Below are 70,326 nucleotides of genomic sequence, written 5' to 3' on the forward strand. Positions count from 1 at the left end.
CTGTTGGCTGGAGGTGACAGGGCTGAGCCTGGCGGAAGGAGTTAGAGACTAATCAGGACCCCTTCTGTCTGGATTCGAACCCCACTTCCCAGCTGTGTGGCCCTGGGCAGGTTGCTTAACCTCTCTGTGCCTGTTTCCTCTTCTGTAAATAGGGGCGGTTGGAGTGCCTCTCTCAGGAGGAGGTTTAGTGTGGATGCAGCAGGTAATAAACCTCAGTCCTCCTCCTCCTCCTCCTCATACTTGGGCTGAGCCTTAATATTAATAAAAGGAGACCAGAACCTGCCAGCCAGAAAGAGGGAGGCACAGGCTGGTGAAGGCCCAGAGCAGGCCGAGCGTCTCTGGGCAGCAGGGCCAGGGCTTCAGAGCTGCAGACAGGGCTGCGGTTCAGAACCCCCGGAGCGCGAGGGGCAGCTGGGGGCCCAGCACCCCCAGCACTGGCCCTAACAGGCTGCCTCTGCCTCTTTCTTTATTTCTTTCTAAAGAAAGAGAACCCATCTCGCTACAGTGTGCGGCAGCCAGTAAAAACACGTTAATCTTTAACGTGTTAGCAAAACAGCCTCCAATTTGAATATTGGCTCTTCCACCCATCTGTGGCAGTTTGCACAGATTTTTTTAGAGTGGCAGAACGCCTCATCCATGCACCCGCCGGCTGCAGGAGCCGCCACGGCAAAGCGCCACCCCAGGGCTGCATGGACCCCTTGGGCGCAGACCCAGCAGAGGGGCTCGGGCCCCCTAGAGCTGTGCACGAGGGGGACCCAGATTTGAGGATTTTGTAGACCCTTAAAACTACCCTACAGACCCACCGGGAACCAGCACAGGGACACTAGCTCATGCTTTTGCCAAGGAAAGCTATTTGAGAGAAAAAAATAGCCTATCATCCAAGATTCCCTTCAGTTCACCAAAGAAAGAAAATCTTGATGTCAAAAGGGGAAGAAAGACACAATCAAAGAAAAAATGGCAGGTCTTTAAACCAAGCAAATTTAGCTTTATGAATAACCACCATGTCATCTTTATCTGTCTCATTTAGGGGTTAAAAATAGCCCTGGGGAGTCCGCAGGTCTGCCCCACAGGGAGCACAGGTCACACCCCCAGGGTGCCCAGCCAGGCCCTGGCCCAGGCCACTCTGGGCTCATGTGTCCCCAGCCCACTGCCCCCGAAAACTTAGTCCCTGGGAAGTATACGCTGCTTCAGAACTTGTCAAGTGGCAAAGTCTCAAGGAAGGAAAAAATAGCAATATTTTATGAGTTTCAAAATGCTATTTTAACACAAATACCAGAGCAACTATAGCATAAATCAACAGAGACACCCAAAAGTATGTGTGTACAAGAAATGTAATAAGCTGGTATGAAAAACAGTGTCAACTGGTACAGATGGCAGAAAAAGCCAATATTCAAATGTAAGCTGTTTTACTAACACATTAAAGATCAACATTTTGCTACCTGCTGCTCATGAGAGCAGGATTAAAAAAACACACAACACATACATTCACTCGCGCGTAATATTCTAACCCAGAGAATGAAAGATTCTTAAAGAAATTGTCAAATACTTTCTATACTTCATCTGGTGGTTCTAAAGCTTCTGTGGCTCAGAGAAAAATTTGCATTTGAAAATGCAGCTTTTCCCCTCTCTGCCTGATGTTTGGGAAAATTAGGAAAGCAGGATGAGAAAACCTTAGAGGTCGCCTTCTGGATTGGTAACGGGAACAGAGTTCTCCCAAGTGCTCGCCGTGGAGCCTCTCCTCTCCACGTACAGCACAGGGCTATTTTAAGATGCTTTCTCAGGCACTGTAGCCCTGGGGACCCAAAACAGCCCTTGGAGGTGGGCAGGCCAGGGAGCACTAGCCTCATGCTACAGATAGGTAAACTGAGGCTCAGACATGGTGCGGAGCTGGCCAAGGCCCACAGGACCTAAAGCAAGTGCACTGGGACTGCAGACCAGGCGCACATCTGGGCATGCTGGCGTCTGAGTTCCTGGTATCCCGGGGCGTTGGAAGCTCAGAGCAGGGAGAGCCCAAGGGACTCGGGTGCTCAGGTCCCAGATCCATGGTGGTTCCCGCAGGACCTGGCAGGACCTCACTGAGGGAGCGGGCAGCTGGGCCTGGACCCTGAGGCTCTGGGCCTGCAGTGCCCCATGTGCGTCCCCATACACACAGACACCCCCACACACGGACCCCCACACACACGGACCCCACCACACACGGACCCTCACACACACAGACCCCCCCCACACACATGGACCCTCACACACACGGACCCCCACACACGGACCCTCACACACACAGACCCCCCACACACACATGGACCCCCACACACACGGACCCCCACACACGGACCCTCACACACACAGACCCCCCCACACACATGGATCCCTCACACACACGGACCCTCACACACACAGACCCTCACACACACAACCCCCCCACATGGAACCCCCCCACACGGACCCTCACACACATGGACCCCCACGCACAGACCCTCACACACACAGACCCCCCCACAGAGACCCTCACACAGAGACCCCCCACACACACAGACCCTCACACACACACGGGCCCCCCCCACGGAACGCCCCCCCCACACGGACCCTCACACACACGGACCCTCACACACCCACGCCCCTATCCGTCGTAACTGGGTGTGAGGAGTATTGAGCTGGTTTTAGTAAATATTTTTGAGACAGAGTCTCACTCTGTTGCCCAGGCTAGAGTGCCCTGGCGTCAGCCTAGCTCACAGCAACCTCAAACTCCTGGGCTCAAGCGATCCTCCTGCCTCAGCCTCCCGAGTAGCTGGGACTACAGGCATGCGCCACCAAGCCCGGCTAATTTTTTTCTATATGTATATTTTTAGCTGTCCAGATCATTTCTTTCTATTTTTAGTAGAGACGGGGTCTTGCTCTTGCTCTGGCTGGTCTCGAACTCCTGACCTTGAGCGATCCAATCGCCTCGGCCTCCCAGAGTGCTAGGATTATAGGCGTGAGCCACTGCGCCCGGCCTAGTCAATATTCTTGATTCTTATTTACAGTTGGATCAATTAACTTGTCACAGCTTAATCAATGTACGCCTTCATTTGTCAAACAGGATCCAAGCTAAGGTCCCTTCAAGTAACCAGCCATGATCGGCAATCTTGCAGTGCTGGTAACTTCGTAACCACCCTCCCTGCAAATGCGTCCCTGCAGGGGTGGCTCGGCGGGGGACACGATGTTTAGGTAAAAGCAGCCGCCCTGTTAATACGGTCCCCACAGGAACCAGATTGCATGGCCGGTTTGCAAAAAACACCAGTGACGTGAGCTTAGATGAGTGAATATACACAGAACTCGGAAGGCCTGCTGGCCATTCAGAGCACCCAGGGGCTCCGTGGTGCTGTGGATACGTCAAATTGCCGGTTGGTCAGAGTTCCGGTTAAAGGAGTGCCCAAGGAGCTACCTTTCCCTGCGTTTTCTACAACTAGGTTGGATGTTAGCCGGGTGAAATCAGAGGATGTGGCATTCTTGATTCAAATATCGATACCATCCTTTTTCCATATTGCAGAAGGACAAGCATTGAAGTCACAAGAACTTACATTGACATGTTTGATGTTCATGACATGTCTCCCGCAGGGAGGAGGCTGGGCACTTCCTCAGGGCAGCCGCCCCAAGCAGGCCAGGTCCCCTCCAGGGCCGGCCAGCCCTGCCCACTGTCAGCACACTGCATGGTCCACTCGCCTCCAGGTGACTCCAGTCACCTCTGCTCCTCTTCCTGGGTGCAGGCTCAGTGAGCTGTGTCTTCCTCCCACCCCTGCTCACTCCTTCCTTTTCCTTGCCACCGTTCCCCCCAGATCCCAGCCCCGTGGCTACTGAAGGAACAACTCAGGCTGTGCACCCTCTTCCCAGGGGACCCAGGGCACAGGGTGCAGCTCCAAGGACCTTTGCCCCCTCCACCAGGAAGGGCACAGCTCACACCACCCCTTCATGTCAGCTTAGACCTCGTTCATTTTCTTTTAATGGAAAAGTTCTGGCAGTGAGAAAACTCTCCAGGAACACTGGGCTTCCTCCCAGGGGTTCATGGCCAGCATAAATCACAGGCAGATGGGCTGGCCTCACGTAGCTCTGTACGTCTTGTCCAAGGATTCAAGTCCAGCAGATGACAATTAGAATGTTCCTGAGCAATAGCCTGCAGAGAACTCTCTACACTATGGGTGCTCCAAAGCCAAAAGCAGTGGACCCCCTTTCCTGAATCAAGCTACAGTCCCTGCCCCTCCGCCCGCAGATCACCTCTGCTCAGGGGCCGGAGCACCAGAGCTGCAAGATCAGGTTTGCTCTGGTGAAAAAAATGGGGCCACCCTCAAGGTAGCTTTGTGTAGACACGTGGCTGGCTGGGCCCCTCCAATTCCTCTTGGGGGGCCCCTCCTCCATGCATCCGGCCCAGGACTCCAGGGTAGGGCAGCCTGCGCCTCAGTGCTGTTCCTGGACCCCCAGGGTATAAGAGATAAAAGGAGAGACCAGTCCTGGCTAGAAGTCTCCTGCAACTAGTGGAGATTATGATTTTAAAAAAAAATTATTTATGAAGACATTCTCCATGTAGAGAAACAAAAACATCATAGGTAAAGCTAAAAGCCTCTCCCTTCCTCTCATCCCAGTGCTGGTGCCTTGCGGACGTCTGCCCAGCCCTGGTCCCACAGCGTCACGTGCTTTCTCAGGTGTGGGGGCGCCCGCAGGAAACATCTAGAGACACAGAACCACCTCACACGGGTCCGTGCCTTGCTCTCTTCGGCTGACAATATGCTCTCCGGGCCGGGAGGCGAGGGCCTGGCTCCTACCCTGCAGAAGGGGGTCCCGGAATCTGTCCCCTCTGCCTGCCCTTGGTGGCCCCTCACACGCGCAGGAGGGGGTTTCTCCATGTGGGCAACAAGGGGAGCAAATGCTGCCTCACAGATGAGTGCATCGTCAATTTCACTAGCTTCTGCTCAGTTAGGTTTCTATGGCAATAATGACTTCACTCTGTTAACCCCGAGGCAGACGCTGCCTCCTCCCTGGACCACAGGGAAGGCCTCTGGGATGAGAAATGTTCTGGGTTGAATTGTGTCACCCCAGAGATATATGGAAGTCCTACCCCCAGGTAGGAGCATGACCTTATTTGGAAATAGGGTCTTTGCAGACGTAATCAAGTTGAGACAAGGTTACGTTTGATCGGGGTGGTACCTAAATCCAATGACTGGTGTCCTTATAAGCAGAGGGAGATTTGGGTGGAGACAAAGAGAGCCACAAACAGGGGAGAAGGCCATGCGAGGACGAGGCAGAAACTGGGGTGCTGCAGCTATAAGCCGAGGGGCGCGAGGACTGCCCAGAACCCCCAGAAGCCAGGAGAGGCAAGGAAGTCTTCTCCCCTTGAAGCTGCAAGGGGAGCCGGCACCCTGATTGCAGAATCATAGCCTCCAGAAGCACGAGAGAACAAATAACTGTTGTGTTAAGGCCACCAAGTTTGTGACAATTTCTTATGGCACCATAGCAAACTAATACAGGGAACGTGTCCAGAACTGACATGTGTCTGCCGCCACTATTGCGGCACAGGCTGAAGCCTTCCTCCTCTCCTCGGATGCAATCCCCTTGCACCCAGGGAGTCTAAGCAGCTCTCGGCACGGGGAACTGCAGTTCTTGGAGGGTGGTCAAGCATCTCCTGGAACAACCCTTGGCCACGAAAGTCTTGACCCACCCCTGGAAGTCTGAATTTAGAGCACTCTCCACATGGAAGCCACAGGGAACCAACAAAATGCAAACCCCATCCTGCCCCCTCCCCGAACACACACCCACACTTTAAACGTTCAGGGACTTCCCAGAGATCCCTCTTACACGGCCTCGAAGAGTCTAGACCCCCTGCCCCTCAGCCTTTCCTTGTGGCCACCCCCCATGCCCTCTATCCCAGCCACACTGGCCTTCGGTTACTAGAATGCGCTCACACCTGCCGCAGGGCCTTTGCACATGCTGCTGTCTGCTGTCTGGAACCCTCTCCACTCCCCCTTCCACCTTCTCCTGGGTAACTCCTCACATCTCTCAGGTCCCCGCTCAAAGCTCCTTCCCTGACATGCCTCTGTCCCCTGACCTGTGGCTTGCAGTCATCACACCCACCCTCCAGGGCAACACTGAACACAACCGCAATTACACACCGATAGTGCTAATAGAAGCCCTTGTTGGCCCTAGCTTGCATCACATGACCATCCCAAAGTCAATCTGGACATGAATGGCCTCAAAGTTGCAAGGACGGCTTTCCACACTGGCAGGGGATGGGTGTGTGCCGGGGGCTCCCTCATCAGCTTGTCTCATCTTGACAACCCTGCCCAGTCGTCACGGGGACCTTGAGAAGTGACTTCATGAGCTCACGCAGCGGTAAGTGGCGGAGCCATCGCTTGAACCCCGTGCTTCTCAGGCGTCCTCTGGGCACCTACAGCAAGGGCATCACCAACGGCTCTGGCCACTCCCTCCCCAGAAATGGATCAGAGCACACAGGGGCGGAGGACTCCCTGCCTCAAGCCTTGCCTGTCTCAGGAGTGTCAGGGGCAGCCCCCCCCTCCCCCGCCAGCGGGCTCAGATGGCTCAAGGACAGATCTCCTGCGTCCCAGCTGGCCCCTCAGCCCTGCAAGGACGGCTGAGAGAAGGGCTGACCACAGGCCGGGAAATTCTCAAGATTCCCAGGGGCCCTTTCCAATGGTTTGCTTTGCCCGTGCCCATCTGAAGGGCAGGAGGGCAAGCTGGGGGCTGCGGTGGGCTGCCTGGGGGGGATGGGAGGGGACCGTGCCTGTGGGGTCACCGCCTTCTTCACCTTTTCACTTATGCTCCCCTCGCACCTCCCTCAGGACCCCCGGGCTGCCACCATCCTCAGGTAAGTGCCACTCGCTGAGCCTTGATGGGTGATGCTTCACCCAGGAGCCTGGCTAATGACGGGGTCTCCGCAGAGAGATGTTTCCGGGCCAGGGACCAGCGCGAGGCGCCAGGGCCGCATGGCCTCTGCACAGCCTCCATTCTCCAAGGCTGGCCTCCACACGGTGGGAAGGCAGCAGTGCCCCTGGGGGCTCCCACCCCCTTATTTCTCACAAAAAGGTCAAATCCCTTCTTCCAGCTGTCTGTTTCAGAGCAGCCCAGGGACGGCTCCGAGTGGCCCAGCTACAGTCCTGCACCCTGGCCCCAGTCGGCTGCTGCAGGGATGGGGTGGGGCAGTGGAGAGGATGGCGGCCTCCACCGGTCCCACGTGGCTGGAGTTGGGGAGGGGAGGAGCACGCATGTGGAGGGTCCTGTTTCCAGAAGGAAGGCAGGGGCAACAGGCTAAGTCCAGGGGTTCACTGCAGCCTCAGGGGCTTGGAGAAGGAGGTGGCATTTGCATGGGCTTTGGAGAAGAGGCGCCACTTAGGTGCACAGAGAGGAGAAGGGCACCACCACAGGAAGGACGCTGAGGACACAGGCCCTGGGGCGTGTTTGGGGCAGGGGGTAGACCAGGATGTGGCTGAGTGAGTTCAGGGGTCAGAAAACAGAACCAGGTCTCTGCTGGCTGGCAGAGTGCCCTCGAGAAGAGGTGCTCTTTGGGGCTGGCACAGTCCCAAAGGTGCCTGGCGTGGCAAATGCGTGCAGGATGGGTTTGTGCAGTGCACAACATTCACAGCTGTGCGTAGAGGTCTGACCTGGATGTCAGGACGGTGCTGGGAAGACTTGAGGCCTCTTCTCTGGAGCTGAAGCTGAAATGTGTGTGTGTGTGTGTGTGTGTGTGTGTGTGTACACCCCACAGTGCCTGCCTGGGACTCAGCCCCCTGCAGCAACAAGACGCAAATGGAAGAAGGGCCGCCAGGTGGGAGGCTGGGAGCCGGGCAGGCCTCTCTGCAAGCCTGCTGCACGCAGACCTGCACTCCCACCGGGAGTGAGCACGGAAGCAGGCACCTCCTGGCACAACAGGAAGCAATTCATCAGCGGGGTGGGCCTGCACAACTCCCGCCCTGCTCGGACCACAGGGGCCCTGCAGCCTGAGGGACCTGCCTCTAACACCCGGCCCCAGCCCACCCAGAGGCCAGAGGCAGCGCCACGCACCAATTACAGGAGCCAATTAATTCGCACTTAACGGGGATATTTCCTTTAACTGTGCAGAACTGAGGGGCATAAAACCCTGATTCCTCTTCTGTGGCTCGATCCTGCTCTCTGTGCGCACGTGCCATTCAATAACCCGTCGCAGACCGGCCGAGGGCCGATCCCACGCCGCGCAGGCCACTCCCCATCAGCAATCTGGTGAGGAGGCCACACCGGCTGCGCTGTTTACAGTTCCGTTCCCCTCGGCCGCTCCCAGAAGTTTCCATAAAAGCAGATGTAAGGTAATCAAGACTTCCCAGCCGGCATCTCCGCTCCTGAAGGCTTCCACAGAGCCCGCTCCCGCTGCTGGGGTTTGTGGTTCCAAAAGACCCTTAAAACAGCCCTAAAATCTCTCCCCAGGAACGAAGATTCGTCCTCGCCTGCAGACTCCGCAATCATTTGTCAAGTATTTTATGGCCAGTAATGATGGTAATAACACCTTCGCTGTCCCCGGCGCCCTTTCCAATTACGCTCAGAACGCACGACGTGCGATTCCCTGCAGCATCTGAGGGCTGGTAAGGGAGGTGTCACTCCCATTTCGCAGATGCGGAGGAGAAGGCAGCTCCCCTGAAGGCACCACCTGAGCACCATCTCCCCTGGAGTCCAAACGCTCCGGGAGAAAGGTGGGAGCTGTCCCCTCCCTTGGCGGCAGCCCTGCTGTGGGCCTCTGCACTCCTTATTCAGTGCCTGTGTCATGGCAAAGGAGCCTGGAGCTCAGCGGTGGGGGAGGGACAGAGCCAGGACACCAGGTGTGACCCCAACTGAACCCCAGGACCTCAGACAATCCTGCTGCCCTGAGGCCTGACCCAGCTCACTTGTTCCACAGCCGGGACTCTCGGGGCCCAGCGTGCAGAAGTGCCAAAGCCAGGATGCCCGGCCGGTCCCTGGAAGGCCCGAGCCCTAGAGCCCTGGCCTATGCACCCTGCAGCTCAACACGTTATGCAGCCTGAGCTGAGCAGCAGATAAAAAATGACTTTGAAACCAAACCACCCCGGCTGCACACGTGTGGCGCTGGGTCTGCAGTCTCTCCATCCTGAGAGCCGCCGAAAGCTAATGTGTGTGGAGCACCTGCTACATGCCAGGCGCCCTCTGCGTTACTTCGATTAGTCCTCACAAGAGGCTGCTATTACTATGCCCACTTTGCAGTTGAGTATACTGAGGCACAGAGAGGTTAAGAAACTTGTCCAATATCACACAGCTAGCAACTCAGGCCATCTGTCCCCGAGCCTGCATTCTCCATGAGTGCGCTGGTTTGGCCCCAGAGAGCACAGTGGTTTCTTGGCATCTCAGAGGCGGAGGCGGGAGGGGAGCCCTGGGTGAGTGCTGCATGGGGCAGTGCATGGAATGACCCTCCCCATGTGGAAGCCCTCTGCTGTGTGGGGGCCTTGGCGGGATCTTGTCCCCAGTGAAGCAGGAGTGTGTCTTGTTCCCAGGGCCACCTTCAGGCAGGGCTTCCTTGCAGGGTGTGAGTACAGTGCCAGGCTACCCTGGCCTGGGCCCTCACCACAGCTGGGAAGGGACGGAGCAGAAAGGTGCTGTTCTTGAGAGGTAGGGACTGCAGGTGTAGGCTCCAGGTCTGAGACTCCTCAGTGGCTACCTGCCGAGTCCAGCGGGGAGGAAGCAGCAGGCAGAAGAGGCTTCCCCCGGTTCCAGGCCAAGCGGCTCCCCTGGGTCTGGCTCACCTCCTGGGCTTCCATAAAGGATCTCATTTGTGCACAGGACTCTCTTTGGCTGACAGGAGGTTAAGTCTGGAGCTGCTAATGGCATCTCTACCACCACTTGGGGATGATCTGCCTGAGCATGAAGCCAAAACAGAGGACTGCAGAGGCTAAGAATGAAAGATTCCCATCAGTATCATTGAAGCCCCTGGATCCAGCCATACCTGAAGTCCCTGGACTTTTCACTAGCAAGAGCCGTCACTTGTGGATGTTATTCCAGAGTTCACGGGAGCCAGCTGACTCGGGTTTCTCACTTGCATCTGAATGAATCCTGATGAAGGTCCCAGACTAGAATAAGTTCCAGCTTTCTCCTGTCTCAGACCCTCCTGACATCATAATAGAGAAAGTAGCTCTAGCATCTCTGCAGGGGCTGCCCTTCCTTAGTCCAACTGGGAGAAGAGGTGGCAGCTGGCATGACACTACCACCCTCCCCTGGGGGTGCCCTGGGAGCAGATGTCAAGGACCAGAGGCCTGGTCCAGTGAGGGGCGGTGGAGGGTGAGGGTGCAGGTGGGAACACCCTGTGGTCTCAGACCTTGAGGCAGGGGCAGACCTCCCAGCCTGATGTCCCTGTCCTGCCGGCACCTCCTACTGTCCTTCTCCACCGGGCAGCTGGGAGCTTCTGGCAGAAACCAGTCCTCTCTCTCCCTTGCTCAGAAACATCCGGTGGCGCCTCCGGCACGTTGGCTCTGTGTGCGGCAGCCCCAGCCTGGCCTCTCCACTCCCCGGCCTTTTCTCTCCTTGCAGGATGAGCCTGGCTGCTTCGCACAACACTCACAGTGCAGGAATGCACAGTGCTGGCTCCGCAGGGCCGGCGGGCTCCTCCTCCTCCTCCAGGCTCAGCCCCGGTCACTTCCCCTGGGGCCCTTTCCCAGGCAGCCTCTCCTCGCCCTTTGCAGCCACCTCAGCTTCTCCCCTTCATTCCTTCTCCTCCCGCTGGAAGGGAAGACCTTGGCATCGCTGTGACCCCAGTGCCTGGAAGAGGGCCCCACACAGTGTGTGCTCAATAAACATTTGTTGAATGAATGAATGTGTGAGTGAGTGAATTAATAACGGGCACAGCCTCCAAAGCCTTGACAATGAATCCCCACCTCTCCTGGCCACCCACACCTCAGCTCCACCGCACAAAACCCACCCTATGCACCCATCTTCCAGAAAAAGCCCAGCACCCATGATCAGGGGTCTTTCTCCTGTCCCTGAGGTCCCCCCTGCTCACTCTGGCAATGATGCCACAGGCCACGGTGCTCTGGGAGAACCAGCCCGGCCCACCCTGGCAGCCCCGAGGGATGCGGGGGCTCCTGCAGGTGCTGTTCCAAGGAGCAGGGGCCCAGGATAGTGGTGGGTTCTTTTCTCCATGTGAGGAAAAAAATTAGCTTCCCTCACCAGACAAGAATGACAATTTACAGAAAATTATGCTCTGAATTCATAATCTGTAACGAGCGGAAATGGTATTCTATAGTAATCCATCCCAACTGACTCGCTATTGTACATGCACCTGCTAACATTTTTTAAGCCGGGACTTTATGGAAAGGACATTTTGATCGCTTCTGAAGTTTGCTGAGCAATTCTCCCTCTCTCAGGCATATGGTCTTTGTGCTGGAAATTTCCCTCGTGGCTTCCCACAAGCACCGGCAGGCGGGCACGTGGGCTTGCGTGCGGGGGCACACACACAGCCGCAGCCCCCGCCTGTTGGCACGACTCTAATGGGGGCCTTGCAGGTGCCAAACTCTGGAAACGGAAGCTGGGAGAGTGAAGTCACAGTTGGCACCTGTGCCGAGCTTGCCCGAGGAGCTGCAGACTGTGGTGCCCGCCAGCATTAGGGATGCTTCCCGGCGCTGGATCAAGGCGGGCAGGGCAGAGCGGGGCGCAGGGCTCGGGCTGAGTGGCCCGGGGGCCACGCAGGCTGGGCTGGGAGAGCCCAGCGCCAGGTCTGCAGCGGCAGCCTCGTGTCAACCCCTCACACGCCTGGTTCTTGCTCCCACAGAAGTCACCCGTGGTTGGCCCCAGTTGGCAGCCACCCCACCCAGTCCCCGCCGCGGGCCTCCAGCCCAGCACTGACACGAACAGGTGGTGGGCAGCTTGCTCGATACGTCCACTGGACTGGGAGCCCCACGAGGCAGGACCAGGGCTGCCAACATGCCTCCGTGCCCGGCCCCCGTTCCCGCGCGTGGGAGGGGTGGGGAAGTTCCTCAGAGCACCCCTCCTCCGGGAGGTGGGCCCAGACCCCAAAACCCAGCCAGGGCAGCTCTGGCTCACCGGGGCTTGCTCCTTCGGGGCCTCACAGACACTGAAGTTCTGAGAGCCGGTAGGTTCTGGGCCTTTCTCTCCATCATTAGGTCTACCACTTTCCATGCCATCAGGAAAGTGACGGTCACACCATGTGTGACCCAGCAGTGAGGTGGGCACACCAGGAAGTGGCCCAAGAACATGCACGGAAGCTCTCTCTGTGGGAACAAATATTTGGGAACATGCTAAACCGACAGCGGCAGGCAGTCGCTAAAGAAGCTGTGGAACCTCAGGCTGTAACGGCAGCGATGAAAAGCAACGAGAATGCTCTCCAGGAAATAGTATTCCTGAACACGAAAGTCAGTTTAGAATAAAGTGAGGTGCGCGCACACACGCGCACACAAGGTGACCCCACTGATTTCTTTGATCTGACACAATGATGCCACACACTGTGACTGGACACATCCACACGAGCGTGCTGACACACACATGCTGACGTCCTTCTGTGCTTAAACATGTAAAATGTGGAGAACACGGTGGGAGGGAACACGCCACACCACCAACCGTGCCCACCCTGGGCTGAGAGGGGCCCTGCGGCTGGGGACAGAGGGGCTCTGGCCCGTCCCTAGTGCTCGAATTCATCTTTTCACAGTAAGGATGTATGCGTGCATGCTTCTGTCATTAAAGTTAATAATTCTTATAAAAAAAGGAAAGGCAAAGCAAGGTGCTTTCTTCCTGGCCACAGTGTGAGGTGGTCAGTCCTCCCAGCCTGGACCTGACGAAACCTCCCGCCTTGCTCTGTTTAATCCTTCATTCGTTCATCCGTCCATTTGAGCACCTGCTCCAGGCTCTGGGCTGCCGCAGTAAACAAGGCCCTCCTTGCCCAGGAGTCCACGTTCACGGGGGACAGCTGCTGTGTGTCACCCTCGGGTTAACGGGGCAGAGAGGAGGGGACAGTAAACAGGCTGCCCCTGAGTGTACAAAAACCACACACCGGCCAGAAAACGTGATGACAGCAGCCCCTCGGGCCCGGTTTAGGCATCCCCACTTCTTGGAAGCCCTGCCCCCACCATGTTGGACCCTAGCCCAGCCTCCCAGCAGTCACGTTTCCTGCTAGTAGTTCCAGGCTGGACTCACGGGGACGTGGACTCGAGGGGCAAGCGGGGGCCAGAGTATGATCCCCACTCGGCCTAGCTCAAGAAGCAGGGGGGTGGGGGTGGGGTGCAAACAGCTGTGGGCGCCCAGCAGAGGGCGCTCTTAACTGATCGGGGAAGTCGTAGAGGCCTTCCTGGAGGTGGTGATGCCTGAGCTTCGGGTTGAAGAGGAAGAGCTTGCCGGTCAAACAAGCTGGGAAAGGGCATTCCAGGCAGAGTCACGGGCCCCCTAAGTGGTTTGAGGAGCATAAGTCCCAAGGGGAGGAAAAACCAGAGGGAGACAGGGCTGGAGGGGGCACAAGGCAAGGTCACCAAGGGCTTCATTCAGGGCAGTGGGGAGCCATCGAGGGTTTAAGCAGGATGTAATCCGTGCATTCCTAATCATGTTTTAGGAAGACCCTCTGGCTGCTGCGGAGGAAAGGGAAAACAGTGCGCCGTGTGGGATGGGAGCAAGGCATCAGGAAGCTCACGGTGCTCCAGGGAGGGATCCTCAGTCCCTGGTGGGTCAGGGACGAGTGTGAGGACCCAGGAGGGAGGTAGATAGGACCTGCAGACCCCTGAGTGGGAGGCTGAGAGGAAAGAAGGAGCCGGGGGGGGGTTACCTCCAGGGGGTTCCTGCTATTTTGCTGGGACAATATCCATGACTTCCCCGGAAGCACCCCCTTGCCCCACAGCAACACCTCAGTCGTAAGGGAAGCCTGTGATGGAAGCCTGGTCAACCCTGGGAAAGCACCGACCCAGAGGTGGGAGCGTGACCCAAGCCAGACCGATGGGTGTCAGGTCTGGGGCTTGGGACAGTTGATCTGGCCATCTTTGCCACCACCAGGGGAAAGCCTGCCAGACAGTGGGACCAAGAAGTGGGCACGGCCCTGACGACTTGGGCCCTGGACCCAGCTGTACCTGAAACCTCCAGACTTTTGGTAACAGGCCAATACATCCCCTCTCTCCTTGGGTCAGTTTGATCCAGATTCTATTACTGGCAACCAAAATAATTCTGACCAAATTAACCAAAGAGGCAGAGGTGAGCACTTAGCATCTGTTAGGACCAGAAGTCACAGGCCAGACCGCCTGGAACACGAGGTCAGTGTCCAGGGGAGGGGGAGACACACCGCCAGGACACTCGGAAGAGGGTCGAGAGACACGGCCGCCTGCAGGACGTGGCATTTGAGCCGGGCCCTGAATCTGATGCCGACAGATGAAGATGGACAGACGCACAAGCCACCTGAGGACAGGTGTCTGCCTCCACCTCTGACGGGAGCAGTCCTCAGCACGTGACAGGAGTTCCGGGACCATCCGACACGACAGACGAGTGATGGATGGCTGCGGAAAGCCGTCCAGCCCCGGCGAGACAGGCGGGCGAGAGGAGCCTGTGTCCCGCGCCTGCGAGGGAGCCCTTCAGACGAAGGCGGGTGACGAGCTTCTGTTGTCTTCCGTTTCACATTTGTGCCATATGGCTTGCTGCACACTGGGCTGAATTGCAGATGCTCTAACTTGGAGCTCTCTTGCTTTTGTGTGTTAATAACATAAAGATGGAACATAGCTCACCACACATTTTGTGTTTGCTAACTCTCTATATGTATATAAAACAGACTTCAGTGTCACCAGCCAACCCGCTTGTGAAGTGGAAGGAAAACAGAGCAATTAGAGAGAGAAGGGGAGTGAGGCGCGTGTGAGCTCAGAACGGGCCAAGTCTGGGGACTGTGCGTGCTTCCCGCGGGTCCTGCCAGGGGGTCCGGGCAGGGGAGGCGGTGGGGGACGTGGGCCTCAGCGCTCCCCCCACGGCAGGCTCTGCCCCCGACACACCTGCCAGCCCTCCCCTCCTCTGGGGCTTCCCCCAAGAATGTTCTGCAGGACGCCGCCTGCCTGCCCTCCCTGGCCTCCTCCGTTCACCGTCCTTCACTGGAGCGTCTGAGACATGCAGCGCCTCCCACGGGCCTCTGCGGCTCCCTTCTGCTGGGAGAAGGGCCCCACACAAGTAAACAAATGTCCAATTACAAAACGTCTCAGGTGCTGTGAAGAATAAAAATATGGAGCTTAATTAAAAGAAGGAAGCGTTTATTTCACTATATGAGCTGTTTTTCAAGACAACCAAATAGCCCTGATTGATATGGAAAATTTCTTTCCAGAAGACTCCGTGAATAAACAGTGGTGCACAAAGGCGGGGGGCAGGAAGCAGGGGCTCTCTGCTCTCGTGGGGGGAGGATTTCATTACTGACATAGTTTAGAATCACGAGGGCGCCGTCATGAAGAAAAGCAGAAGACTTCCAGTCTGTCGTGTGGTTGTTTTCAAGTTCTGCACAGACCATGCAGGCCCCGTGGCCCGCATTGGGGTGGGCTGCATCGGGGTGGCCCGCCCCCCCGGCCCCCCCCAGTGTGCCTGTAGTGGGGAAGAAATGCAGGAAATAGAAAATGCACACCTTTCTGCAAACCCTAATCAATAACTGATTCAGGAAACAACGGCCACTGGATGAAAGTATTAGGCGAGGGGCTGATGGGAACTTTTCCATGGAAGGATGAGGCCACTGCTCTCCACCTGACCCCACTGTCACTCATGAGGGTGGGACGGCCGGAAAGCCCGGGCCCTGGAGGCGATGACAGAGGGACACATGGCATCACCAACAGGTGATGTGTCCTAGAGCTTGCTCCGTCTGCAGGGGGTGCAGGGAAGACGGGAAGGGGTGGAACGGCTCCGTGGAAAAGCAAATAGACAAAGGCGGAAGGCGAAATGGTTCCACAAGGGACTGACCTGGTTCTGCAGCAAACATGGAGAAGAGGAGCCGTCGAGAGAGAACAAGACGAAGGGTACGGTGGCCAGACGGGGCGCGTGGGGCCTGTCTGCGCTGTGACTCAGGTGGACCGTTCAAGGCACATTTGCGGCAACTGGGAGAGTGGACCTCAGACTGGGTAACAGCCACCACCACGGTGACTGCTCACTTTGTCAGGCGTGCTGCCGGTGCCGCGGTTACGTGAGAAAACACCTCTCAGAGACACGTACCCGAGTGCGGAAGAGTGAGCTGACATCATGTTCGGAATCGGTCTTAGAATACTCCAGCTGAGAAAAAAGCCCCGGCTCAATGAAGCAGATATGGCGAACTTTTTATTGTTCAATCTGTAGGAAAAGTATATGAGGGTTTATTATATTAATACTATCATCTCTCTACTCGCGTATGTTTGAGAATTTTTATAATTAAGAAAACAAAACCAAAACGAGATGCCGGGAGGAAACCGGTGAGAAGTGCGAAAGCAACGACCGTGAAGTGCAGACAGCGTGACTCGGCGTGGTCGGGAGAGGCCCGTGCTGGCGTGGCCACCGCAGCCCAAAGAGCCAGTGACTGCGAAGGCCGGGGAGGCGGAGGGGGGTGAGAACAGGTGCAAAGACACCGAGGAAGCAAAAGGCGCCGCGTGTCAGAGAAAAGGGAAGTGCAGGAGCTGTGGGGACGGGGACCCAGGGCCAGGCGTGCTAGAGCAGGTGCCCAGCCAGGCAGGGCCTGGTGCTCCCCGATAAGAGAAGTGACGTTATTCTGCCATTGGTGGGAAGCTGTCAGATGGCTTTAAGAAGGGCAGATTTGATGGGATTTCCTTCTAAAAGAGACAACTCTAGCTGCTCGGTGACAGGTGACAAAGGCACAGTGATGGGGAAGAGACTCGGAAGGTAGGGAAGCAGTTCAGAGGACGTGCGGCTGTCTGGGCGGCAGACGGGGCCGTGGTCCAGGACGGGGGCAGAGAGGAGGAGAAGGAAACAGAACGGACACAGCGGCGGGCAGGGAGCTCGCTGAGGTGTGTGACGCAGGGGCGAAGGAAAGGTTTGGGATTTGAGCAACTGTGTGAACGGTGAGGCCATTTCCTGGGACGGGGAGAAGCGGGTGAGGCCGGGGTGGGGAAATTCAGAGCTTACCTTTGGGCATGTTTTATGCTGGAGATGCCTGCCAGCCGGTGGTGGAGAGGTCAAGCAGGCAGGGCGGAGGCTCGGGCGGGACACCGCAGGACCTGCGGGGGGAGAGTGTGGGGAGCAAGGCTCCAGGGGGAGATCTGCAGAATTCCATCCCATCCCGTAAACAGAGGAGGAGGAGCCAAGGCACTGAGAAGGCGCAACGGGGGACTGGACGGGAAAGCAAATCAGGAAGTGTGTTCTCACTGAAGCCAAGATGAGAGGTGTTTTCAAGAAGAAGGGCTGGGCCACCACACCCGACACTCCTGAGAGGGCAGTGACCCCGTCCTGGTGTGTGCCCTTCCCGGTGGGCACAGAGGGCGAGATGGAGGGCACTGGTGGCTGCCTTCACCCATCAGGGCTGCTGTAGTACCACAGGCTGGGAGGCTCAGAGGCATCGGAAATCGACTTCTCTAGTTCCGGAGGCGGGGAAGTCCAAGGTCAAGGTGCCAGCAGACTTGGTGTCTGGTGGGGGCCACTTCCTGATTCACACATGGCCTTCCTCTCCCTGCATCCTCACGTGACAGGACGGAGGAGGGAGCTCTCTTGGCCCCCTTTTATGAGGGCACTAATTGCCTCTCAAAGGCTTCACCTCCTAACACCGTCACACTGGGGATTCGGATTTCAAACATACGAATTTTGGGAGTGACACAAACATTCAGACCATGGTAGTGACCTTGACAAAGACAGTTTCCATGACTTCACTTCCTGTCCCTCTCCTTTCCCTGAGCTGCATCAGGGACGCCTGCCGCTAGGTGCTTTGCTCCCCTGCGTTTCTCTTGCCATTTTATGAAAACCAGTGGGCTCCTTTTCTCCTCCCCTGGGGGTGAGCATCTGGGGCCAGGATGCTGGGTTCGGACTTCACGCCCCTAGGACAGAAGTCATCCCTGTGGCCATTCACCGCTTACTGAGCATGGACTGCGTGCAGGGCACCTGGGGGGCCCAGCACAACGGCACCATAACCCATGTCCCTGTTATCCAGCATCACAAAGGACGTGAGACGGGGAACTTGATCAGCTGTCCCCAAACACAGGGGCTGAGCTCATTGATCCCCCCCAACCACCACCAAAAGTTGAAGTCCAGAGTGAACCTAGGAAGGAACTCTCTTGGGGGGGCCAAGAAGCAGACCCTGAAAACACAGCCACCCGCCACCCTGAGACCAGGCACTGAACCCCCCAAGGTGCTCTCCCATACGGCCCCTCCCCTCAGCCTCACATCCACCCGCTCATCAGCCTCCTGGCCAGAGGAGACGGCCAAGGTGCTCGGGGAGGAAGTGACTTCCCAGGTCACAGGGAGACAGGAACGCCGGAGCTGGGACCCACGTACTTCTCTTTAGCACAGGGATGGCACCGCAGGCACTGGCTGCCACCACGGCCACTCCCGACCCCCCCCCACAGGATGCCCCCCTGCAAGAGCCTCATTTGGGAGGGGCTGCCCCTCCTCTGGCTGCCTCCACCCCACCCGTCATTTATCCTTCCCTGGCACTGGACGCAACTTCATGTATTAATTTTAGATAATGTCACATCATGCTGTGAGTTGTTCCTTTTTAAATTTTCGTTCAAATGTTCTGCTTAATCAAGGAGAAAGTCTCAGTTTGAAGCCGAGAAGTGAACACCTCTCTAATATTTGCTCGTCTCCTTTTTAAAAAACTGTGGTGAAATATACAGAACATAAAATTTACCATCTTAACCATTTTGAGGTGCACAGTTTGGCCACATCACGTGCGCTCGTTTGGTTGTGCTACCATCACCATCATCCATCCACGGAACTACTTGCATTTTGCAAAACTGACACTCTGGACCATTCAACAGCAACTCCCCACTCCCCTGCCCTGGGCCCACCCCTCAGCTTTCTGTCTCTGAATCTGACTGCGCCGGGGACCGTGTAAGTGGCATCACACAGCCACCTCCTCCACCAAACAGAAAGAGACCAGGCGTCAGGCTCACGGCTTGGGCAGGCAGCAACCTCTGCTCGCGCTGCTCTGTCTTTAGTCACAAACACCGTGATACTTCCCTTCCCTTTGTGGCCGCTGAGGCTGGTTTTCCATTTAGGGTAGGGACAGTTGGCTTTCCTTTTCAAACAAATGGATTTAAGTGGGAAATATACTTTGCAGTGGAAGGTTGAAGGTGGAGGGGCTCTCAGAGCGCAGGAGAAGAGGGGGCAGGAAGGTGGGCGGTGGGGAGCCCTGGCTTCCAGCGTGGAGTCTCCTTTGTATCCCTAATAGCAGCAAAAGAATGTGCCCCTGATGCCACGCACCCGGCCTCCTTGGCTGCCTACTGCCGTGGGGAACGGGCTTTCTGCAGCTCTCAGCTTTGCCCCACCTGTTCATCCAGGCACTTATCCATTCGGCAAACCTGGCCAACCCGGACCTGTGTGGGGCTCTGGGAAAGGCTCAGGCCTCTACTCCTGGGATGCTCCCAGCCCAACCCCTCCTCAATGCCTTCTTCCTCCTCCTCTTCTGCTTCCTTAATCCCAACGCTCCCTCCTTTAGGACTGTAATATGCAGGCTCTGGGTCAGCTCTGAATCCCTAGGTGGGGTCTCAAGGTCAGACAACTACGCAGACCAGGCTGATAGCTACGGGAGTAGAGACAGAGGGTGAAGCTGCTCCACTCAAAAAGGGCAGCCTCCTGCCATCGCTCTGCACAAATGCGGGCTCAACTTTGCCAAATCATCCCGCTGTTCCGTGAGCCAGACACCCTCGCATATAGAGGAATGCAAATTTTCACTAATACTCCATGGGCTGCCAGCATCGGTTTGTGACCTCTGTCCAGGGGTGCTCTGCTGAGTCCTGCTTAGTTGGCATGCGCAGAGTGCCCGAGGTGCTCCCGGGAGCTCCTTGGAGGGCAGGGCCACGCCCACCCACCCCACTCCTGCTTGACCCTGGGCAGGCATACGGGGCCCCCCTGAGGCTGCCAGGCTGGTTCATAAGAGAATTCCTATGTGACTGAGGGGTGCTGCCAGGGAACTGAGACAATGACCCTGATGCCCACTCCCATGCCCAGGCCTGGCGTGCCCAGAACTGTGTGCCAGGGGATCTACGGACCCGACAGAGAAGGCCCACATGGATCTGGGCAACACCAGGGGGCTCGCCGGTGGGCACAAATGGGCCTGTGCTGCGCTGGAGGAAGCCTGACAGTTCCTCGCCCTTTGACTCACTTGTGACACCTGTGACTCTCTTGGCTGCAAGTCACGGCAACCCAATCCTAACTGGCTAAATAAACACAGGAAGATAATTAATTGGCTCCAGTATCTGGAAGGTTTCTGCTAATCCAGTCTTGGGTTTGACTGGCTCCAGGGCCTCAACAGATGAGACATCTGCCTCCCTCCCTTCGGCTCTGCTCCCCAGGAAGGACTTCCCTCCCAAGGTCAACTTGTGTGGCACCATGGCCTTGGCTCCAGGCCCACTTCCAGACAGCTTAGCAACTCCTGAGGATGGTCATTGGCCCAGCTTGGGTCATGTGCCTGTGCCTGAACCAATCACACAGCCAGGAACGTGGTGCTCTGATTGGCCAAGCCTCCTCCCATTAACCGGCAGAGAGTGGAGCTTGAAGAACTTTGGTCCCTGACCAGAAGGGAGAGGCTGGGCCTTCTCTTGCCAAGCCCTGCTCTGTCGTGCAGCTGTGCCTGTCTTCAGAAAACCCAAAACGAGGAGATTTACAGTAAAGCTGGGGCTGTGGTGGTCACACACAGAACAAAGCACTCTGTGTCTCAGACCACACGGGGGGGTTGCCTGTTGCTATATTTCTGCCCGCTCACCCCCCACCTCCCTCCGACCTCATCACACACTCCCGCTCCCAGAAGGGTCTTCACATTAGTCTCCGCTCCTTGCAAGCCCAAGCTCAGCACAGGATCCACAAATGACAGCTGTCATCATTGCTCTATCACATACTGAGTTTAAAGGCCAATTTAAGTGTAATTGTTCCTGGAACTTATAATGATCACAGCCTTCTGTCTAAAGAAGTGCAGACGGAACGTGCACCCCAGTGTAAGAGGGGGTTAGGCTGGGGCGAGGACCACCTGTTGGTTTGCCAGCCTCCCACCTTGGGGTTGATGCGCAGCAGTGTGAGCTCGGTCTGAGTAGTATCCGAGCCCGGGGCAGCATGGATTGGGCCCGTGACTCTGGCTGGCCTGGCAGGCCTGTGCAGACTTCCCTGGCTGAGGGAAGATAGGAGCCAAGCCTCTGGGGCTTCCCCACACCTGGATTCCCTGGTGCTGTGCTGCAGTCACTCAACGTGGTAGCCTGGTTCCGCTCATCCTGCCTGTCCCTACCTCGAAGCTCACCCTGGCACAGCCCGCTTGGCCAGTTCTTGTTCCCACGTGGCTCCTCCACTCGCTCCCCCAGGCAGCCACGGTTGTCCAGGTTGGCCTGACAGCAAAGCCTCCGCCAGCTCCACTCTCGGCCACTGCCCACACCTTCCCTGATCAACCTTCCCTGGCAGCAGGGAGCCAGTAAAAGCTATGCACCAGCTGCCCAGGGAAGTACACACAGGCCCACCCGTGAGCCTGCGCCGTCAGCAGGCATCTTCCCAGGTCCCTGAGGGCTGTCCAGGAGGATCCCATGTTAAAGAATCCTTGCTGGGAAGGACTTCCCCACCGCAGTGCTCATGCTCTTACTTCTCCTTAACCTTTATATCCTGGCCCCTATCCTTACACCTCCACCATGAGGGCCTGGACCTTGCATGAAGCTAAGCAAGTACCCCTCAAATTTCTCTATGAATAATAACAATTAACACACACTGAGCACTTACTCTGTGCCAGATACTCCTGTAAAATGCGTTAAGGGTATCAATACCTCACAGCAACGTTCTGGGGTGAGGACGGTTGGAATCACGCCCATTTTACAGATGACGAAACTGAGGCACAGGGAGGTTGGGGAATTTCCCAAAGTCTCAAGGCAGAAGGAAGGTGCTACCCTCCTCCCACAGCAGCTGGTCCACCACCTCTGATGGGACCCTGTCTTCTCCAAGGAAGGACTGGGCAGGCTGTTTCCACTGTCTCAGACACAGCTTTTCTGCTGCCTCTGCTCAACTTATTCATCCTCCTGGCTTAGATGCTGCTTCCTCCATGCAGCCTTCCTGTCCCCCAAGGCGAGGTGGGACACACCCCTCCACACATGAATTCACAGCCCATCCCAGCCATTATCACTCTACACTGCAACTGCCAGACTGTACGACTGCCTCCCTTCCACACTGGAACCTCCCAAGTAGGCAGGGATTGTGACTTGCTTTGCTTTCTTTTGAATGTTTTTTTGAGAAAATAATTCTTTTACTTCTTATTGAAGTAAAAGGTACATTCAGTAAAGTACACAAATCATAAGTGTATAGCTCAATGAATTTTTATGTACACACAGCTACATAATCACCAGATCAAGGCATAAAACATGTCTAATACCCAGGTTCTCTGGGTACCCTCCCGGTCATGACCCCTCACCCCAAAGGTAATGATTATTCTGACTGCTGTCACTATAATTTTGCTTTTTCTTAACCTTCAAATACATGGAAACTTTAAATAAGTGTGTCTGGCTTCTTGTGCTCAACAATGTGTGTGAGATTCATTCATGTTGCTGCATATTTCACTAGTTCATCTTTTTGCTGTAGTATAGTATTCCATTAAAGAAATATAACAGAATTTATCTATCCTATTGATGAAAACTTATTTATTCTCTTATTGATGAACATGTCAGCTAGGATATGGGGCACCTGGAACTCTTGTTTTTTGCTGGTGGGAGTATACATGGCTGTAACTGCTAAGGAAAATTCTGTCTTGTCTATCACTGTTGTAATAATTCACTTATTGAGCATTTACTATGTGCCAGGAACTGCATTGATGCACCTGCATTATCTCAATCCTAACAATGGCCCTAGCAAGTAGACAGCTGCCATCTACGAACAGGATGATCATGGTATCAACATAATAGGATCACTGTGAAGTTTAAGTGAGACGACCCTTTGAAAGACTGAGCCCAAAGCTGCCATTTTGGAGTCACTTTATAGCTGTCATTGTTATTAGTAACGGGTGCAGGATTGGGAGTTCAGGAGCCTGGGGCCATGCTCACATAAGACATCCCCGCCCTTGCAGCCCAGCACCCTTGGCCTCAGAGTGCCTGGGAGGTCATGAATTGGCCAGCCAGGACCTCTGGGGGTGACACGAGGCACGCCCTTCGAGAAGATGCACGCTCTAGCTCTAACCTCAAGAAGGCGGGGACAAGACTGAGGCTGTCAAGTAGGAAGGGCCTGGGTGGGGGTGCTCAGGAGACCTCGGGTACACGCTTCTTCCTCAGGGTGACCACAGCAGGCAATCTCAACTGACCACGTTTCAATATCTGCCTCTTTCACTGGCCTGCAAGCTCCGCAAGGGCCTGGTCGTGCACGTTTCCAATCATTCGTTCATAAACACAATCTCAGAATCCCCTTCCTCCAGGCACCCTGCCAAGTGATGAGGGACACAGCAGGGGACACGGCTCACGGGGCGGGCTGAGAAACAGGGAACAAAGTGCCTGAGGGACCCGGTGGGACAGGGACATGGAGAGCGACTCCCAGGACAGGCGTGCGTTGGCTAAGTGGCCACTGAGACTTAGCGCTCAGGAGGGACGAGCAGCTCCAGTGTCCTGGAGAAGGGGACAAGCCGCCAGGCCCGGAAGTGGGAAGGACAGAGGCTGCGAGGGGAGGTCCTGGGGGGGTGAGGGAGTGCATGGAAGCCTTGAAGGCCAAGGCCAGGAGAGGGAGCGGGGACCTGACCCCGAGGCTGACAGACAACCGGCAGGTTGAAACTGGAGACGGCTGCGCGGGAACCCCGGGGTCAGGACGAGTTGCAGAGGACGGGGCGTGCGCAGAGGGCGCGGAAGGTGTTCGGGTATCAGCCGAGCGACCGGACGCCCCGATGACGCACGCGCAGCAGGAGCCGCGGCGGCCACAGGCCTCACCCGCGGCCTAAGCCCTGGCTCCAGGCCACGCACCGGGCGCCGTGACCTTGGGGACATCCCGCTCGGACTCCGGCCGGACGCCGTCCCAGGACGGGAGTGTCGCCGAGAGACGGGGCGCACCGCAGCCCCCCACGCATCCGCCTGCCAGGCCCAGCCGGGCCCGCACCCTCGCGGCCCGCCGTGTTTACATCCGGCCCAGGCAGGCCAAGCGATTCCTGCAGCTCCCGCGCCGCCCGGCTCCGCCCCCGACACCCCCCGCGGCCCGCTCTCCCGCGTCCAGCCCCGCGCAGGCCCCGCCACGGCCGCGTGGTCCCGCCTACCACGTCCCGCGTTCCGTCCGCCGTCCGCCGTCGCGCAGGCCCTGTCAGCGAGCCCCGCCCCGCGGCCCGCGCGCTCCGCAGCTAGGCCCCGCCCCCGGGAGGCCCCGCCCAGAGCCGGCCCCGTCTCCAGCCGCCCCGCGCGCTCCGCAGCCAGGCCCCGCCCCCGGAGTTCCCGCCCCCCGAGACGGTCCCGCCCCCAGCCGCCCGAGCGCCCGGCCAGCGCGCTGAGGCGGGCGGTCCTGAGGCGGAGGCGGGCGGTCCTGAGGCGGAGGCGGGCGGGCCCGGCCCCGGGGCGGCCGCTGAGGGGCTCGGCACCCGCCGGGGCGGGGCGGGGAAGGCGCGAGGGCGGGCCGGGGCCGGTTCCGCGCGCAGGGATTTTAAATGTCCCGCTCTCAGCCGGGCGCAGGAGCAGCCGGCTCGGCCGCCAGCGCGGTGTAGGGGGCAGGCGCGGATCCCGCCACCGCGCGCTCGGCCTGCCGCCGCCGCCTCAGCGTCTCACCGCCGCCGCCGCCGCCGCCCCGGCTCGGCAGCCTGCTTGCCGCGGAGACGGCCTCGGGTAAGGCCCTGCCGCGGGCCGCGGGCCAGGACTCGGCGCTCCCGGGCCGGGCCGGGCCGGGCCGGGCCGGGGTGGGGGTGGGGGTGGGGGTGGGGTGAGGCCGGGTCGCCGGGTCGCGGGTCCTGAGGCGTCAGTGCGGGTGCCCCGGGCAGGGCGGCTCGCGGACGCTCGGGGGAGGTGTTGAGGGGGAGACTGAGGCAGCCCCGGGCCCGAGGGAGCCGATGGGCCGACGCGAGTTTCGGGGGGCTTCTGGCCCCCCACCCCGGGATCGGACCGGGTCGCTGGCTGCAGGCGGCGCCACGGGTGACAGGCCACCCGGGCCCATCGGCCATTTTCCCGGACGGCCCGAGAGGCTCCCGCGGCCGTCGCCGCCCGCGCGGGGTGGGGGGAGGGGAGGGTGCGGGAGGGCCGGCGGTCCCCGTCCCCGCGGCGGTCCCGGTCCCCGCGGCGGCCCTCGCCACGCTGCCCGCTTCGTGCCCCCAGGCCTGAGCGAGGAGCCCGAGCCCTGCGCCATGCCGCGGGAGAGGAGGGAGAGGTGAGTGGCCCGCGGGGACGGGAGCGAGTGCGCGGTGGGGGAGGGGCGAGCCGGGATGTGGGGTGAACGTCCCCTCCTCTGTGCCGCCCCGGCTTGCAGGGATGCGAAGGAACGGGGCGCCATGAAAGAGGAAGGTGGCACGGATTTCTCCGTGCGCTCCAGGAAAAGGAAGGCAAATGTGGCCGTTGTGAGTACAAAGGGGACAGGTTGGGAGGACCCCCCACCCCCATCTTACCTGGGTGCTGGGCTGGCTCTAGGGGGTTGGTGCCCGGGGTCCCTCTGGCAGACAGGGTGCTCATAAGCTAATCGACTTTCTTCTTCTTCTCTCTGTGTTTGTTTTTGGGCTGTTTGGTGTGTTTCCTGGGGTGGGGGTCCTTTCTGTTAGTTTCTGCAGGATCCAGATGAGGAAATTGCCAAAATTGACAGGACGGTGCGTGGCCAGTGCGGCGGTCAGGTGGGTGCGCTTGCTGCTTGGGCCTGGTGGAGGGTGGCCTGCTCGCTGCGAGTTCCACTGGGGCTCTGCTTTCTTGTCCCTCCCTGAGGACACTCTGGTTAGTTTGTGTGACTGCAGCCGCAGTCCATGTGGCCGAGCGCGCTGTCAGAGGGCGCTGGCCTCCGGCCACCTGGGATCTCCAGGAAGGTCTTGTGTTCCTGGCTGGCACCATCCGAGATTCCAGGTACGTGCAGATGCTGGGAAGGACCAGCATGGACATCAGATAACTCGGGCCTCTCCTTGTGCCCGTGCGGAAACTGAGAGAAGAAAGTTAACCCAGAGTCCTGTGCAAACCAGGGGCAGAGCTGGGCCCACAGCCTTGTCTCTGAGGCTGGAGAACTGGGGGAGGTGCCTGTGTGTTTATGAGCAACAACTTCTCCCCATCTACACTTAGTGTGTTTTTGTCATGGTGCTTTAAGGACTGTCTCCATCTTCTTTCGGTCAGGTTACAAATTTTCCCCCTTTCTGGCCTTGGAAGTTCTTCTAGCCCATCCAGCACTCCCTACATGGAACACGGCCCGCCGGGGCTAGACCTGGCCTCAGCAAGAGTGTTAGTGGAGCATTCTGTGTACTGGTTTGTGTGTCTCAACACTTTTTTATTGACTGCTCCGTTTCTCTTGCCCATCCTTGTGGAGTTCCTGCCAAATTTCCTGTGTGCAGTGTGATAATCATTATATCAGAAGTTCCTTGCAGAAAAAGCTTTTATTATCTCTTTACCTCCAGAAATAGCTGGAGACGGTAGTTACGGCTCTGGTAGGGGAAGCAGCCTATCTGCACACGGGCTGGTCAGGCCTTCTGACCCTGTCACAGATAAAGCTGAGCAGTAATAGTCACAGACCTGTGTGCAGTGGTCGCAGCTAGATGAGCGGCGGACAGCACGTCACTTTGTAGAGCAGTGGGCACCAGGCCCACTGGGAGAGGGAAGGGCTTCAGAGTGTTCACATTGGTGGCCTCGTTGCTTGCAGTAGCATGGGTCACTGCACGAAAGACCCTAGTAATAAGCACTTCTGAGGAGGATCCCCTGAATCCTGAAGACGGGATTGATGATTTCCTTAGTTAGAAGAAATATTTCACTGTAGGAAAAGAAATGAGATGGCACATCCCAAGCTCGCTCTTCTCCCACCCCTTCAAAAGAACCTTTAAATCAAGCAAGTTGATTTTGTGGGTATTGCAAAATGAGTCCCTACTTTGTGAAATTCAAGATTGTTTATTTTCTCAGCTGTGTTTTGAACAGAAATGAAATTTCTAGCTCAAGACATAGCAGAGCCATCCACATTGACTTCTTTAGAGCCTCAGAGTAGTCTCTGTTCTCAGGGATGACCTGAGCAGAGCCGAGGCCTGCGACTGGCCTGTGGCTCTGTCCCTGGACTGTGAAGAGGTGAAGCTGTGCTACACAGACAGCCATAGCATTCCCACTGGGAGGCATTTTCATGGTTGTCCAGAGAGTAATAACAACAGGTTTTTGTACATTTTGTAGAGTAGATAGCTTAAAAATTATCTATTTATTTATGAAGCAGTGTCTTTATTATTTCTCTGTGAAGTTTCATGAAGCTAGAACTTCCTGTTACAACAGAACCGTTTTGCCTATGAATACATAGAATTTTTCTCCAGAGCTTTCATAGTTCAGCCCAATACAACAACTTGGAGCCATCATGCTAACACTCCATGTAACTGCTTCATCAAGACCACATGGAACCTTTGATGGTTCTTATCTTGGGCCGCTCTTAAGGAGAGAATACCCTTTCATCCAAAATCTATTTAACACGTCTGTTTTTTTCGTTTAGTTTATTTTGCATGAGACCCGACCTTTCTGTGGAAGCAGAATCCTAGACAATTATTACTTACTTCTCAGAAAATAATCTTGCAGGAGAAAAAGTGGCATGAGAAGTCAGGAGTGATGAGGAGCAGTCACCATTTGCCTCTTGCTGTTATCTGATTCCTTCCTAAATAAAGTCAGACTGGCCCTGATTCCTTTGAAGCTTGGTATACGCTCAAGTTAAGGGACATAGACTTAACTATTCTGCGTCAGTTTTTCTGTGTCATCCACTGGTTCCTAAAAAGACCAACTTAGGAAACCTTTTGTCTACTTGTGATTCAACCCAGGTTGTCTATGAAATGCTGATTTGAAGCTGCTACCAATTAGTTTATCTCCAAAGGCCTGCTCTCTCGTACGTGCCAGCCATCTAGCCGTGCAGGGTGGCACCCACTTTGTGCCTTCAAAACCAGAATTCATTCTTCCTGAATGAAGAGCAACTTAGAGCAGTTGTAATATGACCCTTTTTGAGTCAAGAAAATGCTACCAGCACATGATACTAGAACTGAAAGGAAGTTGCCTTCCTCGCACAGCTGTTGACAGAAGTGTCATGGATAATTTGCATGCCCAATTCTTTGTACATTGGGTAGAGAAGAGCTTTGTCTAGCTTTGCTCTTCTGACTCACTGAAAGGGCTTGGGCTTCCTCGGAAGGTGGCCAGTGTTCTGTGGTAGCCCCCGTGTGCCATGTCTTCAAGGCAGCACTTACAGCCCGGGTGTCCGTGTTCTTTTGCAGTCATCCCAGTTGTCTGTTTTGTTCTCTAGTCAAGAGAGCTTAGTGGGCTCTCTGGATGCCAAGGGTCTCAGGCTTTCACAGGGCTTCCATGCTAGCAGGATTGTTACCTACCTAATGTCTTCAACAAATCACTGTTTTATAACTTTAAAAATCAAAAATAGTATTCTTTCTAGAGTGGGATGATGAACCAGAATAGTTTTTAAAAAGAGGATTTTCCAAATGGCAGAATGACCTTAGTCTTTTCCAAATAATTGAAAATTGAGTATCTGAAATCTTGAAAGGAAAGCATATTTTTTGGCTTTAACGATAGCTCCTTCTTTTATCAGATGGTTGAGTGTTACTCTGTGCAAGGCTCTGAGGATTCGAAGGTCTTCGGGAGTATCTAGGTCCTTTCTCCATGGACTTCTTAGTGTGACCTGTGACCGCTTGATTTGGTTTTACATAGGCAGATGTTCTTTTTGTTTTGTTTTGAGTAAAAGAAAAAAGTTCTCCATTGTTTAATATATTTGGCTAATCCTGCAACCAGAAGATATCACTTTTGATGAGTTTTTGTTTTAAACTGAGGGGACTTTAATAAAGATGGCAGCTAATTTACATTTTTGATCCTTTATACTTGTGAATGTGTAGTGCTGTGTAAATGTTTTTATTGGAAATTCTATGTTTTATTTATAAGAAATTTTAGTAGATTAGTTGTACTTGTTAAAAAACAAATCTTTGAATTGTGACTAAATAATCTCTCAGTGTATCTTTTTTTAAGCACTTGCAGAAGTCATGCCAGTATCTTACTGTGCTGCAAGTGGGTTTGTACTTTCTTTTGTAATGCAAAAGCTGTTTGCATTTGATCTTTCTTCTCTTGTGTCCATTTTGCCACTAAAGCATCCTCATATGAGGATGAGAATGTGGAAGATAAAATGCTACTGATTTCCTAGTTTTCTTAGGTATTTACTACATAGACTCCTTAGCTAATGACAGAAGTAAAATGAAAGCTCGGAGTCATTACTGTGCCTTTTCCTTATCCATGCCATCTTCATCTTAACTGAGGCCACAATATCTAGGCCTGGAGATTACTCTCCAGTGTGAATGTATTTTTTTGAAGTTTTGGCTAATCTACAAATCAGTGAATGTACAAATAGCTGGTTTACATCAAACGTTTTTAAATGTGGTTTTCATTTACAGCCTTGGGACAGTAACACAGTCTGTGCAAACCCCTGCTCCTTGATCCCCACACCTGACAAAGAAGAGGATGAGCCGGTGTACCCGAATTCTGCATGCAAGCCTCAGAGTTTCACACCATCCAGAGCTTCACCGCTGCCTGTCCTGAAGTAAGTGCTGACTCTGCCACGTGGCTTCCAGATCTCTTGCCCCATGTTCTCCCTTAGCCCTCATTAGTAGGGATGCATACTGATACCTGGGTGGGTTTGGGTTTTTTGTTTTTGTTTTTGTAGCTGGGCAAATAGAGAGGAAGTGTGGAAAATCATGTTAAACAAGGAAAAGACATACTTAAGGGATCAGCACTTTATGCAGCGACACCCTCTTCTGCAGCCTAGAATGCGAGCAATTCTTCTGGATTGGTTAATGGAGGTGAGCTTATCGTCCCCGTCCCTGGAAGCATTGACCATTTCTAGATTTCCCTGTGCATTATGAACTCTTCGTGTGTTTTATTCCACTGATACAGTCTGTATTTCTGAAGCTCTATGGTATATTTACTGCAGTGATCTTTTGACTTTTTTGCTTGCATTCTTTGAAGAGTTTTTTTCCCCCACAAATTTACTTTCATTTGTTTACTTTTCATTAGTTTAAATCCTTGGGGGAGTACAGCATCACACAGGTTCTGTCTCCAGTGGCCTTAGCAGGGAGCTTGCTCTGGAATTTGGCACGAACCCTGCCACTGTTTCTGTGGGCCCTGGTTACCTTTCCCCAAATCACTCTGGTTTTGCCGCCAGGAGTCACTGTGTTGTTCTTTGCATTGTATATATAAACACATTTCTTGCCCAAATAGAATTCAATTTCATCTCAGGCACAAACACCTTCAACTTTAAGAAAAGCTGCGTGGTTCTGGAGACCCAGCTTATAGCTGGCAGAAATGGACCTTGGACCACAGCCTTCCAGCCATGTTTGCCTTTTAGAAGTCCTGTTCCCAGCAGGCCTCTACAGGCTCCAAGGTGGCAGAAAGAGAAAAGCAAGCTTAAAAGAATTTCTAAAATTTCTATACCTCTAAGGGGTTTTAAAATTGGCAGCTAATTTTTTCCATCAAAGTTTAAATAGTTGCAAAGGTGGTATTTTCCAGTAAATTTTAACTATTGATATTTGAGCTTTGTTCATTGAATTGTTTTTATATGTATCCACTGGGAAGCAAATATCAGCTATATGATAGCCACTATCATAAATTATAAAAAATATATGAACAAGCTTACTTTTAACAGTCAGATCTTACATTGTTTCTTTTTAACTCTTGGACTCCATTTCCCTTTCCCCACAGAGTGTTATCCTAACAAAATATATTGATCCACACTATCATACTTCTCTGTACCAATGGATCTAAAGAGCAAGTGTTAAAAGTTTTTATAGATAATTGTTAAACTTAAAATGTGAAATTTTATCAGCATATTTCTTACCGGGATGTACTGCAGGTGACTTACAGCTCCTCTATTAAAGGACTGGCTTCCTAGACAACTTCGTCAGACTTGGGTTGGTGAGGAGTGGGCTTTTCTTCTGTGAAGTGGAAGGACATTTCACGCAGATCCATTTTATAAAAAAACCACATGTAGAAGTTGAGTGTCTAACTATGATGGTTCCCCCTTATTGTCAGGGGATACATTCCAGTACCCCAATGGATGTCTGAAGCCACAGATAGTACCAAACCCTATACACACTATGTTTTTTCCTATGCTTTCACATTTTTACTTAAGGAAAGCGCTTTATGGCTTCTCTTTGGCATGTCAGAATTTCCAGGGTCACAACTCTTACGCTTTGGAGCCATTTTGTAAAATAAGGGTTACTTGAACACAAACACTGCAATACCACAACAATCCATCTGAAAACCAAGACAGCTCCTAAAGGACTAAGGGTCGGGTGGCTTATACCAGCGGTTGCCAACCTTTTTGGCACCAGGATCGGTTTTGTGGAAGACAATTTTTCCACGGACATGGGATGGGGGTGCATGGTTTTGGAATGATTCAAATGCATTTACTGTGCAGTCAAACCTCTTTGCTAATGATGATCTATATTTGCTGCTGCTCCCCAGCACTAGCATCACCGCCTCAGCTCCACCTCAGATCATCAGGCATTAGATTCTCATAAGGAGGCAACCTGGGTCCCTCCCATGTGCAGTGAACAGTAGGGTTCATGCTCCTGTGAGATCTAATGCCATGGCTGATCTGACAGGAGCAGGAGCTTATGTGGTGATGTGAGCCCTGGGGCTGTAAATACAGAGGGAGCTTAGCCTGCCTGCCGTTCACCTCGTGCTGTATGGCCTGGTTCCCAGGTACCCCAGGCTTATACCCTGGACAAAGGGATAATTCAGGTTCCAGGCAGGTGGGAGCAAGATGGGCCAGAATGCCACACAATTTAAAACTTTTCAATTTTTTATTTCTGCAGTTTCCCATTTAATATTTTCAGACTGCAGGTGACTGAAACCTCAGAAAACAAAACGGCAGATGAGGGAATGCTGTGTTTGCTAGAAATGAACACACCCCTTGGGAAAGTCAGCATTCCCAGGGGTCATGTGTGCCTCAGTTGCGCTAGTCCTAGAATCAGATTCCCTGTTGCCACTCACTCCAGCGTGCCCTCGCCAGGCAAGTCTCCGCTGCTTTTGTGTCTTGGTTTCCTCATCTATGATATTTTCTAGCGATATTTTCCTTGAAGAGTTTATACAGATTAGAAATGGTGTATACGAAATTTTAATCATTCTTAATTTGTGTTTCTTCATTGGTCCCTGAAGATGTCAACATTTTCTGGACTGAATTCCTTGGCAGGTCTGCTTTTAAAGTGTAGGCCTTGCAGTTGCCCACCACACAGTGTAGTTTCTTGAAGCATTAGATGTAAAATGTTTTATTCTCTTAGGCTTCAGCTCATTCTTATAAAAATGTTATGGCTGAGAAGTTCTAATGCAATTGACACCATTATACTTTGAAGGTCTGTTTTTAAAAATAGCTATATCTGGCTCAACCTGGACTTTAGAAATAGTCTTTGGTAATTGGTAGAATTTTCTAGCAGTATTCTGTTGTTTCTCTGCTCTTTTTATACATATTAACCCCATAAAGTGCACCTATGTGAGATGTCCGTTTTGGGAACAGCAGTGTTGTCGTTATAGTTTATGTGCATGATCAGACGTTGGGTGATGGCAAAGAATTGAGATCTAATACTTTCTTGCTCCTTTTCAACCCCAGCATGTACACTATTTTATCAGATCCTCCTAATTTTATAGTTTGAGATATCTGAATAGGTTTGTCCAAGTTATAGCCTAAACTAGAACCTAAGTCTCTGGGTCTTCTGTTTAAAAAAAAAGCTGTTGTCTCATGGGATTTACAGTGTTTTGGGCATGTTGTAATCTTTAAATAAATGTGGTCCAGCTTATAAACTTTCTTAACTGGTATGGCCTGGTTGTGAAAATGCTAGTTCTTTTCTCAAGTCACAGTGAAATTTATAAAGAGGGGAGCAGCATTCTCTGAGAAAATTCATAATTCATATGATAGTTTGTTTTGGGGTTTTTTCCTTAAATGAAAATGCTGCTTTGAGCAGGCTGTAAACGCATCTCCCTTCCCTGGCCTGGGAACTTTGTTCTCACCACTGCACAGATCACAGAACACTTAACCCTTGTGTCTAAGTGCCAGCTCTTCGTTGTGCATGCACTTACAGGTTTTTTATTTTTCACTTAAATAACTGTTCTAAAACTTACTGAATATTTTTTCAGGTGTGTGAAGTCTACAAACTCCACAGGGAGACGTTCTACTTGGCACAGGATTTCTTTGATCGGTACATGGCAACGCAAGAAAACGTTGTGAAAACACTTCTACAGCTTATTGGGATTTCATCTTTATTTATTGCAGCCAAACTTGAGGTAAATAATTTTCAAATACTGGTTGTGTAATATGTGGTGTTTCTTGAGCTCCACTGAGAGTAGCCGAAGAGGTCAACTATTTGTCTGTAATGCATATCCTACATTTTTCTGTTTGGAGGGCTTCTGAAGTTAAGACACATGCACAAAAGGCTGGAAAATAACCAGGAAGAGAGAGGAGTTGTGAGTGTAGAGAACATTTAGGTTACTATAGTTACATTGAACTTTGAACTCAGAAGATTAAAATTTTGGTGTGATTATAGAAGGGTATATGGGCCCAACTTTCAAACACATTGTTAAAGGTACTGAAAAGATGAAAATTTCAAAAGTGCTCACAACATGTAAAAGTTGTATCTATTTATGCGTTTATTTAGTAGGGCTAGGGGTTTCATTTCTTTGGCAGCTAACACATTCTGAACCATTGGAGTGGTTCCTGTATTAATCCCATCAATGCGCCCCCTCTCTTTCCATAACAGGGTGCTAAAAAGGATAATTTTGGATGTATATTGTACAATGAAACCTTTAGAAATTGGCTTTGTGCTAGTGGTATCTTCCTTTTATTTCCTTTTTAGGAAATCTATCCTCCAAAGTTGCACCAGTTTGCTTATGTTACAGATGGAGCTTGTTCCGGAGATGAAATTCTTACCATGGAGTTAATGATTATGAAGGTAGGTTACAAGTTAATTTTTCAGTCATTTCTTAAATGCATCCATAATATCTTCTCCACATGAAGTATGAGTGCATCTAACAGGTGCTCTGCAGCGGGACACACTGTGGCGTGGAACGTGGCTGCATTTTGAACTTACTTGCTCAGTCATTGGTCCCTTTTCTCTGTTGCCCCGTAGGCTCTTAAGTGGCGTTTAAGTCCCCTGACCATCGTGTCCTGGCTGAACGTGTACATGCAGGTTGCGTATCTGAACGACGTGTACGAAGTGCTGCTGCCGCAGTATCCGCAGCAAATCTTCATACAGATCGCAGAGGTAGGCGGCTCGGTCTCCTGTGTGGGTCTGCCTGCCCGCAGCGAGAGTGTGGCGTGTGGGGGGACGCGCGCTGGCATCTGTGTCAGTGCTCTTTCCTTCTCCGTAGCTTTTGGATCTCTGCGTCCTGGACGTCGACTGCTTAGAATTTTCTTACGGGGTACTTGCTGCTTCCGCCCTGTATCATTTCTCTTCGTCTGAATTGATGCAAAAGGTTTCAGGTACGCTGTCTTTCCAGCGAGTGTACAAATGGGTGTGAGACTCAAACAAATCGTCAGCCTCAGCTGAGCCGCGTGTCTTTGCGCCGCAGGGTATCAGTGGTGCGACATAGAGAGCTGCGCCAAGTGGATGGTCCCGTTCGCCATGGTCATAAGGGAGACGGGGAGCTCGAAGCTGAAGCACTTCAGGGGGGTTCCTGGCGACGACGCCCACAACATACAGACCCACAGGGACAGCTTGGACTTGCTGGTCAGTACCACTCCCGCTTTCAGTCCTTCCTGCCCAGAGGGAGTCTCAGAACTGCTGGCGCAGCCTATTCATTTTTCTTCAGGCAGGCTCCAGATTTCCTAGAAAAATTCCAATTCTTTTAATTCCTGGAAAAAGGAAAGTTCTGGTCAGTAGGTACTGTGTCTCCGTGTCACGTAGACCAGAGACTTTTAGGTCGTTCTTTGTTATCCTCGTCCTCTCACCTCCATAGAAAAAGCACGTGGCAGGTGAAGCCCAGGGATCTGTCCTCCGAGTTAACATTTCCGCCTTTCGTTCCCACCGACAGGACAAAGCCCAAGGGAAGAAAGCCATATTGTCTGAACAGAATCGGATTTCTCCTCTCCCCACCGGGGTCCTCACCCCGCCACCGAGCAGTGAGAAGCAGAGCGTTGGGCAGGGGACAGCATGACACAGCAGCGTCCTCCACCAAAGACAGTTGTGCGCAAGTGCCTGCTCCGAGCTCTGTCTACTGCGGCGGAGCCTGCGTCAGCTTTTACAGACACATAAAGGGAAGAGCGCGTCTCTCCCACGACAGAAGTATTTCTGCGGATGGCATTGGACAGGGAGAAGTGTTTTTACTGAATGCTTAGATTTTTAATAAGGGGGTCAAGTACACCAGCCACCTCAGAACACCAGTGAGTGCTCCAGATGCTGCTAAGGAGGGTGATACTTGACTTGATTGACTGTTGGTGCAGACAACAAAGGCTTGAAGTGGGGAGCACCGCGCCGCTCCCTCAGGTGTGCCGGCTGGCGTGGTGCTAAGCGGAGCAGGTGGCTGTGAGCGGGCACCACGCGGAGCCCACAGCGCCGGGCGGGGCCTGCCCTCTCCACACTGTCCGTTGACACGTACAATGCCTTTCATGAACTCTTGTAAGTGCTGCTATGTCTATCCGTTTTTTAATAAAGATAATACTGTCTTTGAGACAGCTGGTTTTACGAGCTGTGTCTGGTAACTTGAGTGAGAAGTCAGCTTTCAGTGTGGCTACGTCAAGTTCTCTGTTTTGGCGTCATGCTTCTTGAGCTCAAGTCTTTTCAAGCAAATACATTTAAAAGAAAACTTGTGAGGGGAGCCTGTGTGCCTCCCGAGGCCCCTGAGCTGGCAGTGGGTGTGACTGGCAGTCCTCCCACGATGCCCTCACGGGTGGCCACCGATGGCAGTAGTGAAGCCACTGCCACATCTAAGAGGACACCAGGTATAATTTCTTCCCTAGGACTGTTAAAGGTCACAAGGAATCTATAATTCGTGTTATTTAATACTCTTTTCATCCTCACCCAAATCTTAACCTAAAGAATAAATGAATTTTTGTTTGGAGAACTTGTTAACAGTAGCCTAAAACTGTGCTTCAGAAGAAATGCAAAGGAAAACTATGTAGCTCAAGGGCATGATGTCATTACAGCGAGTTCCCTGACTATTGCTGGAGTCACCAAGCGCCTTTGCTGGCGGTCACTGTCCACGTGAAGGCCCAGTGTGTGCGCGCATCACACTCTTGAACCTTCTCAGGGTGGCGGTGCTGTCGGGCCTGACGTTCCACTTTCTAACAGTGCGCCAGCGTGCGTGCGGGCGCACACAGGGAGGGCGAGAGAACAAATAAATACCACTTACTTTCAACTTGGTATCTTAGCTCATTTTGTGAAAATCTGAAGTAAAAAGAAGCACAGCCATTTTAAATCTGTACCACATTTGTATGGAGTTGGAGAGAGACCCTGCCTTCTGACATTGGTGTTGTATGTAGTTCTGGCAAGTTTTAATACAACCGTTTTCCTAATAAATGCATTATAAATTCACATGTAATGGTATTTAGTCAAGTGATGCAACTCCTAACTAGTGATTCTTCATCTCAGGCAGAGATGTTGCAGCCTTAAACGCAGTGACTTTTTAATGGTGATCATTGGTAAGTGACTTGGCAAAATCCTAAAAGCGGTTAATTTCCATTTTGCATTTTCTATGCAAAAATATGGCACTGAAAACATTCCTATTTCCAAAGTTTTATTGTAAATTTGAGAGCTTGACAAATGGGGGGTGACACCAGTTTGAAAGCACATGTGAGGTAAATACTGCTTCGTAGATGGGTCAGCAGGCCAGTGTGTTACGGAGGGTATCATTGAATACACTGGAACAAGAACACCTGGTATGTAAGTTGTCTGAATGCTGCATTTCCAGAAATCTAGATCTTTTGAAATGACAGTGTTGCCATAGGCAGCTCTTAATCACCTGTGCTAATAAAGGGTGAGTCCCAGATGGGTGAATGAAATCCATAGCAACCAGTAATTTCTGTGGCTCTGTCAGAAACCCTAAAAGCCGCTAGTAAGTAAAGATCAAGTTCCCTCCTGCAGGAGCTTCCTCCATTTGCTCGTAACCGGATTGTGGCTGACCCGTCTCCCTGCTTAGCTCCAGAAACCATTGGCCAGGCAGTTTTTGTTCTGCTGTTCAGCCAAAACCAGCTGAGGCCGGCGATGCCCCAACAGACATCAGGGACGACACTGGCCGCTTGGTCCACTCGGGTGAAAGATGCTCTGAGGCCAAGGCGGGAGCAGCAAGGGCCAGAGAAAGGCAATGGGGGCCCCGTGATGTCAGAGATGGAGAAACAACAGCTCATCGACCAACCCTGGGGACTGGGTCATGGGACAGCAGGCGGCATCCTCGTGCCCCGCCCCAGCTTGCAGAACCCACTTGCTAGTCCGCACGAGAGGTGCTGGCATTTCTCTGCTCTCTGTGCCTAAGAAAGAAACACTGGTCCTTAGGGGCGAGTATCCAAGCTTTTCCAAAGCCGTCTTTGCTGGTTGGAAGCTGGACCACTTACTGTTTCACGGAGTAAACACACCAAGTGGGCAAGTAAGTGGCCCTGAGGTTCACGCTGATTTTAAGTTCCTGGGGCAGGGCCAGGTGCAGTGGCTCACGCCTGTAATCCTAGCACTCTGGGAGGCTGAGGCGGGAGGATCGCTCGAGGTCAGGAGTTTGAGACCAGCCTGAGCAAGGGCGAGACCCTGTCTCTACCTAAAATAGAAAAAAATTAGCCGGACAACTAAAAATAGAAACAAAAAATTAGCCAGGCGTGGTGGCTCATGCCTGTAGTCCCAGCTGCAGGAGGATCGCTTGAGCCCAGGAGTTTGAGGTTGCTGTGAGCTAGGCTGATGCCCCGGCACTCACTCCAGCCCTGGCAACAAAGTGAGACTCTGTCTCAAAAAATCAAATGTAAATAAATAAAGTTCCTGAGGCAGATACATATAGCTGTGGAGCCCTTTAAGATTTGAAGCACAGCACCTGATATGCTTCTATCCACTACCTCAGACACACACAAGATTGCCGTTTATGTGGGCAACATTAGGCTCCAGCTCAGAGCAGGGCTGGAAGGAGAAATCAAATCTGATAATGTCTAGTCATATTTACCCAACCGTGCATTTTCCTACCACATGTTCAACATTTTGAAATTCAAATCACATTTATACCTTGGACATTGTTGGAAGACTATTTTTATCCCTGCTGTAATCATCTAATTTGCTGATTACAGGTCTCAAATTGCCACAGAGAACTCAATTTTTGAAAGAATTGTCCTGTTTGATCAAATATGTTATTCAAGCAATGCAGTCATTTGTTCCACAAGGTTACCTGCCAGGCAGAGTTAACCAGGAGTAATAGCATTAGAAGCCCACACTTAAAATCGAGCATTAGCTAATCTGCCTGTGACAATAGAGTCTTAAATATAATTTGCTGCGGATACTTCAGTTCCTGCACTGACAGACAATTGCATTTCGTATTCAATGAGCATAGATCTTTCCTACCTCGTCCCAGTTCCAAATTTAACTCCAGAAGACTCTAGCGCGCTCAGTTTCACAGTCTTACCAGGTACTGGTTCCCAGAAGCCTCAGCCGGGAGGGAGGGCAATGCTATCCTTTATTAAATAAATACACCCTCCCCCTTTTAAATCATTTTCCTGATCAATGCCGATTCCAAAAATTGTGCAGCATCTGAACCAGCAGTGAGGTTCAAGTCCAGTGTTGGCTTCCCCAGGGCCAATGTGCAAGATGCCCTCTGGAGCCCCTGCTGAGCACGGGCTTAGTACGTGAGACCAAGGCAGTGTGTGGTCGAGGACCCAGGTGAGCCTGGGAGACAGGTAAGCAGTGGCCTGGAAGGGCAGCCTCTGGGCACAGAGCGAGAGCAGGGCGGCTACTGAGGAGGTGGGGCTGTCGAATCCTCCCCAGCAGTCTGCAAAAGGTGCCCATAAATAGCGTGGAGGGAGAGGATGAGGCAAACGGGCTGAGAGCGACCACATCACAAGGGCTGCTGCACGCAGAGGGTGGGCGCGGTCCCAGCAGCAGGAAGCCGGAGTTCTAGGGAGGGCGACTTCCTCAGAGCCAGCTCCTGCCTCAGCCTCCCCAGTAGCTGGGACTACAGGTGTGCACCAACACACATGGCTCATTTTTTCTATTTTTAGTAGACACGAGGGTTTTGCTTTTGCTCAGGCTGGTCTCAAACTCCTGCCCTGAAACGATCCTCCCGCCTCAGCCTCCCAGAGCGCTAGGATTACAGGTGTGAGCCACCGTGCCCGGCCAAGTTTATCAATTTTTAACTGTGGTGGAATTTTCCCTTGTGTGGATGTACCACAATGTGTACACTCACACTCCCATCCTGGTCCACAAGTAGGTTTCCACATGTTTTCACCATCACAAACAGAGCCGCAATCCACATCTCATGCACTTGTGTGCCACTCGTGGGAATTCCTCTAGGGCAGCGGTCCCCAGCCTTTTTGGCTCCAGGAACCAGTTTCATGGAAGACAATTTTTCCACGGATTGGAGAGAGGGTTGGTTTCGGGATGACTCAAGCACCTCACATTTATTGTGTAGTCAAACCTGTCTGCTACTGATAATCTGCATTGGCAGCCGCTCCCCAGTGCTAGCGTCACCCCCTCAGCTCCACCTCAGATCGTCAGGCATTAGATTCTCACAAGGAACCCATAACCTAGGTCCCTCACATGGGCAGTTTACAGCAGGGTTCTCGCTCCTGTGAGAATCTAATGCCCCCGCTGATCTGACAGGAGGCGGAGCTTACGTGGTGATGTGAGCGATGGGGACGGCGGTACGTACAGATGAAGTCTCCCTGGCTCACCTGCCGCTCCCCTGCTGCTGCATGGCCCGGTTCCTAACAGACCACGGACTGGTAGCCTGCAGCCCACGGGCTGGGGACCGCAGCTCTAGGGCACATTCCTAGCTGTGGAAATGCCATGTCAAAAGGCATGGCCTTTGCACCTTAAGCTACTCCCCCAAATGACACCAGCCTCAACTCCCAGCCAGGAAGTGTGAGAATCCCTGTCCCTGCTTCTGCTCCAGCACTTGGTATCACCAACTGTTCTTCCCGTTAAAATTGCTATTATTTAACTTTATTGTTTTTTCTCTGGTTTCCAAAAAAGTGAAGCTTGTTTGTTATAATACATTAGAATACTACAAACACAAAGTGAAAATCCCCCAGAGCTGCCATTCTGAACAGTCTTGGTGCTAAAATACTGTACATTACTCCAGAATTTTTTTTCTATGCAAACACTGACACGTGAATAAATGGGAATATTTGCTGTTTTTCTATAGGGCTGTTTCATTCAATTGTATCATCTCCAGCAATTTAAAATGCACAGGCACATACAAACTCACTCCCTTTTGTTTTTATTTCTCAGCGATTGTCTGCCAGTTGATTTCATTGCCAGCAGAGGGCCTGGCACTGAATAGGTGCTCATTAAAGATTTGCTCCATGAATGGGTGAATAGATGGATGGATTCTTACATATTTAATACATAGCCACTTTCTTATTTTTCCATGCCCAGAAGAATATAGAGTAGCTTCTACTTCCAAAAGACCACAATTAAGATTGAAAAGTGAGACACTAATGGGAATGAACCAAGCCTCTTCCCAGGTTCTACTCCTCTTCTGAGCAAACGAGCCGCACCACGGAATCCCAATTCCTGGAAGAGTCACCAGGGGCGATGGCACACAAGAACCTCGTCCAATGCACCATCAGATGGACAATTAGACAAACCCATTCCCGCTTTGGGGTAGGACTGTGATGAACCATCCCTGGGGTATCATCCCTTTCTTAAAAGAAAAAAAAAATCCACCAGTTGCAGCCTGAGTCATCCAGGAAGTTCTCTGTGTCCCTCTTGCTAAGCACATAACCAGGTTATCTCTGGTTATAGACAAGCAATGAACATTCAGTCTCCGTGAGATACTTGGTCTGAAGCCTCCCCCTGAAGTTCTGCATCCTCCATCCCTGCCCAAGTCTGGGGCAGGTTTGCCCGGCAATCAGGGCTACAGCAGAGAGGCATGTGGGGGCCTTTGGGTCAGGCGCAGCCGTGGGATTCTATTGTGTCTGGGCTGCCAAGTGACTTGAAAACATTTGAGCCAACATTTAAAACTTGGAAGCCGGGTACAATGGTGTGCACCTGTAGTCCCAGCTACTTGGGAGGCTGAGGCGGGAGGATCACTTGAGCCCAGGAATTTGAGGCCAGCCTGGGCAACACAGTGAGATCCCATTTCAAAAATAAATAAATAACAAACTTAGATGTGTACACACTCGGATGTGGCTCTGCAGCCCTGGGCAGGACACGGGCTGCCACTCGCCGGATCCCCACCGATCCCTGCGGCACCCCCCGCAGAGGGCTGACTCCACTGCGGTCTGTTCTCACATTCCTGCTGCACGTTTCTTGGAGTAGACAGATATTTCTTGTACCTGTGACTGTCAAAAAGTGAGAAAACAGTATATATAGATCAAGACGGTGAAGTGCTTCAAGAAAAATGGCAGAGAGCGAGCATATTTCTCTGCGGAAGTGCCGAACGCTTGAGCACGTTTACTGCTCAGCACGAAATGTCTCGCGTTCAGAGACCTGTTCTCTTTCCCGCCTGGCTCCCACAGGCGTTTGAGGTTCCTGGATTTACGGGACAGTCTCGGTTCTAACCTCAAGGTCTGTGGGGCTTTGAGCCTGTCACTGACCTACTGCCTGCCTCAGTTTCCCCATCTGCCCAGCGGGGCTGCCAGCCTCCAGGTGGCAGTCCTGTTCAGAGGGGAGGAGGGGGCAGATCCTCTCTCAGGGTGCCGGGGTGGGGCTGGGTGCCCAATCTCGCAGGGTTGAGCTACTTTCTGTTTCTCTTCAAACTCTTGTCTTCCAGGTGGTGACGAAAGAGGAGTTCAGCGTGTTTTCGGGTTTGCAACCGCACTTCAGAGAACCCCCGGCTTCCTGTCATGCAAAGGAGGTTTCGTTTCTCTAGATGTCAGCGTGCGTGGGGGTGAGGGCAACAGTGGGCGGGGTGGGAGTCAAACTGGCAAGCGGGGGGCCGGCAGGTAGGCTGGAAGCTGCCAGGGGCTGAGAAGGGGTCCCCCACCCTCCAGACTCCTCCACTCTGCGCCCCCCACCCCCGTCCCTCAGGCCCCCTGGTGGGTCCCTGGGGTGACCTTTGACCCTCAGTCCATCGAAGGCACGTCAAGGCCAGAGGTGGGGCAGGTGTGGTTCCAGGGCTGCTGCCGGGAATGGCTCCCCCACACCCACCAAAGGCTGGTGCCGGGGAGGCCCTGGAGAGGGACCCTGGGCGGGAGAGACCTTGGGCCTCCCCCAGAAGCCTCCACCGCCGGGGCAGACTGTTCTTCCTCGAACTGAACCCTGCACCACGCTGCTGCCTTCGCCCCTCTCTGACTCTGTCCCTGCGGTGGAGAAACTGAGGCCCCAGAAGACACGCTGCAGCTGAGAAGGACGACTTCACGGATTCCGGAGTGATTTTCTACTCTGCTCGTTTCCCAGATGCCCGGGGCAGCTGAGGATGGCTGGTCTGCGGCCGAGTGGGATGCTCGGTCAATAAGGACTTAACAGAAGCACAAAAGGAGGGGGCAGGGTGGGTTTTATTAATTACATTTCTTTTATCCTCATAACAATGGCATGCCAGTAATCTACACTGAATGTGCCCGGCTGATGCCAATGATATTATCCTTTTGTTTCTGTTAAAAAAAAAAAAAAAGTGTCTGCCCGAGTGAGTCAGCCCCCGCGCGAGGCTAGAGCCCAGCATGCCCTGGGAGCCCCTCTCTCTCCCATGTTTGCACCCTGGCTGTCCCTGGCAATGCCGACCGCAGTCCAGCCCGGCAGTGCCCGTTCGCTGTGTCCCGGCCCCCGCCCCCGCCCCCCTGCACTCTGCTTTGCCACAGTCCCACACACAGGTGCTCTGACACCTGCTGTGTGTCCTCTCTCTGGGTGGAATGACAGGCAGAGTGTGTGTGTGTGCACACGTGTGCTTGGGACAGCGCTTACCAGCCGGGATCCCTCTCGGTGCATCTCAAACCACATTCCTCACCCGAGTGATCTTTTTGAAGAAAGACAAAAAATAATGGGCTATGGATGGCTTTCTTCCCACAGCCCCTTTTGTTAGATTTTATCATTTGGCATGAGTTAGAGAAGAGTATGTGTGTTGGGGGTCGCACAGCAACGCCTGAAAATGTCACAAATCTCTTGCCCACTTCTGTCGTCACTTGCCTGCCCCAGATCCCAGGAGGAGTTGCTGGGAATGGCATCGAGGTTTCCAAACTTATGTGTGCTAAACCCAGTGTCCTCTTGTCTCAGTGCCATGACCTTCCCTGGCCCCCGGACACCAGGCAGCCCAGGTTTGCGGGAAAATCCTAGAGGGGGGGTCCCAACTTGGCCATCTCCACCTGCAACTCAAGGCAGTTCTGGAATTTCCATGCAGCTGAAAGCGGGGCCCACGGGCATTTCCTGAGGTTGGGTTGGCAACCCCACATTTAACAGGGTGGTTTGGGAGGAACTGACGGCAATAATGGAGGTGTAAGAGCCTCCCCCACCCCCATCTCTGGCACTTCCAACCTCCTCCCCCCATGGGACTTTTTGCCCTGCAGACCTCCTCCCCCGAGGCAGTGGGGACCGATTCGCACAGCTGACGTCCAGGCCCCTGCTGGCACCCTAGCAGAGCCAAGGCTGAGAAGACTGTTGTCGCTGTGGCGGTTGACGACACTCCAGTGGAAGGCCTGACATGCACGCTCACCCTGAACAGCTGCTGGACCCTGGCACGCTCTGCTGCTATAAAAATACCAGTACTGCGGCCCCAGCTCCTGGAGGAAGTCTCAGCGTGACAGCCTGCAAAGTAATCCTGCATTTGAATTTCATCTACAAATCCTGGTTTCCTCCAGACAAGCTCGAACCTGCACAGATGGCCCCGCGCATCAAAAAGTAAAAATAACAAAGCTTGCGATGCTGGGCCCCCCTGTTTCTCTGGGCAGATGTGCTGGCCGTACATTTTGGGAGGTGCAATGTCTGCCTCCCGGCAGCAGCCTCTCTCCTCCTGTGATTTCTCACACACCCCTTCTGGTGTGCTGGGGGGTGGCAGCCACGCCCTTCAGAGTGTGTTCTTGGCAGTGTCGGGGGCCTGAGTCTTTGGAGTGGGGGAGGGGGATCCAGAGGGGCGGGTCAGTATGAAAACTCATCCTGCACCCCACTACCCCAGATTGGCCATGCTGTCTTCCGTGAGGTGGCCCAGGGAAGGGGTGAAGGGTTGGAGCAAAGCCTCAGGTAAGGTGGCCAGCAGAAGCAGGGAAGAGGAGCTGGTGTGATAAGGGCCAGTGCATGCCAAGAGCAGGTGGCAGGGTGGGAGAGGAACTGCTTGGGGCTCCTTATTACTTGAACCCTCAAACCCCAATCAGCCACGTAATCATTTCCACCAATGTTTGCTGACAGCCTCTATTCCAGGCGCTGGGGCTGTAGTTATGGACGAGAAAGACCCAGAAAACAGAGGCCCGGAGAACACACAGCCAAGGCCACGTGTAGGCTGGGTGGCCACAGACCCACTGGTCAGGGAGGCAAGGAGGCCAGGAGAGAGGCCAGAGGAGGCAGGAACTCCCTGCTGGAGACACTGGGGGAGCCATGTGACCCGAGACCTCAAGCCTCATCCAGAAATGAGGCTCCTGTCTTTGCTCCCCCAGAGGGTCAGATGTTCAGCTGCAAGTGAAACACAATTCACACTGCTGGTGAAAAGGATTCCTGGATTCATATGAATTTACAGAGTCAGAAGATAGTGCGGCAGCAGATCTAGCCTCAAGCAAGGCTAGATTTGGGTGTTTACCTGCTGTCCTCAGCAATCGGCTCTCTCATGGCTCAGCCCTGCTTTGGTCTGTGCCAACTTTGTTTTCCACGTGGCATCTGCCTGCATCTCCACACTGGCATTCCCACCAGCAAGTGCCTCCCGCCTGAAACCTCTAGCAAAAGTCTTGGGGATGATTCCCACTGGTCCAGCCTGGGTCACACACCCACCCCTTCTCTAGTCACCGTGGCCAGAGACGGGCACGCTGTGATCAGCCAGGCGGGAGTCCCGTGCCAGGCCCTGGGGTCGGGCTGGAGTCAGCCCCTCTAACGACCCGGCTGCACAGAAGAGGGGAAGGTAGGTCAGCCCGGCAAAAGCAGCAAATACAGAAACAAGCAACAAGGACCCTCCCAAACAGCGGGGGGCAGCAGGGATGCCAGTGCGCTCTGAAACAGCTGCAAAAGTCCTGCTTCCAACAGCAGGATTCTTCTTGCTGCAGTTGTGTGGCCTCTGTCATTCATCCCCCCGGCGTCCCTAATGCCACCGTGCTGGCCTCTGTGCCAGGCCTGGATATGAGGAAGGTTCCAGACACCGCTGTGGGGAAGCCTGCCCACCACCTGGCCTCAGGGGTGAGAGCAGCCCACTGGGTACTGCTCTCAATCGAGGTCTCCTCACCCCCCAAGGCCCCCAATTCTCCCTTCTGGTGTTTCCTGGGCCTCCCTGCATTTGGGCTTTCATCTTCCTCTTCCTTAGACCAGCACCTGAAGGTCCCCAACCTGACCTGGGGGAAGAAAAAGACTGAGACCAGGAAGGTCTTAACTCGCCAAAGCCAGTGTCTGCCACCCGGAAGCCCACTCAGGTAGACCTGCCCTCTTGGTAGAGTGAGGGACAGATGTGGCCAGACGTGTCTGGCTGTCGGTGCTGGGAGGGGAAAAGAGAACAGACGTTATTAAACAGGGCATGCTGAGCCGCCTGGGGTAAGTGAAGTGCGAGGAGGCAGGCAGGGTGCTCAGCCTCCGGGCCAGCACACAGCCCACGTCACCGCTCCCGTGTGTCTCCGTGAAGGCATCGGGGCACGTCACTGCAGGAGCCTTCGTGGGAACTTCCACAAAACAAACCTGGAAGGAAGAACTGGATTCGCATAGCAGGAAAGTGCCCAGTTCCCTGCCGCGTGGGCTCGGCCCCAGAGGAGTGTGGTTAGCAGTGCAGGGCACTGACGTCCTCTGGCATTGCTCCTGTTTAGTCATTTCATTTCCCACCATCTTATGGGGACACACAGCACTGGACCCGTTTTGGTGAAGGGGAAACTGAGAAACAGGGAGGTTCTGCAAGGTCACGCACGGGGCTGGCTTCAGGGCCCATGGCCACACTGCACCGTTAGTGGGATTGCCATTAACCGGCTTATATGAACCTCCAACCCCAGCCAAGGGTAGGGGCCCAGGTACCCGCTTTGGGGCACTGCGAGCCCCAGGGCGGCCCTGGCCACACCGGCCTGGGAAGGGCGCTCGGTCCCACCAGAGCCTGGTAGCCCAGCTGTCCTGCGGGGACGTGGAGCACTTTGAATCCTGTCCCCTCGCAGGCCGGCTCCCCGCCCTTCGCCACTCTGGCGGCAGCTTGGCTGGGCCCCAGGCGTGGACGGAGGAAGAAGAGGAGGGAGGAGGAGGAAGAGGAAGAGGAGGGAGAGGAGGAGGAGGGAGAGGAAGAGGGAGAGGAGGAGGAAGAGGAAGAGGAGGGAGAGGAGGAGGAAGAGGAAGAGGAGGGAGAGGAGGAGGAGGGAGAGGAGGAGGAAGAGGAAGAGGAGGAAGAGGAGGAGGAGGACAGGAAGAGGAGGAGGGAGAGGAGGGGGAAGGAGGAAGAGGAGGAGGAAAAGAGGGAGGAAGACGAAGAGGAGGGAAGAAGAGGAGGAGGAGGAGGAGGGAGAGTAGGAGGCGGCCCGCAGGCGCTCCTGCCCGGCTGCAGGAGGAGACGGCCCGGGAGGGGTGTCCGGCGAGCCGCCGACCTGTCTCCGCCGCGCCTGCGCCAGCGGGAACCGCCCCGAAGTCCCGCCCGGCCCGGCGGTCGTCAGCGCGCCCCGCTGCGGTTCCGACGGGACCACGTACTCCCGGCCGCGGCCGGTCCTGCCCCAGCTCTGGCCGCGCTGCACGTGCCGCGTGTTTACCCACGTGACGCGGCCCCGCCCCGGCCCCGCCCCGGAGCCGGGTCCCGAGCTCCGCCCTGACGCCCCCAGGAGACCGGAGCGGGCGCCGAGCTCCCCGGGCGGGCCTGGCGCGGGCGCTCCCCCGGCCCGCAGGCGGCGGCTGGCCGGGCCAGTGCGGGAGGCCCGCGGGGTGCGCGCTGCGGGGGCGGAGTCGGGGAGGCGGTGGACGGGGCCGATCGTGCGCGGGACTCTAAGGGGCCGCACTGGGGGCGGGGCCAGGCGCTGTAGGCGGGGCCGGGCTGCGCACGCGCTCTGGCGCCCTCCCCACCAGCTGAGCCGCGGGTCCCGCAGTCGCGGGGGTAGGTTCGCCCTGCGCTGTCCCGGGACGCAGAACTAGGTGAAGCTCGGAGCCGCACCTTTGCGCCCGGGGGCCTGTGCGTCCTGGCTGAGCCGCTCCCTCCTGCGTGGCGCCCGCCCTCGACCCCGCTGGTCCCGCCAGTCCTGGCTGTGTCCCCTCCGCCGTCCCCTCCGTGGGTCCTGCCGCCCCCCGACGCCGCTGCACGGCCGACCGCGCCCAGCGCCGGCACGCGTGAGGGAGAGCCCGCCTCTCCCCGCAGGCCTGCCCGAGGGGAGCGGGCACCGAGTGGGGCAGCCAGGCCCAGGGAGGGCTCCGGCCTCCCCCGTCCCAAATCCCAGCTGCTCCGGATCCCACCCGTGCTCCCCCCAGCCCTCCAGCCCTCCTGCCCCCCTACTCCGACCCCCTCGCCCCCACCTCCCCCTGCACCCCCCGCCCCCACCCCCCTCGCCCTCACCTCCCCCTTCAGCCCCCGCCCCCACCCCCTCGCCCCCACCCCCTCGCCCCCACCTCCCCCTGCATCCCCCGCCCCCACCCCCCTCGCCCCCACCTCCCCCTGCACCCCCCCGCCCCCACCCCCCTCGCCCCCACCTCCCCCTGCACCCCCCCGCCCCCACTCCCCTCGCCCTCACCTCCCCCTTCAGCCCCCGCCCCCACCCCCTCGCCCCCACCTCCCCCTGCACCCCTCCGCCTGCACCCGCTACCGGCCCCAGCTGGAACCTCGTCCGCTCCCCCGGGCCGGCAGAGGAGCCGCCGTCCGTGCTGCCCCTTCCCGCGCAGCTTCAGGGTCCCCATCGCGCGGGACACACTCGAGAGCGAATTTCCGACGACGGCACCGTCTTCTCGAAGCACCGGGTGGAAGCCCAGACCTCGTCGTCCTTCTAAAAGTCACAGAACGGACGAAGGTGCCCTCCGCCCCGCCACTGTCAACGTGGTGATGGGAAGTCTTGACTGCGGTAAAGCGAAAGAATGACGGTAAAGCGAAAGAATGACGGTAAAGCGAAAGAATGACGCATGCGAGGACTGAAGCAAAAGGCAGCGTCGTTCTTATGGTCAAGTGATCAACATGGAAAACAAGAGACTCAACAGAAAAATTAAGCCAGTGAGAGGTCCACAAGAGTAGTATATTTAAGATCAGAGTATGAAGTCTGGAAGGGTTCCTTGGCAATTATGATACAGTTCTAGAGAATGTAATAAAAATGAAATATGCACAAAACTGAAGTATTTACACATTAGCCAAAAAAATGCACAAGATCTTTAAAGAGAAAAATCTAAGACTCTATAGTTTTGTTTTAGAGACCTGAATACATAAATAATGGGATACTACTGTTTTTACCTTGAAAGAATTAAGCTTTCCATTAAATGATCTATATCTATCCATTTCAGTTCCAGTAACAATCCCAGCCTGAGTATATTGGAACTTGAGAGACTTGATTGTGCAATGTTCATGGAAAACTAAAGGTCTGTGATCTGCTGGGACAATTTTGAGGGAAGGTCTTGCTCAGCAGGCATGAAAATGGATTACAGAGGCAGACTGATTAAAATCATGTGATACTGGGACAGAAAGGAAGAAGTAAGTGGAAGAGCTTGGCGAGTCCAGCATGAACTCAGTTACGTGTGGTAACGTGGTGTGTGACAGAGATAAAATCACAAGTCGTAGAGAAAGGCTGGATTATTTAGTAAATGGCACTGGGAATATTGACTTTTCTACAATGGAGAAAAAATAAAATTGAATCCCTACTGTACGCATAAACTCCAAATAGATTAAATATATAATTATGAAAGATAAAAATATACAGATGCATGTAGGACAATATCTCTGTGACAGGAAAGGATTTTTCATGACCTCAGAAGCATAATCCACAAGGTGGGAAGTGATGGATTTTAACTAAACCAAAATGAAAATGTTGCTTTACTATAGACAAAATTAATATATGAGTGACTAGGAGAAGGTATTCTCCATGTATTAAATCAACAGAATGCAGTGATTACAATACACAAGCAACTCCTGAAAATCAGCACAAAAAAGGAAGAAAGAAAACCTAATTCTAAAAAAGTGGTCACTTGACTAGGCTTACAAAAATGGGACATGGGCCCTTCACGGAAAGAGAACTCAGAATGGGTGCGGTGTGCCCATCCTCAGTGGAGGTCAGAGGAAGGCACAGTGAAGGGATAGTGAGATGCCACCTTACCCCACCAAGGACACACCTCTGCAAGGCATATGACAGTAAGTGCAGGTGTGGGTGGACGGGATGGGGAGTCCTGTGCATGTGAGTGTTTAGGTGCAGTGAAATTAAACATGTATTAAACGTACATCTTTGCAGGGCTAGGACTAGGGTGAGGAAGAGAGGTTCTTGGGGCACAAGTGTAAGGAGGCCCTCACTGTCAGGGTCGATCCCCCACCTGCAAAGCCCCGAAAGTGAGGGCCTTGGTGCTCTTTGAACCCAGGGTGTCTCATCGCCTCACCGTAGTCCTGGCCTTGTACCTTTGGGCACAGTGGTTCCACTCTTGGTCTGTGTACCTAAAGAAACTTCCTCAGAGGCCCACAGTGATGCTTATGACAGCAGAGTTGTAGGCACCCCCCAAGAGGGACTTGGACAAGGAGTATTTGATACAGGAAGACAATGACAGGTACTTTCATAGAGGGCAGGACTGCCCAGCGCTTGGCTTCTGGGGAGGAGTTTGAGAGACCTGGTGAAAGAAAGATGAGGCCAAAATACAACGTGACTTTCTTACACTTTCTCAGAAGTGAGGCCAAGGGTGGCATCTGCATCTGCCTGAGGGGTTTTGTAGGTGTCTGAGCCTTTGTCACAGACCCTCCTGCCCCTGCCCCAGGAAGTACCTTTGTATTTAGGAGCGAGAACTTGGAAGATGCCCTGGGGCTATCTGTGAGGGGTTAGGCGTATTCTGCCCATGCTGGGATTGCTAAACCATAAAATATGAAACGGGGAGTTGCTGACTGTCAGCTTTGTCTCCCCAGGGGCTGAGTGCTTGATGAGAAAACGCGGTCCAGAAGGAGGTCGACCTTTGGTAACATAGCTCAAGACTCCTGCAGTACAGTGCTCAGGAACTCAAGCCATTTCCTTCCATCTAGACCTCAACTGTTCAAGGTACGGCCAAGAATCAAGACTCCCGGGGCATTTTATTCTGTTTTTCTGTGTATTTTCACTAAATTATGATCACAATGCACATATGAGGTTATATCTTGTTTTGTTACTAGCGCTATACCGGGAACTTTTCTGTCTTCGTAGGCTAAGATTCTATCCTTGGTTAATGGGCATGAGATTGTTTACAGGTGTGCACTTTTAAAAATACTTCCGTGATAAATGGTGCAGGGGTAGGGGTGGAGCATCAAGTGATACACCCTGGAATTGTTCAGTGTCACAGTTGGAGGAAACTTGTATGTGCCCAAACCCCTCATGTCACAGATGGGGAAACTGAGGCACAGACAAGGGACGTTTCTTGCCCCAGGTTACTCAGCAAGTCAGGGCAGAGTAGGGCTTGGAACCCTGGTTCCTACGGGAATTATGAACTGCCAGTACCTGCAACAGTGCAGAAGTCTGGAAGCCTTTAGATGTTCTCTGAGCTCAGTGTGTAGCTCAATGTCCCCCTCAAAATTCAACCCCAACCTCTGTCCTCTTCACAGCCGGTCCTGCAGAAGAGCAGTAGGAACAAGGATCTCTCCTTCCCCACTGCTCCGCCACACTTCAGTTTGCTTTTAGCTGTTGCATAGAGCTTCATGGTATAAATGTGCCAAAAAGTTATTTAATTTCCCCAATAACACACTCTCAGGTCACTGTTGCTCTTTAATTTTTTTCTCTTTTCATTTTTAATTTTATTTTAAAAATTAAAGCAACAAACATACTTTTTTTTTTTTTGAGACAGTGTCTCACTCTGTTGCCCAGGCTGGAGTGCAGTGGTGTCATCATAGCTCACTGCGGCCTCAAACTCCTGGCCTCAGGCGATCCTCCCACCTCGGCCTCCCAAAGTTAAGTTAGCATTATAGGCATGAGCCACCACGCGCAGTCCATATATACTTTTAAAATCAAATTTACTGAAGTATAATTTACAAGGTGCACCCATTTCAAGTAAGTTTTTTTGGTTTTGCTTTTGTTCTGAGACAGGGTCTTGCTCTGTTGCCCAGGCTGGAGTGCAGTGGCGTGATCATAGCTCATTGCAGCCTCCAACTCTGAGTTCAAAGAATCCTTCTACCTCAGCCTCTTGAGTCGCTGGAGCTACAGCAAGAACTTATATCTTAACAATTTTGAGTTTTCTAATCCATGAACATGGTATAGATGCATATTTCCATTTATTTAGATCTTCTTTAACTTCTTTCAACAATGTTTCGTATGTTTCAGCATACAAACCCTAAACATATTTTGTTAGATTCATCCCTAAATATTTCCCTTTTTAATGCCATTTTAAATGATATTGATTTTTAAAATTTCAGTTTCTAATCACTTTTATTTATTTTACTTTTTAGTTTTGGTGTATTCCTTGTAATTTCCTAGAGGTGATCATATCATCTGTGAATAAAGGCAGTTTTAAGTCTTCCTTTTCAATCTGTTTGCCTTTTATTGCTCCATCTTTCTTCATTGGCCAGGACTTCCAGGACACTGTTGAGTACGAGTAGAGAAGGGGGCACGTCTGCTCTTTTCCTGACCTTGGGAGGAAAGTTTTCATTCTTTTACTGTTAAGGATGGTGTTAGACATGGGCTTTTCAAAGATGCATTTTGTTCAGATTGAGGAAGTTTCCTTCTATTTATTGAGTTTTTTGTTAAGCCATGAATATGTGTTGAATTTTTCAAATGCTGCTTCCACATCTGTGGAGATGATCATGAGATATTTCGCTTTTATTCAGTTCTAATGTTGAGAACATTGATTTTTGAATGCTAATTCAACCTATCCCAATCTTGGGATAGAGCCCACTGTTATATATTTTTAAATTTGATTTGCTAAAATTTTGTTACAGGTTTTTGCATCTATGTTTAGGACTGATATTGGTCTGTATTGGGTTTTTTATTTTGTTTTATTGTAATGTTGTTGTCTTGTTCTATTGGCCTCATAAAATAATTTGGAGAGTGTAGCTTCCTATTCTGTTTTTGGAAAGAGTTTCTGTAGTGTTGGTGTAGTTTCTTCTTTACTGTTTGATTAAATGCACTAATGAAGCTATCTGAGCCTAGAGTTTTCTTTCTAAGAAGGATTTTAATTCAAATTTGGTAAAAAATATATAGTACTATTCGGAATTTCTATATATTTTTGAGTACATTTTTGTAATCATGTCTTTCAAGGAATTTGTCTAGTTTGTCTACGTTGTCAAATTTGTTGGGGTAAGGTTGTTCATAATAATTCTTTATTATCTTTTTAATGTCCATAGGATCTGTGATGTTTTATTTCTCATTCCTGACATTGGTAATTTATGTTTTCATTCTCCTTCTCTCTTTCTGATATTGTAAAATATATATTTGGTCTTGTCTTCATTCCTTGACATACAACTTCCTAAAGCCCTTGGAACCTCTGGAGCGATAAAAAGTGTCCTGTGTATGCTAATGATGTTACCGGTGGCTGGCAGCTCCTAGGTAGCTTCAGGGTGGAAGCCTAAGGCATGATTGGAGGGTTGGGACTCTCAGCCTCACTTCTCAGCTCCAGGGAAGGGGAAAGGGCTTAGGTTAAGCTGATCCTGAATTGCCAATGATTTAATCAACCATGCCTATGATACGTCTTATGGTTTCACAATCTACTTTCAAGGAATATTTTACCACTTCACAAATTACATAAGAACTTTACAACAATATACTTCCCCTCTTCCTCTCCCATTCGCTGTCTTTTTCAGTTTCATTTCTGGGCATGTTATAAACACTATAATACATTGCTATTATTTTTGCTTCAAACAGTCAATTATCTTTTAAACAATTTTTAAATTAAAAAGTCTCTTATACTTATCCACATATTTATCATTTTTGGCTTTTTTAGTTTCCAACTGGTATTATTTTCCATTGCCTGAATAACTTTAATACTTCTTGTAGTGCCGGTCTCCTGGTAACACATTCTTTCAGCTTTTGTCTCAAAAAAATCTCTATTTCATCTTCATTTTTTTAAAAAAATTATTTTTATTTTTTATTATTTTCTTTTTCTTGAACGGGGCTGCTGAGAAGTCATCTTCATTTTTTGAAGGATCATTTTGCTAGGTATAGAATTCTAGGTTGCCAGTTACTTTTTTATTTTACCACTTTTGTTACATTGTTGCATTGTCTTCTGAGATGCATCCTGTCCGACAGGAAGTTAATGCTCATTTCTGTTTTTGTTCTTCTGTATGTACTATGTCTTTTTTTCTGGCTGCGTTAAAGAATTCCTATTTCTTTCCCCTGGCTGGTCCTAATTGAAGTGTCTCCCAGCCCCACGTGATCTCGGCATTGTTCAGCTTCCAGCTCCCGTTTTACCTTGTGCGGGCGGAGCCCAGTGTTCAACAAGAGACGTGAGCAGACCCCTGAGCAGATTTCCGGAGCTCTTTCTCCACACAGCTCCCTCCTCTCCAGGTCTGTCTTACAAATTCCAGTCGCTTCCGTCTTCCTGAACCCCGATCTTTTTCTGTTCTACTCAGGGGGACTGCCACGCTTCTCTTGGGATTCCTGCAGGGTCCGTCCAGGCAGAAATTCAGGTGTTCACTGGGCTCATTTTTTTGATTCCCTTCTCTCAGGGATTAGCCCTTCGATGCCTGTTGTCGAATGTTATGAAAAAACCTGTTTCACATGCTTTGTCCAAATTTCTAGTGTTGGGTTTTTTTTTTTGGTGGGGGGCATATTTCAGTCTCAATTACGCTAGTACGGCTGGAAGTAAAAGTCTTTAAATGATATTTTAAAGTAAAAGTTCGTAGGAATTAAGACAAACATAGTTCTCATTCTTTGACCCAGAGCACTCCAAGAACCAAGAACAGACAACTACAACTCAACAGTATGAATTCCAAAGAAAAGAGATTTCAATATGTATGTGGTAGAAACAGACACTGCAAAGCCAAATAAGCTTCCGTTTTTATTATAATAATTTAAAAAAAAGACAAACATAGTCCTAAGAAAACTCTTGATAAGACCTACGTTTTCCTAGAATAGCGGACTGCATAGTGGTCAAAGATTCAGTCACAGGAAGTGCCATGTCACCACAGTACAGTTGCAGTAGGCTAGACCCAGATGTGTCAGGTGCCCGTAGAAGCAGCTCTGGAAACTCCTTTGGCGCCAGGTTTTGTGAGCGTCAGTTGCATTTTCCTGTGCCCAGACGATGGGGTGGCTGTTTTTCAGGAGGGGACTTGGAGACCTGTGGGGCCTCTCGCTCTGCAAGAGCAGGATGAAGAGGGGCTCGTGGGGTCACTGACTGTGACTCAGATGGAGAAGTGGCTTTCTTGGCTGATGCCTGCGAGTGTAGACATCTCAACTCTAAACAGTGGATTTCCACTTAGGAGAGTGACATCGTTTTTGTTTCTTATAGTTTCTGTTTCTCTGCTGAGGGTATTCATCTTTTTGTTTATAATGATCAGACTCTCCTTTACGTCCACATGTATACATATAAAAGCTGCCCTAAAATCGTTATATGCTAATTCCATCCTGTAAGCTCACTTTATGTTTGGTGTTCATTGATCGTCTTTTCTCTAGAGTTTGGGTCGTGTTTTCTCACCTTCGTATCCAGGTGATTTGGGGTTTTACCCTGGATGTTGCAGAGACTCTGGATTCTGTGTATTCTTTCAAAGAATATCGATCCCCCAGCTTTATTAAGATATAATTGACATATGAAAATGGTATATATTTACAGTGTAAAACATGCTATTTTGATATTATGTATACATTGTAAAGTGATTGCTTCAAGCTAATCAACGTATCTGTCACCTCATATAGTTATTTTTTGTGGTGTGAACACTTAAGATCTACTGTCTTAGTAATTTTCCAGCACGAAGAGTATTGATTTTTAGTTATGCAGGCAATTGACTTGGCTAAACTCAAACTGTAAACTCTCTCTCCCGGAAGAGGATGGTAGTCGAATTCTCAGTTCAGCCCATTTGGCCCTCACTGTGCTGCTTGGTGACTGAGCTGTTGAAGGGTGGGGCAGCCTGGCGTCCCTCAGAGCTCGGCCCCCGGCAGCTTGGGTCAGACCTGTGGCTTCCTCAGGGAGGAGTCAGGTCGTTGGGCAACTGACCCGATCAGCTTGCCTACTCTACCTTGTTTTTCCCTTTAAAATTTTTATTCGTTTATTTCCAGAGTTTCAATTTCTGTCCATGCTTAGGAGGGGGGAATTGTCCACTGGACAGAGGTCACATCTACCCTGGAGTCTCCGACCACTAGGTTTTGGCTCAAAACTGGGTTAAGCTTCCGGCCTTGAAAGTCTCTTGGGGAAGAAGAGAGGGAGGCTCTTTGCCAGTAATTCCAACAAAAGTCTCAGGATTGATCCTCACTGGTCTGTTGGCATCCCTATGACCACCCTGAACCAGTCACTGAGGCCAGGAAGGTGCCGGGCTCTGAGTGGCCAGCCCCGGTCACGGCCACCCCTGAAGTCAGGGATGCAGTTAACTCCAAGCCCGTCACCTGGACGGAAGGGGCTTCCTCAAGGACTAGAGGGGAGCTGTCACCCAGAGAGGGGAGATGGGGAGCCAGGTGGGGTGAGATCAAGGGACTGCTATAGCTATAGGTTTCTCAAAATTCCAGGTGCAGGTGACTAGTGCGGCTCGCCCTGTGACAGGCAGTGCCCTCAGCACGTCGTACCCCGTTCTCCCTTCGCCCTGTGGGATCGGTGTTGTCCAGATAAGGGCACTGAGGGTCAGAGAGGAAGGAGGCTCCAACCCAGCTCCACCCGCTCCTGGGAAAGTCCTTACTCTCCGGCGCTGGGCCGCCCACCGGCCGTCTGGGACCGGCCTCCCCTCCGCTGCGGCGCAGACTCGGGGGAGGCGGCTCATGTTTAAACAAGAGGGAAAATTGGCAATAGCCGTGAGTTGAGACGACGTGGTAAAATATTTCTTGTTTTCTCGAGTTTACATAGACCAAGTTTTCACTGTTGCTATGGGGTGGGTTGGCAGAGAGATGAAAATAAATCTGTAATTTATTTTTTCTACACGTGAAGTATATTTCCGCTTGCTCCGCGCACACGTGCACACGCACACACGCTCACACGCAGAAGCACACACACACATGCCCGCACATACAGGCTTTAATAAAATACTTAAACCCCTTTAATGCTCTCTGTGGAAGGAATAAATATGTGCTGTACTTTCAACTTCTGTTCTTTGAAATACCATATGGTCTGCACTGTGGGCTTGAAATACTCCGGTTTGCGGATGCTTTCATGCCGGAGACAGCCAGGTGGAGCTCTCCCCGCCAATCTCACAAGGTTAATTAATCCTTTAAAACAGAGCGTGGAGGGTCCCTGCGTCAGGAAGGGAGGCTGTGCGAGGTTGGCCCGGCCCGGGCTGAGCAGATACAAAGGCGGCGGGCACGGTGGGCGCCTTTGATGAGCGCGCAGTCGCTCAGATACTCACAGTTTGCGTCCTGCATAATCAGGGCTAACGGGCTGATGGTTTGCATGAATAACTAAGTTTGTCATTGTGGTTAATTTTCCCTCAAAAAGAGGCCCCCCATCTCTCTGGCCCAATGCATATTTATAAAGCGCAGGGAAAGGAGGCAGAGGGCTGGGGCTCCGGGTGCAGGAGACAGGGCCGGTGGCCGGACCCTGGCACCTGGGAGGGGAGGGTGCAGAGCTCTGCGGGGCCTGCAGGGACGGGGACAGCCTGGTGTGCCATTCCCCATCTGGGCCGGCCTGGTCCCCACAGGGACACACGGGCCACTCAGCCAGGCCTCAAGGTCCCCAAGGTCCCCATGTCATCTCCCAGCAAGGTTAGAGATGCTGACATCTATCCAGCGACTTTAGAGTTGTGACTCTTCCCAGCTCGAGGAGCAAATACCTCTTAGATTAAATCCTTCAACATTTTGCGAAATCATAATTGCATTGTGTGGTATGTATTTTGGTGTAGAAAGTGTTAAATTGCTTGCTTCTAACAGGCTATGGTTTTTGTGACCTTGTTTTGGCAATTTTTTATGTCTCTTTTCAAATACCTGGGCAACCTCAGAGCGGTCAACCTCCCACTGTCGGATGTCGCGCTGTGAGCCGGGTGCAGTGGGCAGTGCAGGGTGACCCCCCAGCTCCACAGTTTCGGGAGCATCGTGGGACATTTCCCTCAGTGGCCAGTAGGTGACAGTGACGAGCATCCCTGTCAGCCACCTCCGTCCTCACCCCGGGGTCCCCATGCCCTGAGTCCTCAGCCCGGGATCCCCATGCCCTGAGTCCTCACCCCGGGGTCCCCATGCCCTGAGTCCTCACCCCGGGGTCCCCATGCCCTGAGTCCTCACCCCGGGGTCCCCATGCCCTGAGTCCTCACCCCGGGGTCCCCATGCCCTGAGTCCTCACCCCGGGGTCCCCATGCCCTGAGTCCTCACCCCGGGGTCCCCATGCCCTGAGTCCTCACCCCGGGGTCCCCATGCCCTGAGTCCTCACCCCGGGGTCCCCATGCCCTGAGTCCTCAGCCCGGGGTCCCCATGCCCTGAGTCCTCAGCCCGGGATCCCCATGCCCTGAGTCAGCCCGGGGTCCCCATGCCCTGAGTCCTCACCCCGGGGTCCCCATGCCCTGAGTCCTCACCCCGGGGTCCCCATGCCCTGAGTCCTCACCCCGGGGTCCCCATGCCCTCAGTCCTCACCCCGGGGTCCCCATGCCCTCAGTCCTCACCCCGGGGTCCCCATGCCCTCAGTCCTCACCCCGGGGTCCCCATGCCCTGAGTCCTCACCCCGGGGTCCCCATGCCCTGAGTCCTCACCCCGGGGTCCCCATGCCCTGAGTCCTCAGCCCGGGGTCCCCATGCCCTGAGTCCTCAGCCCGGGATCCCCATGCCCTGAGTCAGCCCGGGGTCCCCATGCCCTGAGTCCTCACCCCGGGGTCCCCATGCCCTCAGTCCTCACCCCGGGGTCCCCATGCCCTGAGTCCTCACCCCAGGGTCCCCATGCCCTCAGTCCTCACCCCGGGGTCCCCATGCCCTGAGTCCTCACCCTGGGGTCCCCATGCCCTCAGTCCTCACCCCGGGGTCCCCATGCCCTCAGTCCTCACCCCGGGGTCCCCATGCCCTCAGTCCACACCCCAGGGCCCCACGTGCCTGGAGGCAGCCCTGGCGGTCAGGCCCTGGGACGTGCTGGGAAGCTGGACGGGCAGCCTAGTGGCCACCCAGGCTGCCCTGCCTGGAACCACCTGCCCACCCTCCCCTCCCTAGTTCTATGCTGGAGGTAGGTGAGCTTCCTGGAAGAGTCAACATCTTCAGTGAGACCCGAAGGACAATAGAGGATTTCAAGCAGAGGGACAAGGGTGGGGGCAGCAAGACCAGGGCACCCCCCGAGTGCAGAGCGTGGACTTTATCTCGAGGGCAGCAGGGAAATCCCCAGCCCACCCAAACCGTCAGAGTCGCCCTTTGGGAAGATCCCTGCGGCCGCAGACTGCCTGGGTCTCTCCAGCCTCCCACCCCCATCCACTCACACGTCCGAGCCCCCCACCGCCCCGGGCAGAGAGGAGCTGCTTGTCCCCCAACCCCAAGGATAACTAGGCAGAAGACCCACCTTGTACTCCCTGAGAGAGGGGCCCGAAGGGTCTGTCTTCAGGAAGCCCCCCAACCCCAGCTCCCTCCCGCAGCTTTGGTGGCCCGGAGCCCTGGAGCGCTAAACAGACCGGAGCCCAAGGTCCCCACACCAGCCTGGGCCATTTGGAGGGGGGGCTCTCCCCGACGTGGGGGCGGCATTCCCCCGTGGCTGTCAGCCTCCCACCCCCCTCCGCCCACCCCCACTGCATCCTGCAGGTCAAGGGGAGGGAACCTGGCCTGAAACCAGGACCCAGGCTGTCATGGTGGAACTTGGGGCATTGGGGCCGTTTTTTGGACAGAGGAGGTGACAGGTGTGTGTGCAGGTAGGGAGCAGATTTTGCCACCTAGCAAATGGGCTCCGGCTGGCTCCAACTCCACGCGAGCTGACCCTGGGGCCCAGCAGCAGAGGCCCGGCCTGAGTGACACAGAGTGTTCCGGAACAGCAGGGCCCAGCGCAGCCTCGGTGGGTAATTAACTAATGACGCCCCTTAAGTGTCTCCTGGAGTCTTTCTCCACGCAGGGGCAGAGAGGCTGGGGCTGCAGAGGCTCCGCTCAGAGGGCTGTTGAGATATAATGTCCACTGAGTCACATCTGATTCTGTATTTAACATTTAAATATTTAATTAAACACCATCAAAGCCACCAAGACACTCCACTCTGCATAATTCAAAGGCAAGCCAGCTTTCTCCCTATGCTCCCTACCCTCCTCCTCACAGCACAATCAGTCCCCCCGACCCCCGCCTGGAACCCAATTCTGAGACTCAGGGCATCCCATGTTCTGGGCACTGTTTGGTTAGACACCAGGCTGGCTACGCTGGGGACAGAGTTCCCCTACGTCCACCCAAAACGCTCTCCCCTTCCCTCCCTCCTCTGTCCTCCCCACCAGACACAATGAGCCTGGCTGCCCGGCTCCCCTGGAGGCCACGTCCAACCGATCTTCCTTCTGGCCTGAAGTCTGGGCCGGTAGGAATTCTTCCCCAGGATTTTCCCAAGTGGACTTGGAGGAAAAGGACTTTTGTTCTCTCTGGCTGGAAGGCTCTGAGGAACTAAGCTGGGACTGCCTGAGGCCATGTCCCTGCCTCACAGAGAAAGCCAACCCTTAGTGGAATGAATCCGACCTGCAGACAACAGAGCAAGCCTCAGACAGCTCCCAGGTGTGCTAACCCTGCGTCCAGGTGTTCCCCCAAGACGGAACTACCCTGCTCTTTCTGCGGTAGGACAGGGGAGTCCACAAGTGGCCTGTGTGTTCAACCCAATTGAAATCTGTGTCCTGTCACTTGGAACTAAAAGAGGATGGACCAATGCATACTCCACCATTACAATCGTGTAGCTTATATGCAGATAAAAGTGACTTTTAATTATTTAACTGTAAATATACTTGCAAGTGGCTCATATCTCTGCCAGCAAAGTGTGTCTGGGTCTCCTTGAATGTGCCCTCTGCTCTTCAGAGTGAAGGGAGCATCTAAGCCTGGAAGGACGGTCCCTCTGATACCTAGTACTCCTGCAGATGAGATGAGCATGCTTCTGGAACCGTCTCTCTTCCTCTCCCCCCATGCTTCCCTCGACCCTGTCTCCGTCTTGGCTCTACTCTCTACTGTGTTGGTTCCGTCACCTGGCGAGCCTGCTGCTGCTTGTAGCCCAGCACCCCAGGCTTTTGACTCTTACAAAGAGACATCCCCGCAGAAGAGGGAAGATTTCTTCTCAACAGAAGCACAAAAGTTCCAGGGTTGGCTTTGCTTGGGTGGACTTTGGTTATGTGTCCATTCCTGGACCAACCACGGTGCCCCGGGTAGAGTAAATTCAGTGGCTTGGCCGAGTGGCCTGCTAGGGCGAGGGGCAGGGAGGAAGACGCCTCGAGAGAGGAGGGTGGCTCCCCAAGAGAAGCTGCGGTGTTGCTAACACAGGAAAAATGAGCAGGAGCAGGTGACCACAGTGACACACTGCCTGGGGACCTTCCCTGCCTTGGAGGGGTGCCCTCTGGGTGCGGGAGGTGGAGGCCAGACTGGCGCAGGAGGGGGGCAGCTTGAGCAAACCGTGTGCTCCACAGTCACTGGCCCGCACGCAGCGCAGGCGCAGGCCTGTGGAACTCGAGATCGGAAGTGAGACAGGCAAAGTGCCAGGGTGATCGGCTTCCCGGCAGCCTCCAGGCCTGGATTCCAGGCTGCGGGGCTTCCCGAGAGTCCCTGATCCTCTTGGGCCTTTATTTCTCCACCTGCAGAGTGTGTCGTGGGCCTTGTTGATCAGATGGGCTTGCAGGGCCTTTTAAGTGCTGTGGTTTTATGACCATGTGAAAATACAGATTCATTCGCTTGTGTATTGGTGCTATGTGTCAGGCACCGTGCTAGGCGCTGGGACACGAAAAATAAGATACAGCTGGTGACTTCAGAGACACATCAATAGACAGGTAACGGAGGCGGGCACACCACCTTCACGATCTAGGTAAGACTGGTTCAAATGACCTTCCCAGGCCAGTGGTTCTGTCCCTGGCTGCCTGCGGAATCCACCTGAGATGGTTTCTTTTTTTTTTCTTTTCTTTTCTTTTTTTTCTTTTTTTTTTGTTGAGACAGAGTCTCACTTTGTTGCCCAGGCTAGAGTGAGTGCCATGGCGTCAGCTTAGCTCACAGCAACCTCAGACTCCTCGGCTTAAGTGATCCTACTGCCTCAGCCTCCCGAGTAGCTGGGACTACAGGCATGCGCCACTATGCCCAGCTAATTTTTTCTATATAGATTTTTAGTTGTCCATATAATGTCTTTCCATTTTTAGTAGAGACGGGGTCTCGCTCAGGCTGGTCTCGAACTCCTGACCTTGAGCAATCCACCCGCCTCGGCCTCCCAGAGTGCTAGGATTACAGGCGTGAGCCACCGCGCCCGGCCATTTTTTTTCTTTTCTTCTTACTTGCCACTACACTAACGACCACCTGCGAGTTTTTAAAATGCTGATGCTGAAGTCCCCCTCCCTAGAGATTCTGATCTAATTGATCTGTAGCGTGTTCTGAGTTTAATCTATTTTAGAAGCTCCCTGACAATTCTAACACGCTTGAGGCCCCTGGTTCAGATCCAGCCCTTGTGGAGGTCCTGGTCTCATGGTTACACCCCAGCACACACTTAGAAGAGGGGTGCGGCCTTTTCTCCTTGTTTCCTTCCCCCCCACAAAGCGCCTCTCCCCTCCTGCAGAGTGCCGAGTGAGGCAGCTGGCAGCACAGTGCCCCTTGCCCCTCGCGGCCCCCAGGAAAGAGCCCTTCTCTGCCCTTCCCTGCCCATGTCCCTGGCCCCCCAGAAAAGGGAGCTCGGCAGTCAGTGTATCCTTGCTGGGTTCGGGAAACCTGGTGGGCTGCGTCCCTGGGCAGCCGGAGAGGACACTGCCCACACTAGGCAGAGGGGTAGCAATTTATCAGTTCGCTCACGGCCGACCCATAAGGGTTGGAACTGCCTGGGAGAGGCCAGCAGCCTGACCCACATGGGTGTCGGGGGACCCCCAGCCATGCGAGAGCCAGGAAAACTGGCACCTCCTCTGAGAAAACTCAGGAACCTAAGGGAGAAAGTCCAAGTTGAAAAACCAGAACAGCGGGCACTACTGAGGGGGAAGAGAACTTTGATGAAACTGTGAGAGGACTTCTCAGGGAGATGAGCTGGTGGTGGCGTGGGGTGGGGGAGACTATCAGAAACAAACGAACAAAAAAATCATTTCTCAGTTTTTAAATGATTTAAAAATTCAGCTGATGAACTCGGGAAGAGAACGGTCACTGCTGAGAAATAAGTCGATATCCTGGAAGTTCAAATGGAAGAAAATCTCACTGCAGTACTAAAAAAAAAAAAAACAAGTTTGGAGGACAAATCCTGTCAATCTAACATGCAAAGGAGGGGAAAAGAAGATAGAAAAAAAGAAGATAGAAAAGGAGAATGAATTGAACAATTAATTAAAGAACACTTTATTTATTTATTTTTTAGAGACGGGGTCTCACTATGTGGGCCAGGCTGGAGCGCGGTGGCTGTAAACAGGTGCAATCACAGAGCACCACAGCCTGGAAGTCCTGGGCTCAAATGATCCTCCAGTCGCAGCCTCTGGAGTAGCTGGGACTACGGGCACGTGCGCAGCGCCAGCTCCTAATTAAAGAACATTTTCTAAGCTGCAGAGAGCCTTGATTACAGGGGCAGATAGAGTTCCGGGAAGGATTAATTAAAAAGACATACACTCAGACAGGCCCTGGTGTAATTCCCCAACTGTAAACTCCAGACAGAAAGGAGGGTTCCTTGCAAAGGGAAGAAAAATCGGGTTGGTTTTGGCTTTCTCGCCCTGGGAGCTGGGAGCCCGGCGGCTCAGTGGTTTCAGGGACAAGGACAGTGACCCAAAAACGCTGTGTCCACACGGGCATCGTGCGCGTCTCAGGGCAGTGGGAGATTTCACAGCAGCGCGTCTCGGATCCGTCTGGGGAAGATTCTGGAGAGACACTGCAGCCGGGCTCAGCCGCGGGGCAGGGGGACCCGGCCGGTGTCCTCGGGGCCGTGCAGGTGACAGCCCCTCTGCAGGGTACGGCCCAAGCGGGGCGCGCGACACGGCTGCGACACGGCTGTCGCGGGTCCCCCGCACCCCAGGTTCGGCGCGCGCCCCGCGGGGCCGATCCGCGCGGGACGGCCCGGGCGGTGGGTTCGACCCGTGGGTCCCTCGGCCCCGCCCGGCGCCATCGCGCAGCGTCTGCTGCCATCTGGTGGCGGCGCCCGGCCGGTGCGGGGCAGGGCGGGCCGGGACCCGGCGCCGCGACCCCGACCCAGAGCCCCTCGCCCGGACCCGGCGCCGCGACCCCGACCCACAGCCCCTCGCCCGGACCCGGCGCCGCGACCCCGACCCAGAGCCCCTCGCCCGGACCCGGCGCCGCGACCCCGACCCACAGCCCCTCGCCCGGACCCGGCGCCGCGACCCCGACCCAGAGCCCCTCGCCCGGACCCGGCGCCGCGACCCCGACCCACAGCCCCTCGCCCGGACCCGGCGCCCGGATCCCGACCCAGCAGAACTCGCGGCCCCGGGGAGCCCGTGTGCGGATCCCACTCGGGCCCGGGGGGATCCCCGGCGGGTGGGCTACAGGCTTTGCCCGTGAGCCCCGATTTCCCTTCTGCAAAGGGCGCCGGTACCAGGCGTGCCGTGCGGAGCCGTCGCAAGAATGGTCCGAGCAGACGCGCGTGAAGCCCGGGCCCAGGTCAGGAGCGCGATTAACAGGACCCGTTGCTCTTGTGACCCCATCGACAGCCTGCAGACCCCTCTGCCGCTCACTGGTGTGGACCCGGGCCACATTGTGGACTCTGTTCCCTCGGCTGCGTGGGCCACATCGTGGACTTTGTCTCCCTGGCGGTAAACTGGTAGTCCCCACTCCGGGTCGCGGTGGCTGCTGCGAAGGCGGTCGGCCCCACTTGGCATCACTGGCCTCCCGGGCCTTCCACCTGTAAGCCCCCAAGGTTAATTCTGTGCCCGTGTGCAAAGACTCTCACAGCTGTCCCTCAGCCTGGAGGTTCTGTCCCCAGCCTCATGCCATATAGGCGAGGCCTATTTTCCGAGCTAAAGGAACGTGGGTAGCTTCTCTGGGAAGCCCTTCCCCAGAGTCACGGACTAGGGGGTCCAAATCAGGGATCATCATGCTCTGCTCTCTGCCCTTTCCAAAGAAAAAAAAAAAATCCAAAAAGCCCCACTGAGCACTGAGGCAGATGCCTCATCTCTTTAATGAGACGATCGTATATTTAAGGAAAATAAATGTATTTTGGTTATTTGGGTCCACTCAGGCAGTAAGCACCGTCCCCGAGACCCAGGGTGGTGCGTGGCTGCGCTGATTCTAGCAGGCATGCGGCTTGTTACCCTCTGCCAGCAGACCAGGTGTGACAGCCAGGTACACCATGGAGCAAGCGGATGTCTCCAGCAGCTGCCTGCACTCCGCCTGTGAAAACGCCGGCTCCAATTCAAAGGTATCAAATATTTGCCTAGCTGTTCAACATTTCTTCAAATAATATACTCACGACTAATTCATATCTACACCCGATGTCTTCATCTCTCCCAGGCCTGCCTCCCGGATTAGCATGTCTTGTCTATTCTGGGAGAAAGTTGTCCTACATTCTAAAAATAGGACCTGGACACCGGTGCACAGGCATTAGAGGCTGTATTTGTTTATCTTAAGGGCTGTCCTCTGGGGACAGCTGCAACCGATCCCAGGGACACACTCATCACACAGCCAGTCGTGGGTCCTCTTGAGACGTGTGTGCTGGCTGCTGCCTTCCGGAGGAGGCTGTGCTCTGCTCCCAAGCGTGCCTTTGACCTTTGAAGGGAGTGAGCCTCTCACATCAGAGGCAAGGGCCTCCCTCCTCTGTATATGCCTCCCTTTCCTCCTTGTTAGACGCCCTGGATGTCTACTCCGTATAGTGCAGGACTCAGTAGGAAGCAGGTGGCGTGCTCGTTCAGGCAATTCGGGGAGGATTTAATAAAAGGATTCTTTTAATTTTTTTGAGACAGAATCTCAGTTGCCCCAGGCTGGAATGCAGTGACATCATCATAGCTCACAGCAACCTCAGACTCCTAGGCTCAAGGGATCCCCCTGCCTCAGCCTCCCCAGTAGCTGGGACTACAGGTGCACACCACCACGCTCAGCCAATTTTTCCTATTTTTAGTAGATACAGGGTCTCACTCTTGGTCAGGCTGGTCTTGAACTCCTGACCCCAAGCGATCCTCCCACCTGGGCCTCCCAGAGTGCTAGGATTACAGGTGTGAGCCACCACACCCCGCCAATAAAAAGACCCTTGACTAAGGGGAACCTGGGTCTAGTAGGGGCGGGGCTGTCCCCATCCCTGGGGCTGCAGGGCCGGGGGAAGAGGGTTACCTAAATCTGGAGACCAAGCTGGCTGTGTAGAGAGCCTTGCAGACCTGGGGAGGTAGAGGCTGGGGCACGGCCACCCAGCCACTCTCCTCTGTCCCTGCCCAGACTCCTGCTAGAAGGCAGAGCAAAGCATCCGTAGGGCCGGGTGTGGGGGAGGTACACAGAGCAGGTGGAGGCCGGTGTGGGATGGGGTGCAGGGCAGAGGGAAACAGCTCCCTCTTTGTTGGGACCTCCGCACCCCACTGGCCTCTTTCTGTCTCTCCTTGTGCTGGTCACTATTCCCCGCTTTCTTTCTCATGACAGAGACCATCTCTGTCTCTCAATGACCCACCTCTCCCTACTTTCCTCTGCGTATGTCCTCGTCACTTCCCTGCTGTGGAAGGGACCATTCGCCCTTCCCAAGTGATCCGGCTGCAGTGGGGCCCCAAGCACTGGCCACTGTCACCTGCTGCCACCAGACACAGGAGAGCGGTTGAGCCCTGGGGACGGGCTCAAGTGGTTGTGTGGCTCCTTCTTCTCTGAACTGCTCTCAATGAAGCCAGTCGGGATCACTTTCATTTCATTACTTCAAGGACTTTCTCTCCATGGCCTTTCATCCCTCTCCCTGCTTTGGCCTGCAGTTAGGAGGAGGAGCTGATTCTCCGCTCTCTGCAGCCTCCCTGGCCGGCATCCAGCCCACAGAGAGCTCCCACTGTGTGCCCAGCCTCAGAGGTGATTTGGGGTGCCTGTGCTCTGAGCGCACGCCCAGATGGGGGCAGGGTCCCGCTACCCATTCGCTCAGCTCTCCTTTCAATCAGTCCTCGGACAGAAGGCAGCCAGGGCCACCGGGCTGGGGCTCCGGGCTAGAGCCTGGGTATATGTGCAGCAGTGAAGGGCTTAGTCTCTGCTCTCGGCAGAGCAGATTGGGAGACCGTGCAGCACAGTGGGCAAGCCTGTCTCGGCCTCCGCTTCCTCTTCTGTTGAATGGGGACGACCATCCCCACCTCGCAGGTTTGCTAAGGGTACTAGGAGCTCACAGAGGGTTGCAGGGTACTTTTGCCCTGGCCCCCTCCCCACAAGCACACGTAAAAAGTGTAGCCTCAGATGTGGGGTGGGGACGCAGACCCAAGACACCAGGAGGAGCTTGGGCACCTCTGCCAGAACAGATGTGGTCTTGAGCCTCCAACTTTTGCTCTGGTTTTAAATCGAATAGAATAATCTGCCAAAGGAATATCCCCTCTGTGAGGCACGACGTCCACTTGTGGGGAAACCCCTAGTCACAGATCTCACCGTGGCACAAAGAAAACCCGAGTCCCATAATCTCAGATGATATATGCAGCTGGCTAATGCAAAATGAATTTCCTTGTTATTTTCGCTTATTTTTAAGTCCGTTGGGTGCATCGTGGCTGATCGCTGCTCTGACATTTTTCTTCCCTCATTAAGAAAGATGCCCCTGGTGAGTTACCTGTGCTGTGCTCAGAGCAGAAAATAAATATCGCTGGCATCTACTTTCCTGTGCTCTCTGGGTGTAATTAAGAAAAAGGCACCTGCAGGAGAGAGAGAGAGCAGGGTGGAAAGCGGCGTAGGGGGTACCATTCACGGGAACCTCCCGTCTTTCAAACCACCTGAATGTCACTCTGCCCTGGCTCTCTTCTGGGTCCGCCAGACCCCTCCATCTCTGAGCCCTAACACTTCCCTCTGGGGACTCTTCCTTCCCATTGTGGTTCCGTTTTCCCCGTTAACACGTCTCTCAGCCCGGTTGTCGTGCACAGCCCTTCCTTTTGTCCAAGGCACCCTGCTTTTCTTTGGGGGACCCACCCTTCACTTGCAGCCCATGTGATTGGGGGGAGCCCCAATAAGGGGCGGGCACTACCCAGGACTGGCCAATGAGAGTACAGAATGGCATACCTCTGGCCACCACGGTTGGCTCCGGTGAGCAGTGGGCTAAGTTGACGCCATCACAGTGAACCCCAGGATTTGGTGGGAACGCTTAGCGAGGCTCTGCCCTTCAGTCTGAAGTGACTGTCATCTTTGACACCCCGGGGGGGAACCCCATCTGGGAAAGAATCTAACTCCAAGGACTGATGAGCCGCTCATGACAATCTGGGTCCTGGTGTCGCTGTGTGACCCCTGGGTCCAGGGCTGCTGGACTTTCCAGAAGGACATTGCCCTTGTCCTCTCCCCTAAGCACCCCTGGGGGGAGCTCGGACCCTGCCCCTCACCCGCTCCCCCCCGCCCCGCACTGCCTCTGGCCGAGGGAGCTGTCTGCGGACTCGCCGCTCCGGCCCAGTCTCGGGAAGAGGCAGAGTCAGGGCACCCGGCACCGGTCACCTGGCACCGGGCACCCCAGCTTGCCTGGTTCTCCGCTCCCAGAGGTCAGCCGGGGTTGCAGCTGCTGCAACCCAGGGGGATTTGGCGAGAGGCAGATGGGCTAATTTGGCCCGTTAGTCATTTTTAATGCTTTAATTTCCTGTTTTACACACAGAAATGGTCCATAAACGGCACAAGAGGCTTCAATGAGCTGAACCCACCCTTCCCTCTGGGACTGGCTACTCCCACCGGTGCTTTCGGAGCCAGTGTGCCTGCCGCAGTTCCTGACGGGGCTGGCGACTGGTGTGAGGACCGTCGGGCACTCCGCACTGGGCTTTCGTCCTTCAGCTTTGGAAAGCATTTCAGTTGTTGGACGCCAGGCTCTCCCCTCCCATCCGGTTCTGCCTTGCGCCCCTCTGGGCCCCTTTCCTTCCAGGGCCTTCAAACATGTTCATCAAATGGTGAGCATCTATTAGGCACTTGTTGTGTATGGCACACCCTGTGATCCCAGCACTCGGGGAGGCCGAGGCAGGAGGATCGCTTGAGGTCAGGAGTTCGAGACTAGCCTGAGCAAGAGCGAGACCGCATCGCTACTAAAAATGAAAAGAAAAAAAAAAAAATTAGCCGGGCATGGTGGCGCACGCCTGTAGTCTCAGCTACTCAGGAGGCTGAGACAGGAGGATCGCTTGAGCCCAGGAGTTTGAGGTTGCTGTGAGCTAGGCTGACGCCACGGCACTCTAGCCTGGGCAACAGAGCGAGACTCTGTCTCTAAAAAAAAAAAAGAAGAAGATAGAACTTGGGCTACTTTCCCCTTGCCTGTGCTAGCCCCTAACTCAGGCACACAGTGGGCCCTCAGGAAGCATCCGCGGCAGGACTGGGTGGGTGAGTGTGAGTGTGCCGGGCTCGGGCCCTGTTCTGGGGAAACCAGGCAGAACCTTCCCTGACACTGCTCCCGGGAGGGTCAGCCCATAGTGGGAGGGAAGGGGGAGGGGCTGGGGCCAGGCCGAGTGCAGATCAGAGGCAGAGCCAGAGCTGGGGAGGGGGGAGGGGGGAAGGGGGAGCGCAGAGCCTGCCTGGCAGGGGTGTTCTCCAGGTGGACTCCTGAGGCTGAAAACAGAGATTCAAGACAAACGCAGAAATGAGAGAATGGAAATTCCATCCAGTGCTTGCTCGTGCTCATCCGTGCTTTGCCCTCCTGTCCTGACGTCCCCAGCAGAAAATCAGGCCCCCGGGGCAGAAAGGGCTGTGGCTTCTCCTGTGCCCCATGTAATTTGGCGTGGGCTGGGCTCTGTGGCAGGTGACTAACACATGTTCACTGTCACCCATGGGACATGGCTTGCATCCACATAACATCAAAGTGTCCTTTGTGCAATGCCCAGTTTCAGGTCTGAGGTGTGGGCCCGGGGTAGGGCGGCCCAGTGGACTACCCCGGGCAGGCCAGCACGACCCCATCCGACAAAGGAGTGGCGCCTTCGTCCCAAGAATCCACCTCAGCTGTGTCTGTGTTGTTCCCATCTGACAGCTGGTCTTGGGAACCCCAGACGTGGGTCTGGTTCCAGCTGGGGGAGAGGCGCAGGGCGTTAGTGACGGGTTCAAATCCAGCGTTAGCACTTAGCAGTGAAGGGCGTGAGTAAGTGCAACGGGCAGGGTGAGTGCACCGGGAGCGGATGGAGGGTTCGGGAACACCTGGGCGGTGATGACGCCCACTCTGCTGAGTCCTCTGTGTGGCCACCGCAGAGCCCAGGGAGAAGGCTCCTGCCACCTCCGGAGCTCTTTGCCTCCATTAGAGCAGGTGGCAGCTGCCTCCCGTCAGTGTTACCGGAGAGGGGCCTCTCTGCCCTCCCTGCCCCGGGTCTCATGTATTCTTGGTGCTCAAGAGTATTTGTTGAATGATGCGTGAACGACTAATAGGAACTCAATCAACACTTACGGAAATAGCGAGCCACTTTGTTAACTTCCCCCAACCTTTGCCACTTGTGCCCAGCAGTACTTTCC

At 53.8% G+C, this 70,326-nt stretch overlaps 1 protein-coding gene and 1 pseudogene across 1 annotated transcript; one reads left to right on the top strand and one right to left on the bottom strand.

Moving 5' to 3' along the window:
- The first annotated feature begins 24,712 nt into the window (after positions 1–24,712).
- On the top strand, positions 24,713–36,099 carry CCNE1 (cyclin E1). Its single transcript, XM_069457190.1, has 12 exons — positions 24,713–24,902; positions 25,386–25,437; positions 25,537–25,624; positions 25,823–25,891; positions 29,654–29,799; positions 29,923–30,058; positions 33,390–33,536; positions 34,106–34,201; positions 34,379–34,513; positions 34,620–34,731; positions 34,821–34,978; positions 35,283–36,099. Exons 2-12 carry the CDS (start codon positions 25,415–25,417, stop codon positions 35,403–35,405), a joined length of 1,233 nt encoding a protein of 410 aa, XP_069313291.1. The 5' UTR covers positions 24,713–24,902; positions 25,386–25,414; the 3' UTR covers positions 35,406–36,099.
- LOC138374495 (large ribosomal subunit protein eL33 pseudogene) lies at positions 30,269–30,590 on the bottom strand (annotated as a pseudogene).
- Positions 36,100–70,326: the final 34,227 nt, after the last annotated feature.

Source organism: Eulemur rufifrons, chromosome 24 (genome assembly GCF_041146395.1).
Source record: "Eulemur rufifrons isolate Redbay chromosome 24, OSU_ERuf_1, whole genome shotgun sequence".
In the NCBI taxonomy this organism is placed as follows: Eukaryota; Metazoa; Chordata; class Mammalia; order Primates; family Lemuridae; genus Eulemur; species Eulemur rufifrons.

Coding starts and splice junctions, on each gene's coding strand:
- CCNE1 (XM_069457190.1), top strand. CDS start 25,415: ATGCCGCGGGAGAGGAGGGAGAG. Junction 25,438..25,536: donor CCGCGGGAGAGGAGGGAGAG/GTGAGTGGCCCG, acceptor CCCGGCTTGCAG/GGATGCGAAGGAACGGGGCG. Junction 34,514..34,619: donor TCTTCATACAGATCGCAGAG/GTAGGCGGCTCG, acceptor CCTTCTCCGTAG/CTTTTGGATCTCTGCGTCCT.